This window comes from Somniosus microcephalus, chromosome 14, assembly GCF_052327205.1.
Source record: "Somniosus microcephalus isolate GS21.2 chromosome 14, FLI_Smic_1.0, whole genome shotgun sequence".
Taxonomy (NCBI): Eukaryota; Metazoa; Chordata; class Chondrichthyes; order Squaliformes; family Somniosidae; genus Somniosus; species Somniosus microcephalus.
In genome coordinates this window covers 91,707,174-91,779,262 of record NC_141000.1, presented here as the reverse complement: position 1 = coordinate 91,779,262, position 72,089 = coordinate 91,707,174, and the positions used below count along the sequence as shown (strand labels likewise).

Below are 72,089 nucleotides of genomic sequence, written 5' to 3'. Positions count from 1 at the left end.
TTGGTGTCAAAAACAAGAAGGCAGATTATTATCTGAATGGCAATAGATTGGGAGAAGGGGAAGTGCAATGAGACCTGGGTGTCCTTGTGCACCAGTCGCTGAAGGTAAGCATGCAGGTGCAGCAGGTGGTTAAGAAGGCAAATGGTATGTTGGCCTTCGTAGTGAGAGGATTTGAGTACAGGAACAAGGATGTCTTGCTGCAGTTGTACAGGGCCTTGGTGAGACCACATCTTGAGTATTGTGTGCAGTTTTGGTCGCCTTATCTGAGGAAGGATGTTCTTGCCATGGAAGGAGTGCAGCGAAGATTCACCAGGCTGATACCTGGGATGGCAGGAATGACGTATGAGGAGAGATTGGGTCGATTGGGCTTGTACTCGCTGGAGTTTAGAAGAATGAGAGGGGATCTCATTGAAACTTATAAAATTCTAACAGGCCTAGGCAGACTAGGTGCAGGAAGGATGTTCCCGATGGTCGGGGAGTCCAGAACCATGGGTCACAGTCTAAGGATAAGGGGTAAGCCATTTAGGACAGAGATGAGGAGGAATTTCTTCACCCAGAGAGTGGTGAACCTGTGGAATTCTCTACCACAGAAGGCAGTAGAGGCCAATTCATTAAATATATTCAAGAAGGAGTTGGATATATTTCTTAAGGCTAAAGGGATCAAGGGATATGGGGAGAAAGCAGGGGCAGGGTACTGAATTTGGATGATCAGCCATGATCTCATTGAATGGCGGAGCAGGCTCGAGGGGCCGAATGGCCTACTCCTGCTCCCATCTTCTATGTTCTATGTTTCTAAGCTTCCTTGATGGAAGCTCAAATTCATAAAATTACCCCTTAAATGTTACATGAATTGGAATTTTTGATCCATCATTTTATGGATCCCACCAGATGGCAGCACTGTAAAACAAATGAATAAACAAATCTATATAAATGTCTACTACCTATCTGTTCTTCCATTCCCTGTAATCTGTTTGATCCATGCTAATCCATTATTGGTTATATGATTAGCAGAAACCAATCATGTGCACCGTGAACCAATTCTGCAGTCCTGTCACAGTATGTGGGCACGAGATATGTGTGATCAACCGTTCTGAATTCTGCGTCCTTGGAATTTGCAGGGATTTCAGACCCTGCATTTTAAACAGGCGCAAATCTTGTTTAAATTGAATAATCATATTAAGTATGATTTTAGGTGAAGTTGACAGGTTTTGCAAAGCTCTTCCCCTAACCCATATAAACTGAACAGTCACAGGTTCTTGTAAATGAATGTGTAAGATGCCAATCATTGGGTTGTCACAACGTTAGTGAGCAAAATTGAGTCCGTGCTTGATCCCTGTCTTTTGTGACTTCCCTTCAGGTGGCTGTTAAGTGCCATTTGCTGCATGATGCTTAGTATTTGCCTAAATCCCTCAGGAAGTCATGAAGCCTTTCTACACCTTCATCAACCCCAATCTGAAGGTAGTTGCAGTGAAGTACACAGCATGAAAGAAAAAAGAAAGAATTGCATTTATATAGCACCTTTCAAGCCCTCAGGATATCCCAAGGCACTTTACAGCCAATGAAGTCCTTTTGAAGTGTACCCACTGTTATAATGTAGGAAACGCGGCAGCCAATTTGCGCACAGCAAGCTCCCAAAACAGCAATTTGATAATGAGCAGATAATATGTTTTTGTGATGTTGATTAAGCAGAGAAACACTTTGGGCTCTCAGCTTTCCCTACACTTTCCTGTTCCTCTCATTCCATCTCACTTGGAGGTGGTACACAAACTTACTACCTGGATTCTATAGGGTGCTAGGATCTGTGATGGTACTTGGCACAGGCAGAATGTTTGATGCAAGTTGTTGTTATGTGCCAATGTCTGTGATGGCAAGCTTGGGCCCTAGCTCTGCTGAAGAGGATAGAGATTTAGGAGCCCAGCCTTAAAAGAAAAATCCTTTCTGTGCACCAGAAATTGCTAAGTTTTGGACTCCCTGCCAGAGAGCTACTGCAACTTGTTGGAGATTGCGGAGAAGTCTGGTTCCAACTTTTTTTTTAATGGGATACGGGTGTCGCTGGCACAGCCAGCATTTATTGCCCATCCCTAATTGCCCTTGAGAAGGTGGTGGTGAGCCGCCTTCTCGAACCGCTGCAGTCCGTGTGGTGAAGGTACTCCCACAGTGCTGTTAAGGAGGGAGTTCCAGGATTTTGGCCCAGCGACGATGAAGGAATGGCGATATACTTCTAAGTCAGGATGATGTGTGACTTGGAGGGGAACTTGGAGGTGGTGGTGTTCCCATGCACCTGCTGCCCTTGTCCTTCTAGGTGGAAGAGGTCGTGGGTTTGGGAGGTGCTGCCAAAGAAGCCTTGGCGAGTTGCTGCAATGCATCTTGTAGATGGTACACACTGCAGCCACAGTACGCCGTTGGTGGCGGGAGTGGATGTTTAAGGTGGTAGAGGGGGGTGCCAATCAAGCAGGCTGCTTTGTCCTGGATGGTGTCAAGCTTCTTGAGTGTTGTTGGAGCTGCACTCATCCAGGTAAGTGGAGAGCATTCCATCACACTCCTTACTTGTGCCTTGTAGATGATAGAAAGGCTTTGGGGAGTCAGGAGGTGAGACACTCACCACAGAATACCTAGCCTCTGACCTGCTCTTGTTGCCACAGTATTTATGTGGCTGGTCCAGTTAAGTTTCTGGTCAATGGTGACTCCCAGGATGTTGATGGTGGGGGATTCAGTGATGGTAATGCCATTGAATGTCAAGGGGCGGGGGTTAGACTCTCACTTGTGTGGGGAGGTTCCGACACATGGCATCAACATTCTGCAATCAACCAATGGTCACTGTAACTGGACTCTCCTTGCAGGAGTCTGTGGCACCAGTAATAGCATTTCTCAGGCATGTTCATAGTAGGGCCATGCGGGCTCTGAGCCGAACCATTTCTCCACCTTGGATGGGCTGGAAAATTGAATGGATAGGGGCTTCAGCTGGGTCATGGATGTCCTATAATCTGTTCTCCCACAGGTCAGTGGGAGCGCTGAGCCACAGCAGATAACAGGACTATTTGAATAACGGATCTCTCTCTGTTTCTGTCTTCCGGTGTGTAGGGACTATTTTAACCAGCACCCAACCCACCCACACCACGCCCCCCCCCATACCAACGGGAATAGTTAGGGCGGGGTTAAGATGGCGGGGAGGGGAGGGTGGTTTGTGTTGCCTTCTGGACTAAGGCCCGAGCAGTCTTAGACCTGCCATCAAAAGTTGACAGCAGGCAGGATATGAACCACAGAAATTCCAGGTAAGTCCATTTTTTTTTTACTTTTTAAAGGTTCTTTATGGGCCAGTAGGAGCAGATGTGCCCCACCAGGATACCTTGGGCATGCCCCTCCCCTGATCGTGAACTTTCCCGAATCCCCCGTTCCTGACCAAGCAATCCGGCAGCACTACAGCATAATGGTGCAAGGTGAAAGGAGAAGGTAATGGGACAAGTGAAGTAACAAAAGATGGCTCTAGAGGAGGTGTAAATGGGAATATCAGAATCATCAGCAACAGCTGCCGCCCAAAAAAATGGGGGCAGAGGTTATCACAGACCTTCCCTGCTAAGTATTTTCAGGATTTTGGCCTAGAAATTGGAGGGTTTAGCGTTGGCCGTTAAGGCACGTTGCTGAAAAAATTGGCGGCCGCCTGACTCCTGCCCGCTCCCAGTAGGTCCCGCAACACCCAGTATTTTCGGCAGGTCGGCAGCGCTGCCGATGCCCGTGCTCACTGGAGATATTTAGATTAGGCAGATCATGACATCAGTGCGTGTGCAATGCTCACTTGACACCCGATCTGCCATTTTCACGTTTGTTGCTCCACTTCCCAGCCTGTGTTAATCACGACCAGCTAACCAAGTGTTCACTAGCAAGAAGGAGCCTCCAGCAGCGCTATTTAAAGGGATCATCATCAACAACTTGCTGCTGACATGGTTTTTCAGTTTGACTGAAAGTAGAGAAGTTATGCTGAACCTTTATAAAGCGCTGGTGAGGCCACAACTGGAGTATTGCGTCCAGTACTGGTTACCAAACTTTAGGAAGGATGTGAAGGCCCCTGAGAGGGTGCAGAGGAGATTTACCAGAATGGTTCCGGGGATGGAGGATCTTGGCTACAAGGAGAAGCTGGATTTGTTTTCATTAGAGCAAAGGAGGTTGAGGGGTGATTTGATAGAGGTGTACAAGATTATGATGGGTTTGGATAGGCCAGACAGGGAAAGGCTGTTCCCACTAGTTGATGGTACAAGGACTGGGGGACACAGATTTAAGGTTTCGGGGAAGAGATACAGGGGGGATGTGAGGAAAAACTTTTTTACGCAGCAAAAGATGAGGGCCTGGAATTTACTGCCGAAGGAAGTGGTGGAAGCGGAGACACTCAGGGCTCGATTTTGCCAGGCTCGAGGAGGCGGGATTGGAGGCGTGTGAGGTGTTAAAATTGTAAAAACTGGCAGGTGGGTCCGATCCCGCCTCCATCCCGCCTCCATCCCGCCTCCGAGCAATTTTCCCACATGCGAGTTTTCTGACCCCGTCTCCATCCCGCCTCCAAGAGGCGGGATAAGCCCTTAAGGCCCTTAACAACCAGTTAAGTGCCTCTATAATCCCATTTTGAGAGGCCTTTCTGATTTTAAAAGTTTTCCCACGTGCTGCATGCCTCCGCTGAAACACGCCAGTGAAACCCGGCGGCAGAACAAGTGGATTGCTTACTAACAGCTGCAGCTCCACCATTAAAAAGGAGTTTTCAGCAATCTTCATTTGCAGGTGGCAGAACTTTGTTGTCTCAGGTTTGGGGGAACTTTTAACAGGCCTACTTATTGTTGTGGAAGTTTGGAGCCTGACACCCATCTCCAGTGTGACCTCCTGGGAAACCCCTCTCCCCACCTTGACTGAGCACTTCCTCAACTGAGGTATATACCAGAAGAATGGGAACCATTTATTTCCTTTCCTCCTGGACATCAGATTCGGATGAAGACCAGCCGGGGCAGCAGCAGAACCATGAACAACAGCAGCAGCAACAGCAGCAGCAACAACAGGCGTGCCAAGCTGCTGCTCACTCACCTGAAGCTGCACAGGCCAGAAGGCACCAGCGCGCGACCACATTGCTGCCCGGGATGCAAGGGACGCACTCATCTTGGCCAGATTTGCTTAGCCTGCACAATCAAACACTTTTGCCTCGCACATTCTTATCAGACCATCGACAATGGCCAAGAATCTGCGGATTCCTATCACTCTGACCACCATACTGACAACTGCAAGTTGCCCTAAGCCCTCAATGTGGAAGTCTCATTTGCGAAATGACACACGCCACAACTGCAACAGTTTGCCAGCAGAATTTTTAATGACAATAAGCAAGTGATGGCAGTTTAAGAATAAACACATTACACCCAAGTGACTACCCTTGTGACTACTTGTGCATTATCCTCCTCTTACGCGTGCTCCTACGTGGTGCTTCCCCTGTGGCTTCAGCAGATGTGGAGGCCCCTTGCTCACTTTCTTGCTGCTCCTGTTTCAATACCTTTGGCGGGCGTCTTCTGGGGTTACGAACCTGTGAGGGCTCGGCAACAGTCTGCTGCTCCTGTGGCTGTGCAGGGGCTGAGACGCCGATCTCAGTTGGGTGGGGACTCTGGTGGGGCTCTGACCGAGGGCTCTGCAGTGGCATGGTCGTGTGAGCACTTGGAGAGGAGCCACCACTTCCTTGTTGTATGTCACCAACATCCTTCTCATGGGTCAGCCCCACTTCAGAGCTATCAAGTGGCTTGACAGCACATTGCTGCAATTCAGGGGGGCCATGAGGACCCGTTTCTGTACTGGAAGTCCTACTCCTGAGGACTTGCCTGAAGGTCTGGTTTGTTTGATCAATAGCTGAACATCGCTCCTCAAAAGATGTCAGTCTATTCTGAACAATGAGCATGTTTTCACGACCCTGGTGACTAAGCTCCTCCATGGCCATAGCCATCCTCTCCTCTACGGTAGCCATCCTTTCCACGGAGATTGCCATCCTTTCCGTGGTGATGCATTCATGCGCCGACGCCTCCACAAAGGCTCTGCTCATGTTAGCGATGGACTCCTCCATTCGCTCCACAGTCGCAGCGACCCTGGAGACAAAACTTGCCAGAGACTCCTGCTCCTCTTCTTGGAGTTCCAGCACCGCTCTCCTTCTGGATGGACCCGGAGGCAGAGGGTCGACATGCAGCTGAGCCGAGCTGGGAGAGTCCTGCGCCCTCCGACGAGGACTCTCCACTGCTGACCCTGTTTCCATCATCTGCTGATGCTCACTTGTGAGCTGTGATACACCAGGTGACAACAGTACTCTATCTCGCGATGGTCCCACCGAGGTGTGAGTGTCTGCGCTGGTGCTGGGTGCACTGAATTCTGTTGACGCTGCACCCTCAGAGGTTGCAGCTTCCTCTGAGGAGTCTGGAGGCTCAGGCTGTTCCTCCTGGATAGTGGGGATGGGGGCTTTCGATGGTCCTGTGGGGGAGTAAAGGAAAGAGTCAGAGATGTGATGCCAAGGTTACATGCACATTGCATATTGCAGATGATCATAAGTCCATCTGTTAGAGCTTCAGAATCATTATCAGCGACTCATGCAATGTCAACGAGAGAGATGGAAAACTATTCTGTCACCAGCTTGCTGTGATGCACCCCTCTGTCCGTCCCCCACTTGCGCATCTTCCTCCACTCCTACGATCTCCAGGACTGCCTCCTCCCAGGGGGTGAGGTGGGCTACTGAGGGTGGCCCTCCTCCTGTCCTCGCTCTTTCTCACTTATTGTGAGCTCTCTTTTCCTGCAATGAGGGAGAATGAAGGAGTGAGTGTAGAGATTCCATAGCATAGATACTTAGAAGGAGACAAAGATGGAGTGAGGTAGCAAGACCAAGGGCCCTCCCTGTGTGTTGTCAGTTGTTTTCATAGCATCACAGTGATAGAGAGTGTGAGGGCTGCATAGTCGAATAGTTAGGTGAATGTGACCATAGAGAGAGAGGGAATGGGTAAGGATGCATGGATGTCAGTGTCAAGTGGGATGTGGATGAAGAGATTGCTAAAGCTTCTTCTTATCGTGTCCACAGACAGTCTATACATAGCCCAGCCAGAACTGGACACATTTTTGTGCCTTGTTGTTGAATTCGGCAAGATCTGCAACAGTGCAGGGTTCCTCTAACGATGGACATTGCAGGAGATGTTGCATAGTCTGTGCCTCAGTTCCACATTCACAAGTTGTCGGGCTGGTTGAATATCCCCATTTGCTTAGTGACAACTTTGAGCAACCTACACCGGTCCTAAGTCTGTTAAGGCACTTCCAGGTTGCCCAGTTGCAATTAGCTCCTGGGGGAAGGCTTTCATCAAGTAAAATTTCCATCACTGGGGGTTGTTCAAGACTGGCGAGCCGGTCTTTCCACAAGGCGATGCGGGCTTCAGATGAGGTTGATTGTAATGGAACAACACTGTTCATGAAGCTCTTTCTTGACTTTAGGCGGCTGGGTGTAGGTGTATGACAATGCAGAGGGTGTCTCTCATCTGATGTTTGACGGAGTCATTCTTTCTTGCTGGCTACTGTTCTTCTTATATCAGGGGGAGCGATACCCGCCAGGATATATAGGCTGTTGGTGTTTGTTGGTTTTAAGCAACCTGTGATAAATCGGCAGCTTGCATTCAGAACGGCATCCATCTTCTTGGCATGAGTAGACCTTTCCCATGCAGGGCAGGCGTATTCGGCAGTGGAATAGCAAAGAGCAAGTGCACTGGTTCGCAATGTTTTCGGGCTTGTTCCCCATCTTGTGTTAGTGAGCTTATTAGGATGTTGTTTCGTACGCTCACTTTTGCCTTTGTCTTCTCGATGTGGTTCTTGAAGGTGAGGCATCAGTCAAGGGTGACTCCTAAGTAGATAGGGTGCTCGCAATGCGTCATTGTTGCTCCACACCAGGTTACTTTCAGCTGGCGTTTGGCTTCACGGTTTCTGAGGTGGAATGCACAAACTTGCGTCTTTGATGGGTTTGCGCGAAGGTAGTTTTCTTCATAGTAGGATTTTAGTCCCTCCAAGGCCTCAGAAAGCGTTTTCTCCACGGTGTTAAAATCAGTGCTTTGGGCAGTGACACATAAGTCATCAGCATATATAAAACAGTGTGTAACACCGTCTATAGGTTGGTCATTCGTGTAGATGTTGTACAGCAGCGGGGCAAGCACGCTTCCCTGAGGAAGACCATTCTTCTGAATACGCCACCTGCTGCGCTGAGTGCTGGTGAGAAAAGGCAATGGGGATCAGATTGAGGGCGATGGGAAAGTCATACTCACTTTTCCAGTGCGCAGAAGGTCATGAAATCTCTTCCTGCACTGAATCCAGGTTCTGCGGGTTACTGATAATGAGTTGACCTCCTCTGCCACCTGGATCCACACAGCCTTGGTCTGCTGGGGAGGCTTCTTCCTCCCTGAAGAAGGGAAGAGCACCTCTTTATGAGCTCTTGCTCCCTCAACAAAAACCTGCAAGGCAACGTCATCAAACCTGGGAGCAAACCTAGGTTTCTCGCTAGTCATTCTGCCTCCAGGTCCCTGTAGCATGAACGGCCAAAAGGTTGGCAGTCTGCAGAAGAAGCAAGGATTGTTGCAGACCTTAAATGCAGCAGCAATCATCGGAGGTGACTTTCAGATTGGAAAAATCCATTTGCCATGGGTTCCCACACGTTGGAACTCAATTGGCCAATTAAGTTAAAATCGCATCAATCTCCCACATCGATTTAGATTCGGGTGGATAACACGAAATGCGGATTACACGACCCCAGCCCGCCCCAGAATTAAAATCCAGCCCTATGACTGGCTCTGTGTTACTTTCTGCATTTAAGTGAGGAGCAGTTTATTAGGAGGCTCCGCTTCACCAAGGAGGTGGTCACAGACCTCTGCTACCTCCTGCAACCAGACCTGTAGGCTCAGAGCAGGGCAACCATGGCTCTCCCAGTAGCCCTCAAAGTCACCATGGTCCTCAATTACTTCACCAGCGGATCCTTCCAGTCTGCAGCAGGAGACATAGCAAACATCTCGCAGTTCGCCATCCATCGCTGCATTCGGGAGGTTGCAGAGGCTCTCTACACCAGGAGAAGGGATTTCGTTGTCTTCTCTCTGAACAGAGAGAAGCAGGAGGAGCACACATGTGGCTTTGCCAGGGTAGCTGGCTTCCCCATGGTGCAGGGCACCATCGACTGCACACACGTGGCATTGCGAGTGCCATATACCAATGCTGAGATGTTCCGTAACCACAAAGGCTACCACTCACTTAGTGTGCAGTTGGTGTGCGACCACACCCAGCGCATCCTGATGGTCAATGTCCGCTATCCTGGCAGCAGTCATAATGCCTTCATCCTGCGTCAGTTCAGTGTGCCAGCAATCTTCCAGCTACCATGCTAAACCCAAGGGTGGCTGCTCGGAGACAACGGCTATCCGCTCTGAACCTGGCTGATGACTCCCCTCCGCAACCCCACCATTCGTGCCCAGCTCTCATGTAATGATAGCCATGCTGCGACCAGGAACATCATCGAGTAGACCATCGAGCTGCTGAAGCAACGGTTCCACTGCCTTGACCACTCGGGAGGAGCCCTCCAGTACTCGCCGGAACGGGTGTAGCACTTCATAGTGGTCGGCAGCATGCTTCACAACTTGGCATCATGAGGGCGCAGTCCTTGCCACCAGAGATTGTGGGACCACCTCAGGAGGAGGACGAGGAAGAGGATGAGGAGGAGGAGGAGAAAGAGGAAGAGGATGAGCAGGAAGGGAGGACGCAGGCAGCAAATCCCCGTTCTGGACGGGCTGTCATCAGACTCCAATTCGAGTGAATGGAACCCCAGATCATCATTGGTCACCACATCCCCATCATACCATCCCTTTGTAATGGAACATCATAGGGTCCTCCTGGGCACAAAGCTGAAATGAGAGCCACCAAATTACAAACATTACAAACAAAATTAATAAATTTATCAGTATTCAATTTACATTACATTATGAACTAATCACCCTTGTGCCTGTCGGTCGTGTTGCTTTTCCTACTCTAGTGCTCCTACACAGTGCTCCCCCAGCAGCTGCAGCATGACTGCTGAGTTTCCGTGAGGGAGACTACAGATGGCCTTGCAGGACGACCTCGACCAACTGTGGACCTAGAAGGCCCAGCTGTAGACTGCACCACCTCAGCAAGGGTAGCAGCAGTCAGGGCTGGCTGGTTGACAGGCAGCAGAAAGGGCAATGGCAGAGTGGCAGTGGTGGGAGTAGGAAGACTGTCATCCTGAGAGAGGACAGCAGCTTCCTGCTCCGCAGGCCCACTCTCATTCCCCTGGGGCAGCGCCTCAGCATTCCTAGCAATCTGTTGAAGCACAGATTGCTGGCCTGCTGTGACACCCTGCAAGCCCCTTTTGACAATGGTAAACCCAGCCACAATGGCAGCATTCTGAGCTTGCATGGCAGCAAGCTGAACCTGCAGGAGAGTAGACTGCGCTTCTAGTGCAGCACTGAGATGTTTGTTCGCTTCCGCCTGTGGTGCAATGGGAGCCGTGTCATTGCCCATCACACACATCATCATGGCTGGGTCCACTCTCCTGGAGTTGTCCCTCATTTCCAGACCGGAAATCATGGGCTCCAAGCTCTGCATAAAGCCCCATCCAATGTTGGAGCCGGACTCCTCCATGCTCCTTGACATTGCCAAGAGGCTCTCTGTCAGGCTTGCTATTGCAGCTAGCATTTGGCCATCACCCTTCTTCTGAAGGCCGCCCCATCGAGATCATCATCTGAGTCATGTGCAGCAGAACTCATGCGCAAACTCGCCCTCCGGGGAGCTGGCCCATGAGCTACCCTTTTCCCCGGCCTTGCTGCAGCCCACTCGTGCCCAGTGCCTCACCATGTGCAGATCCCGCATCTATACTTCCCTCTAAATTCCGCACAGTGCCAGTTTCTGAACTGGAGTAGGTGAGTGTCAGATGCAGTGAAGTTGTCTTCTTCTTCATCTCCACTCTCCTCCATTACTGCAGGGTCAGGCTGTGCTGGTGGCAGTTCTGGGTCATCTGAAAGCAGAAAGGCATATGAGCCGGGTTATGGCTGGGGGGGGCGGAGAGCAAGATATCCATGCATACAGCATCAGCAGCTTGTAAGTGAGAAGAGATTGTGGGATGTGAAAAGAAGGATTAGCAATGACAAGCTTCAACTTCGCCCATTGCCATGGCCTCGGTGATTTCCCCTCCAATGATGTCGAGTACGGACTCGTCCAGTTGGCTCAAGGTCTGAACAGCGGCTTGTCTGCCTCCTGTCTGCCGTTGTCCCCAGCGGTTGTGAGCCACCTTGGCCTGCAAGAGAAAGGGAAGTGTGTCAGTGAGTGAAGTGCAATGTTTTTGGGTGATGTGACTGTCATAGTTGAATAGCTATCAGTATGTGCAAGGTGTGAGATGTGGGTGTGAGTGTTGCAGCAGTGGTAAGGTTGTGTGGGTGAAGTGAAGTCATGATTGTGAGGTATGAGTGGTGATAAAGATTCTTGGTAGGTGAGTGATGGGGGTGTGGTGCATTGAGAAGTATGTGAGACTAGTGGTGCAGATGGTGGGATCTGGCATTTGCTGAAGCCTTAACTCACCTTGACCTACTGTGTGAGGTCGTTAAACTTCTTTCGGCACTGTATCCAGGTCCTTGGCACGACACTGATGTAGGTAGTTATCTCCTGTCAGAGCCTTCTACTGGTAGCCACCCTGCGGGAACAGGACACCCCACCTTCTCTCAACAGCCACTACCAAAGCCTCGAGTGCAACATCCAAAAACCTTCTGGCTCTCTCTCTCTGGGTTGTTGTTGCTGTGCCATGGCTTCAGTCTGCAATGACAATGAGGTGCTGCTGCATCAAAGTACCTCCCCTGTAAGTAGTGGAGAGAGCCTATGCCAAACACTATTGGCCATTAGGCTATACCCGCTCCCCTCCACCCTCCACCGTTGAGCGCCAAGCCAATCAGAAGCACATTTAGCACTGAGATCAGCACTGCAATCATTATAATGAGCTGGCAGCACGAATTTTGCGTGCTGCCTGGACCACTTTCAACGGGCACAGGCAATTGATGTGGGCCCATGAAACCGCCCGTTTTTCAGGCCTAATCCAATTTCGAGGCCTTACTGTTTTTATTGTCATGTGATCCTTGTGTCCTATATGCTGCACCAGTAGGTGGCAATATTGCACCATATATACTTTATTCTAACTGGAATGTGGGACATTTCAGCTGGAATGTTGATGACTTCAAAAAGATAAGATAACCTTCCACGATTGAGTCAGAAGGTTGTGGGTTCAAGCCCCACTCCAGAGACTTGAGCACGAAACCTAGGCTGACAATCCAGTGCAGTACTGAGGGAGTGTTGCACTGTCGGAGGTGCCATTTTTAGGATGAGATGTTAAACTGAGGTCCCGTCCCCCCTCTCCGGTGGATGTATAAGATCCCTTGGCATTATTTGAAGAAGAACAGAGGAGTTCTCCCCAATGTCCTGGGCAATATTTATCCCTCAACCAACGTCACTAAAAAAAAGATTATCTGGCCATTATCAAATTGCTGTTTGTGGAAACTTGCTGTGTGCTAATTGGCTGCTGCGTTTCCTACATTACAACAGTGACTACACTTCAAAAGTACTTCTTTGGTTGTAAAGCGCTTTGGACGTCCTGAGGTCATAAAAAGTGTGGTATAAATGGAAATCTTTCTTTTTAAACATTCACACTTTTCCAGGATATTAGCAACTTAAACCTAAACATGTTGGGGGCAATTTTGTCTTTGGACAGTAGTGTAAAAATGTGCATTTCATCACATACACCGAATGTTCCCTCCCCTCTCCTACCGACTTTCAGCACTGGTGTTTCAATATAACTGACCAGCTGCTCACCCTCTTCCTGTGGCTAGCTTTGGCCTGGAAGCATTCCCAATTTTACGTAGACACTATTTTAATTCCCGAGGCGGGTTGGAGTCGGGTTACGTGGTGGGTGAGTTCAGGAGCCGCTTCTGGCGGGAACAGCTGCAGAGTTCATTTCAAGGATGTGCGCTGGCCGGTCAAATGAGTGGGATCAGGTCGGCTGGCCGCCTCTGATGACATCATAATAGCAGCTGCTTTTAAAGCTGCCTTCCAGCCTGAGCATTTCCATTGTGGTTTCCTACACTTGTTTTCAAAGCTATGATTACTTCCAGAGGCAAGGCAGCTCCTCGTTTTAATGATGACTCCCTCCAAGTTCTTGTCGATGCTGTCAGAGGGCGCAGGGAGATTCTCTTCCCTCCTGATGGCCGGAGGAAGCCTCCTCAGCAGACCAAGGCAGCCTGGATGTGCATTGCTCAGGAGGTGAGTGCAAGGTTCATTTATGCACGGTTATGGAGCCAGTGCCGCAAAAGGTTTAATGATCTTGTGAGAACATCAAAAGTGAGTATCCCATCTCACTTGCTTTCACTCTGCTTCCCTTCTCTTCTCATCACCAGTACTCTGCGTTGTAAGCTTCTTCCTTCACATCCCACCTTACCCTTAACTCCCTTGCACCCTTTCCTATCCATCTCTGTCTCTGCACTGAATCACTTCAGCATCCTGCCTATGCACCCCTTAGACTCACTCTCACTGTCATGCAGTGACAACAACTAACAACGCACAGGGAGCTACCTTCCTCTTGGCACCTTACCCCATCTTCGTCTCCCTCAAAGCTTCTATGGTAGAGATTAATCACACTCACTCCATCACTGTGGCTGAAACACCGCTTGTGTCCCTCCTTGCAGGAAAAGATAGCCCACAATAAGAGGGAGAGAGCAATGACTGGAGGAGGAACACCTACCTTTGCAACATTGACCAGTGCTGAGGAGGCTGCAAATGAGATTGTTGGAGGTGGCGAGGACCTTGAAGTGGGCAATGGAGAGACGGGCACACTAGAGGAAGCTGGTGGCATAATAGAGTTTCATCCCTCTCAGAAAGCAATGGCATATGATGTTCATAGAGAATCGCATTGTATCATCGGCTCAAAAGGATGTGTCTGCTACATCAATATCAGATGTCTAAATCAAGCCTTTACTCTCACACAGGGCCATCGAGCGTGTAGTGTATGTACCTTTAAGAGAGAACTACTTTTACAGCTCCTGTATACCGTAGTACCGGCAGTGACCACACCTGTATATAAGCCTTGAGCATGCCTCTGTACTGTCAGTCTTTAAACTACCCTCCTCCAGTAAACACCTGTTGATTGTTAAGTTACAGCCTCCATCTAGTTATTGGAAAACATCATACTTTAAGAAGCACGGATTCAACAGTGGCGACGAGGTCGATTCGAATCTACCTGCAACTCTGCATTTCCCTTCAAGGATTCGCTCCGGGAGGGCGGTGGAAGAAAGTCGAGGCCAGAAGCACGGGCGTCGACCACGAGCAACCGCCCAGTCATCCGGCAGAGAGTGAACATCGCAGGGGAGGCTGTTGAGAGCCGGGCTTGGTTCCCCAGCCACGATGATCCAGCAACAGACTGGCAACAGGTACAGCGCAGACCCTTCCCGGACAGCGGCAGCTGGAGCCGACCGACAGCACAGAAAAAGCCGAGCAGCGTCGATGGGGTAAGAGAGAGGGTGAAGCGCACAGGGCGCAGCCGGGGGTTGAAAACCGAGCAGCGTCGAGGAAAAAACAAAAAAGAGAGAGAGAGGGTAAAGCAGCAACCGGGTTCAGGACCGAGCGGCGGAAACGGGAGAGGCGCACAGGAGAACGCGCAGAGCACAGCCAGGGCTCAAGGGCTGAACAGCGTCCGCGGGGGAAAGAAAGGAAGCGCAGGAGACGCCATTGAGCCGCGGAGAAGAAGGGAGAGCGCGGGAGACGCCATTTTAGAAGCCGCAGCGGAGAAGAAGGGAGAGCGCGGGAGACGCCATTTTAGAAGCCGCAGCGGAGAAGAAGGGCGAGCGTGGGAAGAAAGGAAAGCGCGGGAGACGCCATTTTGTGCCAGCGGAGAAGAAGGGAGAGCGCGGGAGACGCCATTTTAGACAGTTTAATCACACCCAGGGATGCCGAAGAGTGGCAGTATCACTGCGTTCGACAATGAAGTCGAAGATTGGGCGACATATGTGGAACACATTGAGGTGTACTGCAGGGCGAATGAAGTGCCAGATGCTAGGAAAGCATTGGTTTTGTTAAATTCCATGGGTGCAAAAACTTATGGCTTACTGCGAAACCTAATAACCCCAGAGAAGCCAGTGGATAAGAATTTCGAAAGCATAGTGGAAATCCTACAGGACCACTTAAACCCCACACCGCTGCTGATAGCAGAAAGGTTTAAGTTCCACAAAAGGAACTGTAGTGATCAATAGCATGCCATTCTATAGTGGACACTAGGTGGAGCTGTGTAGAGCTGTATATAGCTGTATGTTTAAGACTACATTACCCATGAGGCACTAGGCTACCCAGAGGCAACAGTCATGATGGCAGCCTGCACACAGGAGCACACATGGAAGCCTCTACAGATACTGTACCTAGAGAACATGTACTGAATAAATAACTAGCTAGAAGCTAGCTGTGTTCATAATAAGAATGTCTAGTTATTAATGAACATAACATGGTACCAGGGTGGTGAAGATCTGCTGAAAATTGCGAAAAGCGACATGGAGGTTTGAATCTCGAGGGAAATGTCGACTACAATTGGCGGATTTTTAAACAACAATTCGAACTCTACATTGCAGCCATCGGATTCGGTACGAAGCCAGACGCAAGGAAGATAGCGTTGCTGCTTACGGTTGCAGGCCCACAGGCGATAGAGGTATTTAATACATTTGTATTTAATCCAGCGGAGAACAGAGACAAATTAGACGATGTGCTACAGAAATTTGATGCACATTGTTCTCCCAAAAAGAATGAGACGTATGAAAGATACATCTTCCATTCTCGGACACAGCAACAAAATGAGACTTTTGATAGCTTTATAACTGATCTGAAACTGAAAGCACAGACATGTAATTTCTCTGAGCTCAAAGCATCCATGATTCGTGACCAGATTGTGTTTGGTATTCATGATAAAAAAGACAGGGAACGTCTGTTGAGAGAAACCGAACTAACATTGGAAAATGCTGTGACAATATGCAAAGCCAGCGAGCTAGCTCAAAAGCATGCGAAGACTTTCAGTGAAATCAATAATGATGCGATTGTAGTAAGTGCTGCTGTCGGTGCTGTGTCCTACAAGGGGAAGAAACGTGGGCAGAACAGAAATGAAAAGCAATCGGAGGATGAAATTTTTAATTGTAAACACTGTGGTTACAAACACCAGTTAAGACAATGCCCAGCGTTTGAAAAAATGTGCACAAAGTGTAATGGAAAGAATCACTTTGCCAAACAATGCTTTTCAAAAGTAAAAACAACGAAAGGGCAACGAGTTAATGTGATTGAGGACACTGATTTAAGTGAGGCATTTTTTGTAGGAATGGTGTCATGTGACGATATCAAAAAAGATACAGAAAATGTGCAGCCCTCAGAAATAGACAATGCTGAACATAAAGTTAATGCAGTAAAAGAGGACAAATGGATGATCCCACTGCAGATAAATGGAGCATTAGTTACCTTGAAACTAGACACTGGGGCAAAAGCAAACTTAATCAGTATGAGTGACATTAACAATATGAAAGAAAAGCCCAAAATACAGAAAAAGTCAGTACTACTGAAGAACTATAATGGACAGAAAATAGATAGCTTAGGTGTATGCAGACTTAAAGTGACAGTCAAAGACAAAGTGCATCATCTCATGTTTTCTGTTGTGGCTGAAAGACTTGATTTGATACTAGGTGACAAAGCTTGTGAAGACTTAGAACTGGTCAAGAGAGTCTACTGTATAAACTGTGCCATAAGCAGACCAGATGACTCAGGTGATGAAGCAGAGAGCCCATCAAGGATGAAAAGGCCAAAGGGTATCCATGTCTTCAAAAAGCCTAGTTTCTCCAAGAAGAAAGAAAAAGACTTTAAGCACAAAGAGAAAAAACACAAGGAGAAAAAGTCCAAAGATATAACCGCAGCAGATGTTGTTAAGCAGTGGAAAGAGAAAAAGAAAAAGAAGAAGCCTGCACCAGAGCAGGAAGCAGTTCCGGTGGATACTCCTTCTTCCCTCAGGCCAATCTTTGGTGTTCCATTAGCCGAGGCTGCTGAGAGGACTATGCTGTATGATGGGATCCAGCCGCCAGCAGTTTTTCGAGAGTGCATTGATTACATTGAGAGTTATGGCATGAAGAGTGAAGGAAACACTGAAACCCTCTCCAAGCAAAGATCGCAAGGAGACCTCAATTTATACAAGAGCAGATTGATGACAATGCCGCAACTGCATCTTGTCATTCACCGCCAGAACAATCTCATGAAGACACATCAGACTTACCCGTGTTGAGAAGATCCACACGTGAAGTAAAAGAGCCTGATAGACTTAATCTTTGAGTACAATGTAAAGCTTTGAAAATGTGTTGACTGTTTTGAAAATGTTTATGTTTATAGAGCACGAACAAAAGTGTTACTGATATTATCTTTATTGTTTTCTTGAAAGTTGATTGATATTGATTTTGTTAAACCTCAAAGAAAGGGTGATGTAGTGATCAATAGCATGTCATTCTATAGTGGACACTAGGTGGAGCTGTGTAGAGCTGTATAAAGCTGTATGTTTAAGACTACATTACCCATGAGGCACTAGGCTACCCAGAAGGCAACAGTCATGATGGCAGCCTGCACACAGGAGCACACATGGAAGCCTCTACAGATACTGTACCTAGAGAACGTGTACTGAATAAATAACTAGCTAGAAGCTAGCTGTGTTCATAATAAGAATGTCTAGTTATTAATGAACATAACAGGAACCAGCATTAAGATGAAAGTAATGCTGAGTACTTAACGGAACTGCGCAAGCTATCGAAACACTGCCAGTTTGGAGTGGGACTAGCAGATACATTAAGGGACAAGTTTGTGTGTGGGCTTCAAAGTGAAGGAACCCAGAAACGGCTTCTATCAGAAAAGGATCTTACGCTGGACAAGGCTTTCAGCATGGCAGTATCACACGAAGCAGCCGCACGGGGCGCTGCAGAGATACAACGGAGACCGCAAGAATATGGCACCAATGAAATGTCATATGGAGCAGGGAAGTGTTATCGCTGCGGCAGAACAACACATGACCAGAAGGATTGTTGGTTCAAGGACCAAGTGTGCAGACAGTGTGGAAAAGCAGGACACATAGCAAGAGTCTGCAGGTCAGGGAAGAAAACCAGCAGCAAGAAATCTCCACAGGAGAAGTACAAAAAGGTACATAAGGTGATGGACAGTAGTTCAGACGAACAGAAAACTGATACAGACTCCGGAAGCAAGGAGCTGGGTTGTCTGAAACTACATAAGGCAATCAAAATGGAGGATCACCAGACTATTTGGGTCACACTCAAGATAGACGCAGTCCAAGTGAAAATGGAATTGGACACAGGATCAGCCCTAACAGTCATAAACCAAAGGGACTACAAGCGGCTATTTTCACATATACCCTTGAAAGCTACAGAGATTGTCTTGAAGATGTACACGGGGAAAAAAGTCTACCCCAAAGGAAAAATAAGGGTGAAAGTGATATACAAAGGCCAGGAAATACCTAAAATGGACCTATATGTATTGCCAGATGGAGGACCACCACTACTAGGACGTGAATGGATCCGGAAGATACAATTAGATTGGCATTCCTTACAGGCACTGAAGGTTGAGGCCATAAAGGATGACGACATCACACCTGGACGACTGTCAAAAATGCTAACTGACGCACAAGAAGTGTTCCATGAGGGACTCGGAACACTAAAAGGCATAACAGCAATGATTAAAATAGAGGAAAATGCAAGCCCAAAGTTTTGTAAGGCCAGACCGGTGCCTTATGCGATCCGACCAGCCGTCGAAGCAGAGCTGGAAGGGTTGGAACGTTCAGGAGTACTGTCCAAAGTAGACTGGAGCGAGTGGGCTACACCCATCGTTCCTGTAATGAAGAGGTCGTTGAGTAATACGCCTGGGGAACCAAAGAAGGTCCGCATCTGTGGGGATTTTAAGGTGATAGTGAACCCAGTCCTTCACACGGTACAATATCCGCTTCCACGGATTGAGGATATTTTTGCCTCGCTATCTGGAGGTAAACACTTCACCAAAATTGATCTGGCCCAGGCGTACTTGCAAATGGAGGTAGAAGAAGCTCGAAACAATACCTCACGATCAACACTCATAAAGGTCTCTACCAATACAACCGGCTGGTGTTCGGGGTAGCATCGGCTCCGGCTATTTGGCAAAGGGCAATGGATCAAGTCCTGCAAGGGATTCCAGGGACCCAGTGTTATTTGGACGACATCCTGGTCACGGGCAAAAATGACAGTGATCACCTCGCCAACCTGGAGAAGGTGCTCACTAGATTAAAGGAATATGGGCTACGAGCTAATCGCCACAAGTGCGAGTTTTTCCAGAAGCAGATCTCGTATTGTGGCCACGTTATTGATGAAGAGGGGTTACATAAGTCCCCTGAGAAGATTGAGGCAGTAGTCAAGGCTCCAGCACCGGAAAATGTGTCACAACTGAGGTCGTTCCTCGGGCTGGTGAACTACTACCATAAGTTCTTACCAAATTTGTCTACAGTATTACACCCACTGAACACCCTACTGCAAACGGGGGTACCATGGAAGTGGAATGACGAATGTAAATGAGCTTTCCAGAAGTGCAAAGAATTGATCACATCAAAAGAGGTGTTGGCCCATTTCAACCCAGCACTACCAATTCGGTTGGCATGTGATGCATCACCCTATGGTATAGGAGCGGTGCTGTCGCACAAATTCCCAGATGGGTTGGAGAGGCCAGTAGCCTTTGCGTCTCGGTCACTAACCTTAGCCGAGCGCAACTACGCCCAGATCGACAGGGAGGCCCTCAGCCTAGTATGGGGAGTAAAAAAATTCAACCACTATCTGCATGGGCAGAAGTTCACCTTGCTGACTGACCACCAACCACTTGTCTCCATCTTTAATCCAAAGAAGGGCGTTCCGGTGATGACTGCACAACGGCTACAAAGATGGTCCCTTTTTCTAGGGGCGACCCAATATGAAATAGAGAATAAAGGCACGAAACAGCATGGAAACGCTCATGGGCTATCACGCCTGCCACTGCCTACTGTGGAGGAAGCACCAGCAGTGGACCCTATCGAAATATTTTATTCGTCGATAATTGAACGATTGCCAGTAACTAACGCGGATATAGAGGAGACCCGCAATGATCCGACACTGTCTCGGGTATATGATTTGACGGTGAGGGGATGGCCAACACATGGCGACTCACTGTTGCCAGCATTCTCATCCAGAAGAGAACAGCTGTCAGTATGCCAGGGGACAGTGATGCGTGGATCCCGAGTGGTAATTCCACCCAAGTTAAGGGAGAGAGTGCTCAATGAGCTTCACGAAGGTCATCTGGGAGGGGTGAAAATGAAAAGCCTTGCTAGGGCTTATGTGTGGTGGCCGGGGATCGATCAACAAATCGAGGACCTAACAAAGAGCTGCTCAGGATGCCAGAAGGTCCAAAATGCACCACCACATGCCCCTCTACACCCATGGGAGTGGCCCTCCTCTCCATGGCAATGGGTGCATATTGATTTTGCTGGTCCATTCATGGACTCAATGTTCCTAATAGCAGTGGATGCGCACTCGAAATGGCCTGATAAAAATGTCCTCAACCACTACAGAGAAAACGATTGCAGTCCTACGGACCATATTTGCCAGGAATGGCTTGCCAGAGCAGATTTGCTCTGATAATGGACCACAGTTTGTGTCCGAAGAGTTTCGGAAATTTATGAGAAGGAATGGGGTAAGGCATTACACATCCGCCCCGTATCATCCAGCCACAAATGGATTGGCTGAGAGGTTCGTACAAACCTTTAAAAAGGCGATAAAGGCCATGTGCGATGATGAAATTCCACTACAGCATAAGGTGGACAATTTCCTGTTAGTCTACAGAAATGCGACACATGCAGTTACCAACCAGACACCGGCCATGATGTTCTTTAACCGAAGGTTGAGATCTCGTCTGGATTTGCTCAGACCAAATGTGCGAAGAAATGTTGAGGATAAGCAATTCCAGCACATCAATGAGAAGCCGACAAGGAGCTTCAATGTAGGACAACCAGTCTTGGCCCGTGACTACCGAACAGAGAAATGGCAACCCGGAACGATATGCACATGGCAGGGGCCATTAATGTACACAGTGGATGTCGGGGAGAACATTGTGAGATGCCACGTTGACCAGATCCTAGCGTCACAGGAACGAGTCAACCCCATGTCTCGCGTACCTGGGGATGAACCCGACATACCGGTAGCATCTACCTCAGAAACAGTAGCAGCGGAAACTGATGAACTAACCGATGAAAGGGGGCCAGAATTGCCTCCGCACCAAGAACAAGAACCTCAGGAAAGGCGCTATCCAGAGAGGATCAGGAAGCCGCCCCAAAGACTGAATCTATAAATGGACTATTTCAGTTTAACGTGCATGTTAAAGTGTTAACTGTTATTTGAATGTTATGGGTACTGCTAATCTAAAAGGGGAGGAATTGTAGTGTATTTACCTTTAAGAGAGAACTACTTTTACAGCTCCTGTATACTGTAGTACCGGCAGTGACCACACCTGTATATAAGCCTTGAGCATGCCTCTGTACTGTCAGTCTTTCGACTACCCTCCTCCAGTAAACACCTGTTGATTGTTAAGTTACAGCCTCCGTCTAGTTATTGGAAAACATCATACTTTAAGAATCATGGATTCAACAGAGCGCACCTCTCAACACTATCCAGGCCAAAGAGCCGGACATCTCCTCAGAGGAACCTGAAGCCTCTGAGGGACCAGCACCACCAGGACTCAGCGCACCCAGCACCAGCGCAGCAATGCACACCTCGGTGGGGCCATCGCGAGTTAGAGTAGTGTTGCCACCTGGTCTATCACAGTGCACAAGTGAGCATCAGCAGATGGTGGAGACAGCGACAGCAGTGGAGAGTCCTCTGCAAAGGTTACAGCAATCTCCAAGCTCTGCTGAGCTGCATGCAGACGCTGTGCCTCTGGGGCCATCCAGAAAAAAAGCGGTGCATGAAATACAAGAACAAGTGCAGGTGTCTCTGGAAGGGTTTGCCTCCAGGGTTAGTGCGAGTGTGGAGAGAATGGAGGAGTCCATCTCTAACATCAGCACTGCCGTGGTGGAGGCAATGGCGCATGAACGCACCACCATGGATAGGATGGTAACCTCCGTGGAAAGGATGGCTACCTCAGTGGATAGGATGGCTACGGCCATGGAGGGAATAAGTCGCCAGAGTCAGGAATACATGGTGACTGTTCAGAATAGAATGACATCTCTGGAGGAGCGATGGGCAGCTATTGAGCAGAGAGACCAGAGCTTCATGGACGTCCTTTTGATGAGGACTGCCAGTGCAGATACGGGTCCTCATGGTCCCCCTGCAGTGCAGCAAGGTGCTCTCCTGCCACTTGCCAGCACTGAGGTGTGGCTGACCCATGAGAGGGATCTTGTTGGCAGGACAGAAGGAAGTGTGAGCTCCTCTCAAGGCGCTTGCACAACCATGCCACTGCGGAGCCCTCGGTCAGAGACCCACTATGCAGAGACAACTAAGATGGCCATTTCAGCCCCTGCACGGCTGCAGGAAGAGCAGACTGTTGAAGAGCCCTCCCATGCTCCCAAACCCAGAGGACACCCACCAAAGGTGTCTAAGCAGGCGCAGCATCCTAGTCAGCAAAGTGCCTCTACATCTGCTGAAGCCACAGGGGAAACACCACCTAGAAGCATGCGTAAGAGAAAGATTAAGCACCTATAGTCACAAGGGGACTCACTTGGGTGATGTTTCTTTTTTTTCTGACTCTTGCTGGTATATTTGGTCATGTGTTAAAGATAAATTATGTCAAACAGTTGATTGTGTGGCCTATGTGTTCTGGGAAATGGCAAAAACGCATTGAGGGCTCAGAGCAACTTGCATTTGTAATGCTGATGATAAAAGTGATAGGAAAAAAGAGGATATAGCAGAGATGAAGTATGACATTGGACAAGTGTCACCTGCAATTACAGAGTCATATGGTGGCCACCTATGGTTGAAGAGTAAGCTTATGGTGGTGGCTTGGCAGTGTGCATACCCTGGTTGATGGGCAGCAGTGAACTGGAGGGATGCCGCATTGGTCACAACAGGGCATGCAAGGCTCCCCTCGTCCTCCTCCTACTCCTCTTCCCAGGATGATCTGTGGTGGGCCACGTGGCTGCTGCTCCTCCGATTATGAGGACCAGGATGAGAGGACATAAATGTTTCCCATCCCCTTGCTATAGATTTCATTTGAGGTAACAACCTTGCAAGCGCACAGTCGAAGTGGCCTGAAATTATTCCATTCATGTCACACTGCAGATGGATGTCAGCTTGAACAGTCAGAAGGTCAGTAGATGTACAAAATGTTATCCCATACCTACAACAGCAAAGTTGTTGCATTTGAATGTCAGCCATGTTTCAGGGGCGCTTTTAAAGTGCTCCACCACTGCATACAAATCATGTCCTCCAGCAACTCGTCTCCTTGAAGCTGGCCTGTTTCTGACTTGTTGGGAAACAGGAGCCAGAAGCAGGAAAATGGGAAACCACTATCAAAATAGGATTAGCAAGGCAGTTCACAGACTGTGAACTGCCTTAACTACCTGTCCCACTGGTTGGAGATGGGTCAGTTTGGGAGCGGCTAAACAGACACTAAGGAAAATCGGGTGGGGGCGGGATGGAGGCGGGTTCAGTGTCTGAAGCCATTTTTCCCGATTTTCCCAACAGACCCGCCTCCAAACCTGCCTCCTCAGGGCTATTAAAATCGAGCCCTATAAATTTCCTGTCTGTGTTGGCAGTACTGCATAAAACATTTTGAGGGAAAAATTCAGTTGGTTTGTGCCTCCCGTTAGCGCCTTAAGAGGGCACTAATGGGGCGCAAAGCAACTAGCGCCTGTGCACTGCGATGTTTGCACCGCTCGCGAAATTAACTAGACATTTTGCGGCAGCGCTAAACACTACCGCCACGATCTCCTGCACCCGCAGATCGTGATGTCAGTCGAGTGTGCAACGCCCCGGTAATGCCCCGGACCAGATATTGAGTGGCGCCCCCTGCCTTACAGCCTGCCCCTAGCAACGACAGGTTAAGGGGAGCGTTTTGCAGTCAGGAAGGGACTGGGGGAGCGCTATTTGATGGCGACCGCTTCCTGCCTTTTTTTGTTGGTGACATTTTTGTACCACGCATTCTGAGAGAGAGAGAGAGACTTCTGGAGAGATTCAACACTGTGTGAAGGAGTTTTGGGTACTGAGCAGCACTTTGCAGGTTCATTTTGAATTGCCCTTCCTTGTATCGATTTAGAAGAGACTGTGGGGGCTGCACTCTGAACTCTTTCCCTGGGCCTCTCCATTTTTCTTTCCGGCAGATTTGGTGTACTGGTCTTTCCAGGCTGAGATTCAAGGCTGCAATGAGCAGGGTGTGGATGGAGAGCAAAATCAACCCTCCCCTTTAAGAACTGGCCAGTGCCAGTGTGTCTGTGTTCCATTGTTGACTGACATCACATGAGCTTCGCCCACGCTCAGAGGTAGCACCTCGCTCCTCGGCCTTTGCACCTTAAGAGAGGTGTGAAGCGCCTGATTTAGCGCTCCAATCACCTCCAGGGGCGATAAAAGCCAAGTTTGCAGTTGGAGGTGATAATTAGCGCCAGGCGCTAAACTTTGTGCACGGCCGATAATCGTGCCCCAAACAGGGCGATACTGAAATTTTCCCCCTTTGAGTGCAAAGTTTCTGTGTTCACACCGCAAGGAAAGTGTGGTTTGTGACTGTATGTGCAGGATTGCTCAGTTAACAGTTTAGTTTTCTCGGTGTTGTTATTCTTTTGATTTTGTAGGTAATTCAGATGCTTATACTTTTACCATTAACTCCACAAGTTACGTTAACCAGTTCCTTTACTTGTTTTGCTCACGTATCAGTACACAACTGAACAGCCAAAGAGGCCACCGTAATTGGAACTGTGGGGAAACTGATAGCAGTACATTGCGTGGGCTGTCTTCCTGTCTAGTTGGTGCATATGTGGCAGTGTGACAGTTAACTGAATGTAAAAACCAAGAATCTAGGTATTTGTCCCATAAGACCTAGATATAGGAAACTGTTGTGTCGGTACCTTTCTACCGAGACACAATTTAGGACTCAGAACTTAGAGATTCAAACATGAAGTGCTTTATTCAGGAAGGAAAAGAAGTTCTGGAAAGTTCCGAACACTTAACCCAACCATTTATCTGCTGTGACAGCGCCACCACAGGTGGGAGGAGAACACACAATACATAACAGAAACAAATACTTTAAATCAACCATTTGGGGACACATGTTAGCTGAGGTTTAAAGGCCTGCAAGAAGAGAAAGAAACAAGACTTCTTAAGAAATAGCAGAAAATTTCAGCTAAAAGAAAGGAAGAGTTACAATTACTTCCAAAAGTAAAATTAAATGTAAACGCAGCATGGTGTTTGCGAGCAGACATTTTTGGGACATTTCTGGTGCTGGTGGAAAAGGAGCAGCTGAATATTAACCATGGGATTATTAAGAATATAACTGTAAGTTGGTGAACATTGCAAAATATATTGACATGAATGTTTGTACAAAGTTAATAATTAGAGATGTGAGTAACTTTATAAAACAAATCCGACTGAAGTTTTCAGCTTTGAATGAAAGAGCAAGGCTAAATAACTTGGAGTGAAATCTTGTCCTTTTATGGGTGTGTATTTTTTTAATCTGTTGTTATATTTTTTACCTTTTTAAACAGTAACTACCTTTACAAAAGATTAAAAAAACAGTAAAGGTAGTTACTGTTTAAAAAGGTAAAAAATATAACAACAGATAGTCGCAGCTTGACGTTAACAGGCTGGTTCCTGTTTTTAATTTGCTTCCTCGTTGCTGTACAAGTAGGATGTAAAACTCTATGCGAACTCTGATGGCATGAAGGTTCCCGGGTTTACTTAGTGCTTAGAATTCTTTATTGTGCTTTTTTCATGCAGATTTAAGAAGCTGAAAGTATCGGCCAGACAGATTTATGATCCTAATGCACCCTTTGTGTAAAACAGTGACATCTAAACTACCCAATCTTTTAAGTTTGACCCTATGCCCCCATAATCTAGTTTGTGGAAAACTTGAACATATTGGCCCAGTAATTCCGGGCACAACGCATGAGTACGGACGGGGTACTCACGCGTGTGCCCGGAGGAATTACCGGTTTTCAGCATGCACAGCGCATGCGCTGAAAACCGGCATTTCCTGTCCTCTGACCCAAGGGGTTAAGAGGCAAAACGCGCACGACTGCACAGGCAGCGCGTGCGCAGTGAAATTCCTTTTTTTTTTCAGAGTTGTGCGTGTGTAAAGGCCTCCGGTCTTTACGCATTGAAAAACCACACATAAGTACTTCATTTTTCAGGTAAGTGGGCTTTCAGTACAATTGAGAATTTTTTTTTCCACAGGTTTGTTATTTTTAAAGAATTTACAGTAAGGTAAGTTTAGTTTTAGCCCCGATTTTTTATATAAATGTTTTTTTCAAATTTTAAAATTATTGTTTAAAATAGTTTTTCAGAGTTCTTTATTGTTCATTTAAGTAGTGCAATGTTTTTTTTAATTTTCTTTCAGGTTTAAGTAGTGTTTTGGGGCTAGGAGTTTTCATGAGTTTGACAGCTCTTACTGTCAAACTCATGAATGAACTTTTGCAACCTCCCATTGGTTGCCCTGTGCTCACGTGATCCCAGCCGGCTCATCGCACTAAGTACGCCGCTGGGTCACGCAAGCACAGTGCGGCAGGACCTCAAGCGGGCCAGTCAGAGGAAATGCAATGCGGGCCAGAATTAAAATGTCAGCGCGCTGGGTAAGTGAACATCGGGGGCTTGCACGCGCGGCAAGCTCCCGATCCTAACTTCAGGGCCATTATTGGAGCTCAATTTAGTTATTCCCTCAACCATCTCAACTATTGAATAGTATGCCCCCTGAGCTTTCACTTCTCCAGAAAGCCGTGGCTAATGAGGAACTCAGAGGTGACTAGCAAGCACCAGCAGCCCAGGTGCAAAAGCAGGCATGAAGATGGGCATAGGTCCAGTTACTAGAGACTTTCTTTTCATAAGCCTGCAAAATAATTATTGCAAATGTAAGTAGCAAGTAGGAAATGAGCTATTGGGCAGAAACCAGGCAGGCAGGCAGGCAGTTAAAATGGAGCAAAGGACTTACCCATTCCTTTCCCACTCCAATCTGGTCGACAGCAATCCTAAATTTCAGGCAGCAAAGACACCCGTCCCAAGCCGGCGGGGTCCTCTTTAAATAGGCATATTGGGCTCCGATTGCATCATCGGGGCCTGATCTGCCATTTTAATCTGAGGCCTAAGCGGGGGAGCATTGATGGGCCTCCCCTACCCCGGGCTTCCTCCCTATTCCCTTGACTGAGATTCTCCTCACTTACCTAGTACAAGAGACCGCATCCCCGGCTTTCCAGCGGTGGCTTCCAGCTGCCCGATTTTAATGGCCGAGCAGCTACTTCCCGACTGTTTTTGAAGGGAAGTTGGCAAATGGCATGCCAATGAGCTCCGGCCGTTACAATTGACCAAGCCTCCTGCTGCCGCTCCCTGATGGGCATGTCGCTTGCAATGCCACTTTCCCACCCGGGTGTTAAAATCGAGCCCATCTGCTCATAATAAATAGTAAAACCAGCCCTTTTTTCTTCAAAGACAACACTGACCACATTATTAGCCACCTGCTGTCATACACCCAGGGGCAGATTTTGACTTTGGGCAGTAGTATAAAACTGGTGACAGCGAATCAGCAGCCCGTTTTACATCTCTCCTGATTTTTATTTCTATTGACTTCAAGGGCTGTCGATTTGCTAGCACCCATTTTACACTAGAATCATAAAGTTACAGCACAGAAGCAGGCCATTTCGGCCCATCATGTCCGCGCTGGCCAACAAAGAGCTATCCAGCCTAATCCCACTTCCCAGCTCTTGGTCCATAGCCCTGCAGGTTACAGCATCCCAAGTGCACATCCAAGTACTTTTTAAATGTGGTTAGGGTTTCTGCCTCTACCACCCTTTCAGGCAGTGAGTTCCAGACACCCACAACCCTCTGGGTGAAGAAATTTCCCCTCAAATCCCTTCTAAACCTTCCACCAATTACTTTAAATCTGTGCCCCTCTGCTAAGGGAAATCGGTCCTTTCTATCCACTTTATCTAGGCCCCTCATAATTTTATACACCTCAATAAGGTCTCCCCTCAGCCTCCTCTGTTCCAAGGAAAACAAACCCAGCCTATCCAGTCTTTCCTCATAGCTAAGATTCTCTACACCCGGCAACATCCTTGTAAATCTCCTCTGTACCCTCTATAGTGCAATCACATCTTTCCTGTAATGTGGTGACCAGAACTGCACGCAGTACTCTAGCTGAGGCCTAACTAGTGTTTTATACAGTTGAAGCATAACCCCCCTGCTCTTGTATTCTATGCCACGGCTAATAAAGGCAAGCATTCCGTATGCCTTCTTAACCACCTTATCTACCTGGCCTGCTACCTTCAGGGATCTGCGGACATGCACTCCAAGGTCCCTTTGTTCCTATGCACTACTCAATGTAGAGGAACAAAGCCAAGATCTACTTCCCAGTGTCCTTACTGGGTGGCCGAAGTATAAAACAATCGCATTACAGTAATATGAAATGAGTCTTGTGACTTGGATGTAGGGCTATAATGCTTCTATTCACACACTCCAGTTAGAATGGCTTTTTCCTTTTCTTTTAACTAATTTAATTTGTTTTTAATCTTCCTGAACAGTTTGAAGTGGTCATTGTTGCATTTTCTTGCTGATTTGCCACTTCTCGGTCACGCATGAGAACAAATAGAGATTACCCCATCTTCACTGTAGTCACTAGTTTACCACAAAAAATGGTCAGACTCTCTGCTTTCAATGGTCTCAGGAATTTTTGTTCCTCTACTATCTCTTCTAGTTCTTGCTACGGCAGCTTGACATTAATAGACACATTCTACAGCATGAATGCTTGCGTGCCGACATGTTGCTGTGTAAGTACAATCTAAAGCAATATGGGGGATCTGATGGCAAGAATGTCCTCATGTTTCTTCAGTGCTTAGCTTTCCTGGTTGTGCTTTTTTTTTTCAGATTTCAGAAGCAGGAAGTGTTGACCAAGTGTTGATTGATAATACGGGTGCACTGTGAGCTCCAAGTATGTTTGAAAAACCCATAAAATCATTCCTTCCCTGCTCCACGTTGTTGTTCCTTTTCATACTGTCGATGCTGGTGACAGGGCTGGTGCTGCTGTTCATAAGCATAAAGGTGTGTAGAGTAATAAAACAGTGTGTTCAGAGGAAACCAATATGCCAAACAAGGCTTGAAGTGGCAGTGATTAAAAATGTGATATGTGTGCTAAAATGGAAAACGTCAGTAAGGTCTTCATTTTTGTTTTTGCTTTATTTCCCGTGAGATATGTCCTCTACCTTTCATTTTCTCTTCAATATTTCCCTCTAATTTGCTACCCTCCTCTCCTCTGCTGGGATCCTGTTCCATGGGCAGCAGTCTCCCTCCAGTACCTTACCGATCCTAGAGCAGCAGTGGGAGGCCCAGCGGATTTTAACGGCAGCAACTCATTGACGTGCTGCTGGCCAACTTACTGACCTAAAGTGGCCAGGAATTTGGCGTGAAGCGGCAGAAAGTTGGGCAGCGTCGGGCCCAAGTTAAGGATGGGATGAGTGCGACAAGGGTTCTGGGGCGGTCAGCAGTTGGCAATGGGGTGCAGGGGGAGTCCAGGCAGGGAGGTCTACGCTTTCCTTGTGGGGGTCCGGAGAAGCATTCCATCTCCTCCTAACCCCAGAAAGGAAAGTTTTAAACTTACCCGGATGGTATCTTCACTCCTTTGACCAGGCGTCAGCTGTTGGAGCAGGTGCAGTGAGCACCCCACTTACTTCTGTGTTGAAATGGGATCGGGGTCCTATTGACGTGATAGGATCATGATTTTCATAAATGTATTAGGCTCCTGCATGACTCAGGCGGGTGCCTCATACACTTGAAAAATCTGGTATATTGAAGTTCCAGAAGAGCAGGAAAAGAGAGAGTATTTCACCCGCTCCATTTTAACTGCCCGCCTGCCCAGTTTCAGCTGGGCGAGAGGAGGTAACATTCCCATCCATGCGCTTAATGCTAAGCCATCAGTAGAACCATGTTTTTGTCTCTTTAAGTGAGGGCCATATTTTCTTCCTGTTAATTGTATACGTGCTCAAAGATTTCTGCCAGTGCCCACTTTGGTCAATTGTTAAGAGATTCAACAGTAGTGATTCAACAAGGGCACCTTGGGGATGAAATTGGTCTTTGCCAGTAGCACAAAACGGGCTCATAGCCAATCGGCAGCCCATTTTATACCTCGCCCAATTTCCTTGTCCATTGGCTTGTCTCTTTTCTTTTCGCTTTCCGCTCTGCAAGTGTGCACCGTGGCCTCTGCGGACACCATTCTGTCGGGTTTAGATTGGGATTTGAGCAGAGTGTTGAATCTGTATCCTCTCACTTCATGGCACCACTTGCTTGTGTTCTCACCTGCAGTTTCATCTCACTACCCTTGATTTATATTTACTTCAGCACTTTAAACAGCAACTGAACTGCTTGTTAAAAATGATGAAACTATCTAAATTGAAACCTTTTGAATTGTGAATGTTCTTGCTGCTTTTTTTAGAAGCTACTTATTTTCTAGTATGCATTTAAATAGTAATATATACATGTGCATGGTATGAGGTTGGCTAGCCAGAGGTCTAATCCTTCAGTCTGCTTGTCAGCTTCTGTTTTTGGCTACTATGTGTGAACTACATATTGCCCAAAATTTATTGGAGACCTGTGCCATTGGAATGGCATACCTGTGGCGCTGGGTTTGTTTTACACCGTAAAAGTCCCAAGTAAGTGAGTCACACCATTATTGACTCTGCAACATAATTTCCTGGGACGTTGTGCCATTTCGTCAATACCCTCATTGAAGCCATGCAAAATTGATTATCATAGCTCCGCCCCCCCCCAGGTTGAATCAATGGTGATTGTAAATTTCCTGGATTTACACCGGTTTTCTTGCCGCAGCCATTTAGACTGAAAAATAATGGCGCAGGTGAATGTGTTTAAATTCATGCATTCAAAATGATGTAGAATAAAATACCTTTCTTGATATTTTAAATTCTTAGCTAAACCCATCAAAACACCTCTTGTTCGTCAATGCGAGTTAGGTTCAGTGTATATTGCGTGCACAGTGTGTATCTGCACATGCCATTGATGAATGTGATAGTGGGGGAGAAATTTGTTTAGGCTCATTTTTGGATGCTCAGTGCATACCAGAAGCTGGAGGCCTTATCTGAATAATTCCGTTGAGCTGTGGGCACCTGTCGGGTATCCTGAGGCAGCTCACTGGTTTCCTCTAGACCAATTTTGGCCATCTTTGATGCAGTGGCCCTCGGGTAGGTCCTGGGAGGCGGAGGAGGTGAATGGAAGGAGCATTCGGCGGGGGGGGGGGAGAAATTCTGTTGGTTAGCGCTTCCCGTTAGCGCCTCTGGTGGGCGATAACCGGGCGCTAATGACTTACCGCCTGAAAGAAATGACTCCCGCTAAATTCACCTGGAGGTTTGTGGCGGCGGTAACCCCTAGCGCCATGATCTCCTGCGCCCGGAGATCGTGACGTCATCGTCCTGCACATCGCACCGGTAGCGCCCCGACCCTAAATTCGGTTCCGCCCCCTGCAGCATCGCCGGGCGACAAAACCGACAGCTGCAGGAGGCGCTGTTCGGGAGGCCATGCGCTTCAGGAGCGCTGTTTAATGGGATGGTGGTTGCGGGGTGGGGGAGGGGAAACATTTTTTGTGAAGCCTAACGTTCATTTTTCACTATTTTCTTGGGCCATGATTGATCAGCCCTGCACTCTGCTAGAGTGCTTGGGGCTGATCGTGGCAGTTCACAGAAGCCATAGCGACGAGGTACCTCATTTCATTGATGAGCCTGCAGTGATGGCTGGATTTAGCACTCCAAGGGAAGTGGTAGCACTTAATTTAGCGCTCCACTTCCTACCTGGAACACTAACAGACAATTTCGTGGAAGCTGAGAATCAATAGCGCCTGCCGCTAATTTTTCAGGATTTCAAAATTTACAGCCCCAAATGGGGCGATACCGAATTTCTCCCCCTATGGTCTTCCTGGCACCACATTAAAGTAAGTTAAAAAGAAAAAGCTTACCTTTAATGACCGCATAAGGAACTGGAAAAACCGAGAGGAGCCTGCTGGCGCTTGGTCCACTCAGTTTCGGACCAATTTCAGAGAAGGATTCTTAAAAAGGCACTAGGCCCCTCACCAACATAGACAAGGGCCTAACGCCTGTTAAAGGTGACCACCAAGGATGCGTGAAAATAGCCCGAGCCAATATGGCATTGGACGAATTTCAGCCATGTTTGGGGCACGGAACATAGCACACAAATTGGACCTTTCTTGCCCCCATTTTCCACTTGAGAAACGGACAAGACAAGGTCCAATTTCACCTCCTCCACCACCCCCCCCCCACCGCTACCCCCCCCCCCCCCCCCACCCACCACCATGGTTATTCAATCAGAGACATTTTAGGGAACTTAAATTACTAATGACATATTCTAAATAAATGGTAAAAATAAATATGTAACATGGAGTGTTCCTGAACACAGAAAACAACAGTTGAGTGCATCCAAAACGCAAATGATTTTCTGCAAGTGATCAAGTTCAGTATAGTGAAAGGATTTGAAATTCATAATTCTATGAGTCAGGTTATGCCAGTATTGATCTGATTAAATGATGCAGATGGGGTAGCTATTGGCTGCACCACTTCTGAGGTCCCTGATTCACCATTATGCTCACTGCATGCATTCAAACGACTTTTTCGGGAAATTTTGGAGTAAGTTCACAACAGGAAGGTCGGGGCATGAAACAGAGTAATTGACGGCTTAAATCCAAGGAAACTCTGGGCCAATAACATTGTTGTTATTCGGTCGCACCTTTTCTTACAGCTTAATACAGGAAACTTTGTGATATCCGGCACCGACGGGACCGAGCTGTTGCCATCCCATCAAAACTGCCGGACAAACCAGCGCTAATGTTGAAACATACGGAGATTTTGAGCTCCGTATCTGGCAACAAACCCTGTTGCTTAGCAACAGCTTCTAAACAGTCGGCCATACCTTGCAAGCGTCTCTGTAGCTTAGCAACAGCTTCAGCGAGACCTTGCAGAGCCTGACTGGTGGAAAAAAAGCAACAAAAAGAAAAAAAACCTAACGAAATGGCTCCTGATTTTTGCCGGTTAACCTCCGGATAAACCAAAGTTTCCTGGTAATTGTACCGGTGATGCAGGCTGAGTTAACACACAGTTCTGGCAGCAAAGTCCATGGTCCTTCCTGTGTTCTACTAATTAAAGGCTTAGAAATTCCCCATTTTAGCGCCAGCCGTTAAGGCCAGTTTTGTTGAAAAATTGGTGGCCGCCTCGCTTCCGTCACATGACACGGCGGCCGCCATTTTGGCGAGGGCCATAGTGCTGCTGTTGTCAGCGCAAAGCTCTCAAATTTAAATGAGCAGATCGTGACATCAATCGGCATGCAATGCCTAATTTGATGCCACGACTGCTATTTTGGATGCGTCGCATGCCATAATGCCCTGTCCTGACTACACACAGAAAAACGTGCGTGTGTAGCAGCCCTGCAGAGACACTGTCAGTGCTTTGTAAAGAGACACACACATCTTACAGGTAAGTTTGGGTTTCAGCTCTTGGGCTCGTTTTTTAATATTTTGTTGAAGTAGTGGCTTGGTACAATACATTTAAAAAGTTGTTAAAGTGTGCAAGGATTGCAGGGTGTGCTTTTGGACGCTTGCAAAGCTTTGGATGGTAAAGGAAGGCCTCTGAGAAGACAGAAAATGCTAGAAATACTCAGCAGGTAAGGCAGCACCTGTGGAGATCGAAACAGAGCTAATGTTTTGGGTCGAGATGCTGACCAGCTAAGTATTTCCAGCATTTTCTGCTTTTATTTCAGATTTCCAGCATCCACAGTATTTTGCCTCTGAGAACACCACTTGCTCACAGTCCTGGGAGGCACATGGAAATGAAGCAGAGGCAGCAAACATAAGAACATAAGAAGTAGGAACAGGAGTAGGTCGTACGGCCCCTCGGGCCTACTCCGCCATTCAATAGGATCATGGCTGATCCGAATCTAGACTCACGTCCACTTCCCTGCCCTCTCCCCATAACCCCTAATTCCCTTGTCTGCTAGGAAACTGTCTATCTCTGTTTTAAATTTATTTAATGTTGCAGCTTCCACAGCTTTCTGGGGTAGCAAATTCCATAGATTTACTACCCTCTGAGTGAAGAAGTTTCTCCTCATCTCAGTTTTGAAAGGGCAGCCCCTTATTCTAAGATTATGCCCCCTAGTTCTAGTCTCACCCATCAGTGGAAACATCCTCACCGCATCCACCCGATCAAGCCCCCTCACAATCTTATATGTTTCGATAAGATCGCCTCTCATTCTTCTGAACTCCAATGAGTAGAGGCCCAACCTACTCAACCTTTCCTCATACGTCAACCCCCTCATCTCTGGAATCAACCGAGTGAACCTTCTCTGAACCGCCTCGAGAGCAAGTATATCTTTTCTTAAATATGGAAACCAAAACTGCACGCAGTATTCCAGGTGTGGCCTCACCAATACCCTGTGTAACTGCAGCAAGACCTCCCTGTTTTTATACTCCATCCCCCTTACAATAAAAGCCAAGATTCCATTGGCCTTCCTGATCACCTGCTGCACCTGCATACTAACTTTTTGTGTTTCATGCACCAGGACCCCCAGATCCCTTTGTAATGTAGCACTTTGCAGTTTCTCTCCATTTAGATAATAACTTGCTCTTTGATTTTTTCTGCCAAAGTGCATAACCTCACACTTTCCAATATTATATTCCATCTGCCAAATCTCTGCCCACTCACTTAGCCTGTCTATGTCCTTTTGCAGGTTTTTTATGTCCTCCTCACTCACTGCTTTCCCTCCCATCTTTGTATCATCGGCAAACTTGGATACGTTGCACTCGGTCCCTTCCTCCAAATCGTTAATATAGATTGTAAAGAGTTGGGGTCCCAGCACTGACCCCTGCGGAACACCACTAGTTACTGATTGCCATCCTGAGAATGAACCATTTATCCCAACTCTTTGTTTTCTGTTAGATAGCCAATCTTCCACCCATGCCAGTATATGACCCCCAATCCTGTGATTTTTTATCTTGATCAGTAATCTTTTGTGCGGAACCTTGTCAAATGCCTTTTGGAAGTCCAGATACACTACATCCACTGGTTCCCCTTTATCCACCCTGTATGTTACGTCCTCAAAGAATTCAAGCAAATTTGTCAAACATGACTTCCCCTTCATAAAACCATGCTGACTCTGTCCTATTAAATTATGTTTATCCAAATGCTCTGTTACTGTTTCCTTAATAATGGTCTCCAACATTTTGCCAACCACAGATGTTAGGCTAACTGGTCTATAGTTTCCAGCTTTTTGTCTACTTCCCTTCTTAAATAAGGGTGTTACATTAGCAGTTTTCCAATCTGCCGGGACCTTTCCTGAGTCCAGGGAGTTTTGGAAAATAATCACCAATGCATCCACAATCCCTACCGCTACTTCTCTCAAGACCCTAGGATGTAGGCCATCAGGTCCGGGGGATTTATCTGCCTTAAGTCCCATTATTTTACCGAGTACCATATCCTTAGTGATTTTAATCGTGTTTAGCTCCTCCTCCCCCATTGCCCCCTGTTTGTCCAGTGTTGGGATATTTTTAGTGTCCTCTACTGTAAAGACTGATACAAAATATTTGTTCAGCGTCTTTGCCATCTCCATGTTCCCCACCACTAGTTTCCCGGTCTCACCCTCTAAGGGACCAACGTTCACTTTAGCCACCCTTTTTCTTTTTATATAGCTGTAGAAACCCTTGCTATCTGTTTTTATATTTTTTGCTAGTTTACTTTCATAATCTATCTTCCCTTTCTTAATTAATCTTTTAGTTATTGTTTGCTGGTTTTTAAATGCTTCCCAATCTTCTATCCTCCCACTAGATTTGGCTACTTCATATGCCCTTGTTTTCAGTCGGATACTATCCTTTATTACTTTACTAAGCCACGGATGGCTGTCTTTTCTTTTACTCCCCTTTTTCCTCAGTGGAATATATTTATCTTGAAAGATGTGAAATATCTCCTTGAATGTAGACCACTGCTCTTGTACCGTCTTACACTTTAATCTGTTTTCCCAGTCCACTTTAGTCAATTCTACTCTCATACCTTCATAGTCTCCTTTATTTAAGCTCAGTACGCTGGTTTGAGATCCAACTCTCTCACCCTCAAACTGACAAGCTGCTCACAGAGAGAAGAGGAAGAAGCAGAAGAGGAGAAAGCAGAAGAGGAGGAAGCAGAAGAGGAAGACGCAGAAGCGATGTTCGGGATGGAATCATCCGCCTGTGGTACCAGTGACCACTACCCCAATTCTCCTTTCAACATTTGTCCCACACCTTACCTTCCCTTTGCTACTGACCATCACAGCATCCTCATGGCCACAATGCTGAAATAAAAGCCACCACAAAGCAAACTTTACACTCCAACTTTATCCATTTATGCATCCAATATGATGTCAAGAAATCAACTCATCACCCTTATTCATTCTCTTAGTGACTGTCTTGCATCTGCCTTTGCCTATCCTACTGATGTCACGCAGTGCTACCCCAGTGGCTGCAGCATGGCTGCTGACTTTCAGTGGGGGATTCTGCAGATGGTCTTGTAGGACAACCTTGAGGAGCTGGTGACTCGGAGTGTCAAATCGAGTAATGGTGTTTCTTGTTCTTCTTCACTCTCCTCTCTCTCTTCTTGGTCAACCGCTGGCTGGGTAGGCTGAATTTCTTGGATGTCTGAAATGAGGAAGGCACAAGGGTAGGGTTGTGGTGAGGGGAGGGCAAGAAAGCAAGAGCTGCATGCTTACACCATGCGCAGCTTGTACATCAGAACAGATTGTGGGATGAGGGGGAAGTGGGATGTGAGAAGGAGGATAATGTATGAGGATTCCAGCACCTTGTATCCTTTCAGTCCCGCCTCTAGCCAAGGGCTCAGCCATGCTGCTGCCAAGAATGGCTGGCACCGTCTCCTCCAAGGAGATGAGGTTAAGCTAGGAATGTGAGGTGTTTGATACAGATTGTTGGTAGGTGAGTGATGGGGTGGAGGGGTTGCATGCATTGAGCAGTGTGTGAGTCGAGTGGTGTAGTTGGTAGGAGCCGGCTTTTGAAGATGCATTCACTGATCTTGACCACTGGTCTGAGGTCATGAAACCTCTTTGGGCACTGGAGCCAGGTCATGGGGGCGACACTGCTCCAATGACGGCCTTGGTGATCTGCTCCCACATCCTTCTTTCTGGAGGGGCTCCTGGCACCTGTGGGTAGAGGACCTCTCTTCCAGTGTTGACCCCCTGCACAAAGCTGGAGTGCTGCATCCGAGACCCTGGGTGCCCCTTCTCTGGCTTGTTGAGCCATTTGTATTAGTGCTGAAGCACTTTTGCCATTTTTTTTACATGCAGCAAGCAGTTCAGCTTTAAGAGCTGAAGACTGCCATTTTGGAATTATTTTTAATTTTTTTTCAGAAGGCAGTTGAGCTCTAAGGGCTAAAGACTGCCTATTTTTAAATGATTATTTTTTATTTTAGAAGGCAGTTCAGCTTTAAGGGCTCGAGACTGCTTTCTACATGACAGCCTGGCTTTAAGAAAATGCTGCCTCCCTCCAGGGCTGCTATAACCACTCTACCTTGGGCCTCCTGCTGAGCGCACCGCCTGAAACAGCGAGTTGCACGGTAGGTTCTGCGCTGCAATCATTTAAGCCAGTAGGTAGCACCAAAATAACACCGCCGCCTGAGCTATTTCTATGTGTGCGAGTTAACCTCACCCCGCGGTGGCTCCGCCCGTTTTCGCGTGTTATTGGATTTCTAGTTCAAAGTTTCCAGCCTTGAAGTTACACCATGGGATATAGAATGTGAACACCTAATGAATTTATCTGAAATTGTTTGAATAGAAAATAAAATCAGGTGGTTTCGATAACGGGTCCTGACTTGCAACGCTGGTTTTATACTCCAGCGCAGCGGTAAGTTAAAAAAAACATCAAGGCCCAGAAATTTGTTCAGGTGGTTGGACAAACCGGGCAGTATTGGATCAGCCACACGTTATACACAGCGCCTGATGTTCAGTTCCATTGCAGGCCTAAGCGCTCAGATGTTTCAATCTCACAACATAATTTCAGGGCCTCTATGATTATGAAGAAAATTAAAAGGTTTATCTGAACAAGTTGTTCACAATGGCTAAGGGTTCAAATCTAAAGAGGCACACATTTTAAAAATAAAAACTAAGAAGGAAGGTCAAGTGAAATGGGTGATGAACTTATGAAGTAAGTTATCAGGGAAGGCCATTGAGATGGAGGTGTGGAGCTGATCTTCCAAGTCCAAGATGACAGGGAACCTGCACAACAGTACCATATACCAGCAAATCAGAGGTCACTACCAATGATTTCTTTGTCCATTGCGAATATAACACATTAAATACAGACTGCTGTATTTAACTGTAAACCCTTTAATCATGGAATGGAATAGTCTTTAACCCTGAGGAAATCTTTATTCCAAAGCACCATTCCTTGTTTCTTTCTTGAATGAAGAGGGTGTTTCTTGACTGAAGAAGGTGGTATATTGAAAAGTAGCCAATAAGAACAGTAAATAGAAAATATATTTACTGTATTAAAAAAGTTGTTCCTTTTCACAGGGCCATAATTTAAAATATGGAGCAGAACTAAATTGGAGAAGTTACCCAATTCCGAAGTTTAAATCCACAAAGAAGCAGCAAATGGAACCAGAGAGGGTTCCATGGACACACAAATTGGTGCAGTGTGGCTACCAGAATCAGAGCTTCACCACTGAAGAAAGGTCAGAGGGGACAATCCTTATGAAAATGATTGAATGGCCAAAACCACCCAAGCCTGTTGTGCCCTTTGTGAAAAGCAGCCACCCATCACATACTCGCTTTATTATTTTAAATTCTGGAAAGACTTTCTATGTTGGAGATCAGTTACAAGTGATGCTGCATATGAATGATTTTGAAGGAAACCCAAAGCAATATGGGGGTGACTATCTCCAAGGCCGGATCCACACTCCAGCTTTAAAAGCCGGTTCAGCAGGAACAGTTACAGATAACCAAAATGGATTTTACTATCTAACTTTTAAATTATCTTGGCCAGGGAAAGTTGAAGTGTCCATTTCCTTAGTTCATCCCAGTGAAGGGATCCAAGTACTTGAAAGGCTACGTGAGGAACGGCCAGATAGAGTGTATTTTCAAAGTACCTTCAAATCTGGGGGCACTTCAGAAACCACTGTGTGTAATCTTTGTTTGCCTCAAACTAAACCGCTCTGTAACTTTACTGACGTCAGGACTGGGGAGCCCTGGTTCTGTTACAAACCAGAGAAGCTCCCCTGCACTGCTCTTATTAACCATGCGATGGGAGGTTATGAGCAGAAGCTCTTAAGCGGAGAAGAAGGTCTTTATTTTCAAAGGTACATCATTTAACACTTTCTTATTTACAGCTTCCTTTCTGCCCGAAGATTGTGACCTATGTATGTGACATAGAACCAAACACTAGGGGCTGGATTTTGTCAATGGGGGCGCCTTGGGGGTGGGACTGCTGGTTGTCGGGTTTCGACGTCCGGCCAACCCACGTTATTTTCCCTTGATTGACCTTGTTAAGCCCGCCCTGCGGGCTTAGCCGGCCAATTAAGGGAAAGCCGGTGACAGAGGACGTCAGCGTATGACATCGGGAAGCCCGCACTCGCACTGTTAACAGGCAGTTAATTGGCTGTAATCCCCTTCCCGCCTCGAGGAGATGGGTCCCTGTGCGAGTCGGGGACCCGCCTCCCAGGAAGATGGCACGGAGGCAGGTTGGGAGCGGCTTCGGTACTCGCTCCCAGTTTCTGCCATTTTCCCGGCAGTCCCGCCTCCATACCCCCCTCCCCAGGGCTGGCAAAATTCCTCCCTAGAATGTCAATTCAAAAATCTCAACATGTGAAATCCTAGAATATTAGTACATTTAAACCATTTTTGTGGCATTTGATTGGAGCTTTCATTAATTTAAGAGACAGAAAATTGTTTCCTCAATGTGGGGAAGAGATGTAAAAGCGCAAGTCACAATTGACCATTCTCATACATCCATAGGAGTAGAATGGGTGAGGGGAATCAGAAAATTGCACCTGCAAGTCTTAGACATGTTTTGCAACCAATTCCTTTTGCTAACAAAACTATTGGCAGCAAATTTAAAATTCTTCACTCCTCTTCAAAATAGTGTCCCCTGCTCCCCAGACACGGTCACTATGCACACATTTCTAGGAAGATCCAAATTCATGTGTCACAGAGAGGATAAAGCACTTTGACTGTCCAGTAGAAATCTGGTCAATTCTAATGTATATTCTGTATTCTGTCTAAGCATTCATTACCCATCTTCCTTTATGGTCCCTCTCTTTCTAACTTGGTTAAGCACTCATAAATCAACAGACTTGCAGTGACAGAATTTGAACTCAAAGCTTGCTAGCCCAGTATCATGATCGCTAGAAAGAAAATAACTTGCATCTATACAGCACCTTTCACATGCTCAGGACATCCCAAAGAGCTTTGCAGCCAAGGAAGTACTTTTGAAATGTAGTCACTGTTGTAATATGTGGTAGCCAAATTTGGGCGTGTCAAGGTTCCACAAACAACAATGAAGTAAATGACCAGATAATCTGTTTTAGTCATGTTGACTGAGGGATAAATGTTGACCAGGACACAGGGAGACCGCTTCATCTTTGAACCATGCTATGGGATCTTTTAGTTCACGAGAGAGTAGGCGGGGCTTTGGTTTAACGTCTCATCTGAAAAGCAGCTGTCTCAATCCAAATTATGTGTTCAAGTCGTGGAGTGGGGCTTGAACACAGAGGTAAGAGTGCTACCACCAAGCCAAAGCTGACACCTACTGCACTACAATCACTAAATTAGCACGACCTGGTACAGGCCAAAGAAGGAAAAGCACAATTTTTAAGAAAAAAAATCCCATTTTACAGACGCCACCGAGGCTACCTGTGTCCCCCCACAATGTGACAGGCGCCCGAGGCCTGCTGTGCCAGAACTCCATCTTCTTTTTAACAGGATTCCCTGGCAGAGACTGGGGATACCACCTCCAGTATATTAATGACCCTGAGGTTGGAAAGTTAGCTGAGGTCAAGGGTACCTCTCCTTCGTAGACCGAAGGCATGCCACCCCCACCCCCGGGAGACAGGCCCAACTAATGGAGGGATGGGAATTGTAGGCTTGATCATTTTCTTGTTTCAGCTGACCAGCCAAGAATTTGAATGATATCTAAAGTCATTCTACTAAAATAATTTTTAAGCCGAAGCTTTAGGTATTAGAATCTTGAGGAATAGGACAAATGAAATTGTATTTTTAAACTTCCAATTGTGAGCTATTCACTCCACCCATGGAAACAATACGGTGACTTAACATGCAACAATAATAATATATTTTCAGTGAAATCAACATCAAGGAGCCCATATTACCCAATGGCCTGGGTTATATAACTGTACAGCCTTCACCTCGTACAGGTAAGAAAAACATAAAATATTGCACTGACTAGCAGATTGGCGGTTTCATATATGAGAGGGAGTATGGAGTAATTCTTTGATGCTGCCAACTCTCAGAAATTTCTGGCTCTGTTTTTGAATAGAGTGTAATTAATTGCCTCAGTAGTTATTTACTGAGCTTAATAACATTTTGAGTGTTTAGAGTGAATAGGATTTCTCTACCACAAAACTTTATTTTCACGAATTCACATTCATGTGATTAATACTACTCCAATTACAATGTGTATATTGTTACTGTGAAAGCCTTCCAACATCACATGTAATTCTTGACTTTTGGGCAATAATATGTATTTTTATAACCCATTTGTCTTTTGTGCTTTGAAAAGTGTGATTTAGGAAATTCCCTCTTTCCACAATACTTCAGGTCTGAGATTTAACAGTTTGCGTGTTTGAAATTGACTATAAAAGGTAATCTGAACAAATGAGTGTCCGATGTACACTCAAGTGTTGATAATGTCAAGCTGCCGAATCAGCCTGCAGTTTCCGCCTTGGGCGCAATCGGGAATCCAGGCTCAAATTGCGCTCAAAATTGCATTCGTTTTGCAAAGTGTATTTTTTGCTCAGGTTTCCGCTCAAACTAATTTGCATATCACCGAACGTAAAAACTTGCAGGAACCAGCGGAATCGGCCAGCGTTTTAGAATGTAATTTTAAAAAAAGCATTAAAAAATATTCCTTGATATATTTAAGGGTGGTAACCTGGTGCAAATTTATTAATAAAGCTGAAATTGGGTTTATCACAAAAAATAAGCATTTTTAATCAGAGTGTCTAGTCCACCACCTCTGAGTAACCTGATTTTAAATAACTGAAAATGACTTTATAAAACTCTATATTGATGTACAGTAGTCAGCTTCTTAGTCAATTAAAAAAATAATAATTAAAAGCTTTCAAAAGGTGCCTATTGGTTCACTTGTGCCTATAAAAACAGATTAATTTTATGTGTCTCCTCGAAGGCCCGCAAATGGGCACAATTAGCGGAAACACGCCTTGATGATTAATTCGATGAGGGCGTGGCCAGTTTTGTGAGCAGGGCCAGCTTCCAGCGCAATGTTTTTTAAACCAGCATAAAAGATCGCACAAACTTGGTTTGCGCTGGACGTAATTTGCGCTTGAAATTCCTCGATCTTTTTGCACTGGTTTGACCAAATTTGGGTGAATTACAGCACAACCTAGCGGAAACTCCAGGCCATAACGTGGGTAGTTTACAACCCCAGGGCCCTGGGGACCCTGGCCAATTGTAAGGTCCCAAGGACCTAGGATTTACATCTTCGAAATCCTGTGAGTTTGGAATTGAGTCAAAACCAACAAAATTAATTCCATCAAAGCAATTGGACAAAGAATTGGGACATAGTTGAACTTCCTCTTGTGTCTTTTCACTCCTGCTCCGTGGTGATGGTTGATGCAGATTGCAGGCACCATATGAAAAATTGGAGAGGTAGAGAAGAAGGAAAAAGTGTAAACTGTGAGGGCATTTCCCAGATTATTGATGGCTGCAATGGCAGAAGACTGCTGCATGTATAAAGCTGAAGTGGCAGTATAGGAGGTAGTAAAGGTACAGATCTATTATATTCTTAGTGGCTGTGCCTGCTTCATTTGAAGAATGCAAAGCCGAAGAAGAGATACGGCAGTTTTTTAAAGAGCGAATAGACACTTCCAACCCGTGCAAAGGGAAAATATGCCAACAAACATGATGTCCAGTTGTCCTACCTGTTGTGTATGTAATATGTGTGCTACTTTGAACCTATGGACAGGACTGCACTACTTGTTGGGCGTAGTGATACGCAGTACCACTCCTGGCCATAGGGGTATAAATAGTACTGTGGGTACTGATCCCCCTCAGTTCCCGCCTGTGGGCATGAAGTAAAGACCTATGTGCAGTCCCTACCTCCAACCAGTAAAGGCCTGTTTGAGTTATACGTTTAAGTCTTTGTGTTAATTGTTCAATACAATACACATACTTAACACTGGCGACGAGTCAGGCTCTTACCCTGCGGCAGTTATTCCAGGCGGCTTCGTCCAAAGACAGGACGTTGAAGAGAGGTTTCAATCCTCAACACCCCACTCAAAACTGAAGGGCAGCAGAAATCCTGACAGCTTCCAGCGACTGGAAGAGACAGGCATTAGGACCCTGAAGCCTCCATCAGCTTGTGAACCGGAGTAAAGACAGGACTGGGGAAGAGAGAGAGGTAGGGCGATAGCGATCGGCAGATAAGGGCCGGGCCGCTTTGAAGTGAGGGGCGCAGCCGGGCCAGCGATCGGGACCAAAGATAAGAGCCGCACTCGGACTGAAAGGCGCGGCGGCTGCAGAAGCTCAAGGTGCGAGAGTCGCGGTGCACAGCGCGGGCTATCGATCGCGGCGAAGATAAGGGCCGCACTCGAGGGCTGAAGGGAGACGGCGTCGGGGGACGGGTGAAGACCGCCAAGCGCGGGAAAACCGCCATTTTGTGGGCGGAGGACGACGGCAAGAGCGGGAAGCCGCCATCTTTGATAACAAGTAAAGAAAATAAAATCTGAGAAATTGCAAATCTACAATGCCTAAACACGGGAATATTAGCACCTTTGATAGTGACCTCGAAGATTGGGCCATATATGTTGAAAGAGTAAAAAATTATTGTAAGGCCAATAAAATTCGTGACCAAGATAAAGCTCTAACATTATTAAATTTAATGGGTGCGAAGACGTACGGGCAATTGAAACACCTGTTATCACCAGATGAACCGGCGGATAAGACGTTCGATGAGATTGTTACTGTCCTGAAAGATCATCTAAACCCCACGCCGCTGATGCTAGCGGAACGATTTAAATTTTACGACAGAAGGCAGCTACAGCATGAAAGCAATGCTGAATATTTGCTGGAATTGCGTAAATTAGCGAAATATTGCCAGTTTGGAACGGGATTGACAGATGCACTACGAGACAAATTTGTGTGTGGTTTATTTAAACAGGATACACAAAAGCGACTGCTCGAGGAGAATGAGCTGACGCTTGAGAAGGCGGTCACTATGGCAGCAGCACACGAAGCCGCAGCGAGAGGCACGGCAGTAATGCAGCTACGGTCACCGGAGCTCAGTGCACACAAATTGGGTGTGAGTTCTGGCAAATGTTATCGTTGTGGAAAGACAACGCATGATCAGAACCAGTGTTGGTTTAAAAACCAAGAATGTAGAACTTGTGGTAGGCTTGGACATATAGCTAGAGTATGCAGGTCAGGGAAGAAGACCAGCAACAAGAAGTCACCGCAAGGAAAATACGCAAAGGTACACAAGGTGACCGAACAGGAGTCCGATTCAGACGCTAGCAGTAATGAACTGGCTAGCTTAAGCTGTAATGAACTGGCTAGCTTAAGAGTACTCAAAGCTGGTAAGGGTGCAGACCTCCAGACAATTTGGGTCACTCTTCAGATAGAAGGAGTCCAAGTAAAACTGGAATTGGACACTGGATCGGCATTGACGGTCATAAATAAGAAAGATTACGGAAAGTTATTCCAACATATTCCCCTACAGGATACGGGGATTATATTGAAAACATACACGGGGCAAAGAGTGTACCCCATCGGGAAAATAGAGGTTGCAGTGGTCCACAAGGGCGAAGACAGTCAAATAATGGACTTATATGTGATATCTGAAGGAGGTCCTCCACTACTAGGACGGGAGTGGATTAGGAAAATGAATATGGACTGGCATTTCCTACAAACAATAACGAGTGAGAACTCGGTGAAGATAGTCGGCCCAGACTCTGGAACGGATGATGGTAAGCCCAACTCAGGTGCAAAAGACAAAGTTTCAGCACAGAATTCCACTGAGCAACAACAACATAGTTTAACTGTGGATTCTGAGTCTGGCAAGTCTACTGATGTGCCCATTTCTGAGGGACACCGGGCTCGAACTCAACTCCATTTCAAACTACAACAGCAATTAGAACAAATGCTTCGCCGTTTTGAGCAAGAGTTGAATGCAACGAAAGAGTTCTTTGATATAGAGTTGGAGAATCTGGAAAGACAACAGAAGCAGCTGATGGAGAAAATGGAGCAGGAGCACACAAAACGTCTGATGTCAGAGGAGTTAACGGTCAGCCAACTCCTGCATATGCTGAAGGACAGGACTCTGAAATGGGAAAAACTTGAACATGAACTTCAATATTCAAACGAAAGGGGTTCGGAGCTCTCAAAGGTTATTGGAAGAGCTGAGGTGGCAACACAGACTGAGATGACTGCAACAGAGCAGCCCTTGGATGCCAAAAGTACGCTGACTCACGTCAACGTAGAACAACAGACCGCTGAAACAGCTGCTCCGGTAGAGGGATTGCATAGTCCGATCAATCAATCTCCAAAGGAAGTTGAAGTATTAAAATCACAAATGAGGTCACTAGTAAACGACTTGCTGAAAGCCCAGAAAAAGCTGGATGCAGAGGTACACATGAAGAAGTCTCTTCAGGAAAGATGTCTGGATTTGGAACAAGAGCTGGCTAACGTCCAGCTGGGTATGGAGGAAATAGACGACCCTCTCACTGGTCTAGCTCAGGACGACACCGAATATTACGATGTCCTGTCCTGCCCAGCTTGTAACTTCGACTCCCAAAGTGCAGAAATCATGGAGGAGCACCAAAAGTCTACGGAACATCGGGAGAAGCTGGCTCTACGACGGAAACAGGAGGAAGAGAAGGAGGAACTGCGCATGCAGCTGGCAGCTGTGGCAGCTGACAATGGAGCCCAGAGAGTCTCCAAGAAGCAGAAAAGGAAAAGTAAAAACAGAAGATGACCCATCTGAACCATTATCACCTCTACCAGATCACACACGTGGTCCCTCCGAACGGAGCCAATTCAGTTCGGAAGTTCAAACTGTTAAATCCATGGAAGGACTATTGAATGAGTCACTCTAGCAACGTGAACCGACTACACCACAGAGATTGAATCTGTGAACTGTTTTCCGCAGAGACTGAATCTGTGATCTGTTTTTGACATGAAGTTATCTATGTATCTATGTTATTCTGTTATGTAAACCTGAAGTTATATATGTATATATGTTATTACGTTATGTTAAATGGGGAGATGACTGTAAAGCTAGGAAGGGAGGAATGTTGTGTATGTAATATGTGTGCTACTTTGAACCTATGGACAGGACTGCACTACTTGTTGGGCGTAGTGATACGCAGTACCACTCCTGGCCATAGGGGTATAAATAGTACTGTGGGTACTGATCCCCCTCAGTTCCCGCCTGTGGGCATGAAGTAAAGACCTATGTGCAGTCCCTACCTCCAACCAGTAAAGGCCTGTTTGAGTTATACGTTTAAGTCTTTGTGTTAATTGTTCAATACAATACACATACTTAACACTACCAATGGTTCACACATATCTTATGCCAAAGTATAACAACATTGGCCTAAGAAAAAAATCAATCTGCCACCACCTGCTACACTGAACCTGAATATGACTACTTCAAAAGTTCCATCTCCTCCTGCGATCATAAAGATGAACTACATAACTGATTGTTTTGGCACTGATGAAAATAATCTGCAAATGGTAGACTTACATGCATCATTGCAAAGATGGTTTTCCATCTGCAATGACACAAACCAGTAGAATATTTGAACCTGTGCCCTGTGCCAGTGGGCTGTGAGGAGTGGTAATAGATGTGCTGTGTCTCATGATAGCAACAGTGTGCCTACTTCTTTAATACCCCCGCCAATACCTGGACCTGGCTCCAGAACTCTGTGACAACGCAAGAGAATGGCAACTGAAAGCTGGACCCTCAGGGATAGTGGCTCCACTTAGTCGACAATCACCTCAATCTTTGGAGGCGCCAAAGGGATCTTCTCAGCCATCCATCTCTCAACCTCGTATCACTCTGGGTGCATGTTATGGAAGTAGTAAATTCGAAACTAAAGCAAGTTAGGTAGCTGGCACAAAGTGGAGACATGGTAGTAAAAACTAATTGCAGTTAGAGTGTGAGCAATTATTGGAACCTTTTCTTGAATTTTGTTATAGGAAGTAAAATTGGTTAACCACATCAACTTCAGAGTTCACTTCTGTGGATATTTGCAACTTAAGTGAACTGGCATAAAGACAGATGAGAGTGTGACTTCTATATTATCAAACCAAAGTACAGAAGCCTTGGGCAGTCAGGTTTTTGTGAGGCAGTTGTGAATGTGGAGTGGTACATGCAGGGATGGGGGGACAGGTATAGGGGAATTTTAATTTTATTTCGCAAGTTTTATTTACTGAAAGCACTCAGCGATATGTTTCTCATAAGAACATAAGAAATAGGAGCAGGAGTAGGCCATTCGGCCCCTCGAGCCTGCTTCGCCATTCAATAAGGTCATGGCTGATCTTCTACCTCAACTCCACTTTCCTGCACTATCCCCATATCCCTTGATTCCCTTAATATTCAAAAATCTATCGATCTCTGTCTTGAATATACTCAATGACTGAGCCTCCACAGCCCTCTGGGGTAGAGAATTCCAAAGATTCACCACCCGCTGAGTGAAGAAATTTCTCCTCATCTCAGTCCTAAATGGTCGACCCCTTATTCTGAGACTGTGATCCCCTGGTTCTAGACTCCCCAGCCAGGGGAAACATTCTCCCTGCATCTACCCTGTCAAGCCTTGTAAGAATGTTGTATGTTTCAATGAGATCACCTCTCATTCTTCTAAACTCCAGAGAATATAGGCCTGGTCTACTCAATCTCTCCTCATAGGACAATCCCCCCATCCCAGGAAATTGGAAGCAAAGTGAATGAAATTATCTAGTTCAGGGCGAGAGCAGGAAACGGCACCAATACAGTCATCAATGTACCAGAAAAAGAGGTGAGGGAGGGGACCTGAGTAGGACTGGAACAAAGAATGTTCCACATATCCCACGAGAAAGCAGGCATAGCTAGGACCCATTCGGGTTCCCATAGCAACACCTTTGATTTGGAGGAAGTGAGTGGAGTCAAAGGAGAAGTTGTTCAATGTGAGAATAAGTTCAGCCAGGCGGAGGAGGGTGGTGGTGAATGGGGATTGGTTGGGCCTCTGTTCAAGGAAGAAGCGGAGTGCCCTCAAGCCATCCTGGTGGGGGATGGAGGTGTAGAGGGATTGTACGTCCATAGTGAAAAGGAGGCGGTTGGGGCCAGGAAACTGGAAACTGTTAAAGTGGCAGAGGGCGTTGGAAGAGTTGCGGATGTAGGTGGGAAGAGACTGGACAAGGGGAGAAAAAATAGAGTCGAGATAGGAAGAGATAAGTTCCGTGGGGCAAGAACAGGCTGAAACGATGGGTCTACCAGGGCAGTCCTGTTTGTGGATCTTGGGAAGGAGGTAGAAGCGGGCTGTGCGGGGTTGGGGAACTATGAGGTTGGCGGCCATGGGGGGAAGATCTCCAGAGGAGATGAGGTTGGTGACAGTCTTGGAAACGGTGGCTTGATGTTCGGTGGTGGGGTCATGGTCCAGGCGGAGGTAGGAGAAGGTGTCGGAGAGTTGGCATTCAGCTTCCGCTAGGTAGAGGTCAGTTCGCCAAACAACAACAGCACCACCCTTGTCAGCACCACCCAGCTCTACCTCCCTGCCACCTCTCCGGACGCTTCTACTGCCTCTGTGTTGTCAGCCAGTCCAACATCCAGTCCTGGATGAGCCACAATTTTCTCCAGTTAAACAGTTGGAAGACTGAAGCCATTGTCTTTGCTTCCTCAACCCCAAAATTTTGCTCCCTCACCACCGATTCCATTCCTTACCTCGGCCATTGTCTCAGGTTGAATCAGACTATTCACAATCTAAGTATCCTATTTGACCCAGAGCTGAGCATCTGACCCTACACCCTCTCTATCACAAAGGCTGCCTATGTCCGCCTCTGTAACAGCTTGATCTCCGCCTCTGCCTCAGCTGATCCACTGCTGAAACCCTCATTCATACTTTTATGACCTCCAGATTTGAATATTACAGTGCTCTCCAGGCTGGCCTGCCATCCTCCACAGGCACAACCCAATTAAGGACAGTGTGGCTAGACAATAATAGCATATCCTGAATTAATGGGATTAGCCTACACAAGCATGACCTAATTAAAAATGCTGGTGTCTGCAGTCGTAAATACCACTTTTAGTTCAAAGGTTTAGTGGCCCCCCGTCTTGGGCAGGCATGCATAAAAGTACAGCAGTGTACTTGTACAGTGACGAAAACCTCACCTGCTTACACATGCTGACACTGAAGGCAAGCTTGTGCTAAGCTAACCAAAGAGGAATTATGATATCAGTACAAGTGCAAGTTCTTGTTGTTTTAGTAAAATACAATGGGGCCGAAAATCCACATTCCCACTCAGCCAATGTAACAATGGTGGAGCAGAAATTCTTCACTCAATTATGTACCTGATCCTGTCAGAATGCCTGTGGTCAGGCAATTTACCTGCAGTGGGCCCACACCAGTATCAGTGCAGTTAGGGTGCCTGCTGTCAGTGGTGGCAAGCTGCTGAAGACAGAACAAGCAGGTCAAGACGAAGAGTGAAGAAATCACAAAAACAATGGGCCCCTTTGAGTGAAGTGTACCACTGTTTTATTCAAACTGCCTCTACAAAGTAAGCAAAAATTACTCCGACCTATTCCAATGGTCTGATTTTCCCTTTGGAAACTCCTCTTGACAGTGTTAGAAATCAGTGGTGTCCAAAATGTATATGGTTATGCGGATAAAATTGTGATGTGAATAATGCTGTGTTTACATGATGGTATTAGAACTGGAGACAAAAAGTCTCTTCAGACTAGTGTATTAGAATAATAACTAGATAGATTCCAGGCCACGATTTTACCAGTGCTCAGAGGACGGGTTTGGAGGCGGGTCCGGAGTTAAATTCGAAATGATTGACGGCGGGTTGCGAACCCACCGCCATTCCGCCTCCACGCAACTTTGCAAAGTGTCGGATCTGCGAGTCCTGATCAGACCCGACACCAAGAGCTGGGCGAGCCACTTAAGGCAGTTTGTTAACTGCCTAGATAATCTGATTTTAAGAGGCTCTTCCCATTTTATTACATTTTCAGCGTGTTCCACGTCATGCGACAAACACGCCAGCTGATTGTGCCAGGTTCAGCAACTCGCTGAATTCTTGACAGCTGCACCTGCAGCATAAAAGCGGACCTGTAACATGAGTTCACTTTCAGATGCCAGAACTTTGTGTTTTGAGGCTTTGGAACACATTTTGCAGGGGTATTGAGGTTGTAAGTGTTTAAGCTGAGATCCATATGCACTGTGGCCTCCTTGGAAAACCCTCTCCCCACATTGACTGAGCACTTATAACATCTGTTCCCCAACTGAGATATATAGCAGCAGAATGGGAACAATTCATACCCTCTCATCCTAGTCCTCAGAATCAGAGGAAGAGCAGCCGCGGCAGCAGCAGAACCAGGCACAGCAGCACCAACAACAGGAGTGCCAACCTTCTCCTCAACCACTTGATGCTGCACAGGGCAGAGGGCATCAGCGCAGGGCTGCACGCACCGCAGGAGATACCCCCAACACAGGGTTTACAGGCCGAGGATGAGCTTCCTCAAGATCAGTGGGCAACAGTGCTAAAGGAGGCTGAGATTTCCGCAAGAGGTAGTCGCTGACATCTGCACAATGCTGCACCAAGACCTGGAGCCCAGAGGAGTGGGTGGACACTCCTTACCAGTGGCTGTCAGCAGTAGACATCAGCGGCATCTCCCAGTCGGTCGCACACACTTGCATCACGCAGGTTACCGATGCCCTCTTTGCAAAGTTGCACAATTACATCCACTTCTCCACGGATGAAGCAAGTGTAGCCATGCGTGCGGTTGGCTTTGCAAATATGGCAGCCTTCCCAAGGGTGCAGGGCGTCGTAGACTGCACACATGTGGCCATTAGGGCACCCCATCACAACCCAGCTGTATTTGTCAGCTGCAAGGGCTTCCATTCCATTAACGTCCATCTGGTGTGTAACCACAGGAAGGACATTATGCATGTTTATGCCAAGTTCCCTGGCAGTTGCCATGACTCATTCGTCCTGCGGCAGTCTACTGTGTCTCAGCTGTTCAATCCGCCAACCCAACTTTCCGGATGGCTCCTTGGAGACAAGGGCTATCTCCTGAAGACGTGGCTAATGACACCGATGAGGAGGCCATCAAACGAAGCTGAGGAGCGCTACAATGTGAGCCACATTTCCACCAGAAGCATCATAGAGCAAACCATTGGCTTGCGATTCAGATGCCTCGACAGATCTGGTGGACACCTACAGTACGCACCAGCCAGGGTGCCCAGAATCATCGTGGTCTGCTGTGCCCTGCACAACATCGCACAGCAGCATGGCTTATTGCTGCCTGAGGAACAAGTGGCACAGCGCATAGCCTCCTCAGAAGAGGAAGAGGAGGAGGTGGCAGATGAGGAAGACCTTGCGGAGGCGGTTGTGCCAGTTCCAGCAGCACACGAGCACATTGCTGGCCGTGAGGCAAGGGATGCACTAATAGAAACATAGAAAAATAGGAGCAGGAGCCTGCTCCACCATTCAATATGATCATGGCTGATCCTCTATCTCAATACCATATTCCCGCTCTCTACCCCTTGATGCCTTTAGTGTCTAGAAATCTATCTATCTCCTTCTTAAATATGTTCAGTGACTTGGCCTCCACAGTTGTCTGTGGTAGAAAATTCCACAGGTTCCCCACCCTCTGAGTGAAGAAATTTCTCCTCATCTCAGTCCTAAATGTCCTACCCTGTATCCTGAGACTGTGACCCCTCGTTCTAGACCCCCCAACCAGGGGAAACATCCTCCCTGCATCCAGTCTGTCTAGCCCTGTCAGAATTTTATACGTTTCAATGAGATCCCCTCTCATTTTTCTAAACTCTAGTGAATACAGGCCTAGTCGACCCAATCTCTCCTCATACGACAGTCCTGCCATCCCAGGAATCAGTCTGGTGAACCTTCGCTGCACTCCCTCTATGGCAAGTATATCCTTTCTTAGGTAAGGAGACCAAAACTGCACATAGTACCCCAGGTGTGGTCTCACCAAGGCCCTGTATAACTGTAGTAAGTTCAAATCCTCTTGCAATGAAGGCCAACGTGCCATTTGCCTTCTTAACTGCTTGCTGCACCTGCATGTTTGCTTTCATTGACTGGTCACCCAGGTCCCTTTGTACATTAACATTTCCCAATCTATCACCATTTAAATAATACTCTGCCTTTCTGTCTTTCCTACTGAAGTGGATAACTTCACATTTATCCATGTTATACTGCATCTGCCATGTATTTGCCCACTCACTCAACTTGTCTAAATCACCTTGAAGCCTCTTTGCATCCTCCTCACAATTCACAATCCCACCTAGTTTTGTGTCCTCAGCAAACTTGGAAATATTACATTTGGTTCCATCATCCAAATCATTGGTATATATTATGAATAGCTGGGGCCCAAGTACTGATCCCTGCGATAACCCACTAGTCACTGCCTGCCACCCCAAAAAAGACCCATTTATTCCTACTCTCTGTTTCCTGTCTGTTAACCAATTTTCAATCCATGCCAGTATATTACCCCCAATCCTTTAATTTTGCACACTAATCTTTTATGTGGGATTTTATCAAAGGCCTTCTGAAAATCCAAATACACCACATCCACTGGTTCTCCCTTGTCTATTCTACCAGTTACATTCTCAAAAAACTCCAGTAGTTTTGTCAAACACGATTTCCCTTTCATAATCCATGTTGACTTTGTCTAATCCCGTTGATATTTCCTAAGTGTCATGTTATCACATCCTTTACAATAGACTCCAGCATTTTCCCTACTACTGATGTTAGGCTAACCAGTCTGCAGTTCCCTGTTTTCTCTCTTCCTCCTTTTTTAAATAGTGGGGTTACATTTGCCCCCCTCCAATCTGCAGGAACTGTTCCATAATCTAAAGAATTTTGGAAGATGACAACCAATGCATCCACTATTTCCATGGCTACCTCTTTTAGTACTCTGTGATGCAGATTATCAGGCCCTCTGGATTTATTGGCTTTCAGTCCCATTAATTTCTCCAGCACTATTTTTTTACTAATACTAATTTCCTTTAATTCCTCCCTCTCATTAGAGCCTTGATTCCCTAGCATTTCTGGGAAGTTATTTGTGTCTTCTTCCGTGAAGACAGAACCAAAGTATTTGTTTAATTGCCCTGCCATTTCCTTGTTCCCCATATAAATTCTCCTGTTTCTGACTGTAAGGGATTTACATTTGTCTTCACTAATCTTTTTCTTTTTACATACTTGTAGAAGCTTTTACAATCCGTTTTTATGTTCCTTGAAAATTTACTCTCATACTCTATTTTTCCCCTCTTAATCAATCTCTTGGTCCTTTTTTGCTGAACTCTAAACTGCTCCCAATCCTCAGGCTTGCTACTTTTTCTGGCAACTTTATATGACTCCTCTTTGGATCTAATACTATCCTTAATTCCTTAATTTCTTTTGTTAGCCATGATTGGGCCGCTTTTCCTTTTATGTTTTTGACCCAGAAAGGAATGTATAACTGTTGCAATTCATACATTCGTTCCTTAAATGTTAGCCATTGCCTATCTATCGTCATGCCTTTTCATGAAACTCCCCAATCTATCATATCCAACTTACTCCTCAAACTATCGTAGTTTCCTTTGGTTAGATTTAGGACCCTAGTTTCAGATTGGAGTTCTTCACTTTCCATTTTAATGAAAAATTCTATCATGTTATGGTCACTCTTCCCTATGCCAATCTATGCCAGATTCGCGTAAGTTTACACAGCAAACACGTATGGCTGCTACATGGAAATGAGTGTCTGGCCGAACTTCTTAACACACCATACAGCATCTGTACAATAAACTGTGGGTTCCTATCACTCTCAACACCATCATTACAGATGAAAGGCACCCTGACCCCTCACTGTGCAACTTCCATTTCTGAGCACACATAGGTCAACTCTTTGAATCTTTGCCATAGCATTTCTTTATTACAATTGAAATAACGATGAGAAACTTCACTTTGTATTAGATCAAAACCCCCAAGTGACTACCCTTGTGACTATTTGTGTGTTAACTTTCTCTTACATATGATTCTATGTGGTGTTTCCCCTGTGGCATCAGCAGGTGTTGAGGCACCTTGCTCACTTCCATGCTGCGCCTGCTTCGACAACTTTGGTGGGTGTCCTCTGGGTTTGGGAGCCTGAGAGGGCTCCTCCACAGTCTGCTCCTCCTGCAGCTGTGCAGGAGCTGAGACGGCCATCTCAGTTGGGTGAGAAATCTGGGGCTCTGACCGAGGGCTCCATGGTTTCATGGGAGTGTGAGCGCTTGGAGAGGAGCCCACACTTCCTTGATGTCGACCACCAACATCCCTCTCATGGGTCGCCCGTACTTCACTGCTAGCAAGTAGCTGGAGAGCACCTTGCTGCACATCAGTGGGACCATGAGGACTCATCTCTGAACTGACAGTCCTCATAACGGGGATGTCCATATACTTCTGGTTCCTCTCCTCAATAGATGCCCATCTATCCTCCATAGCAGACCATCTGTTTAGAAGAGTCACCATGTTCATTTGAGTCTGGCGATTTATGTCCTCCATGGAGGTTGCCATCCTTTCCATGGCAGCACCTACATTTGCCATTGAGTGCACCACGGCATTGCTCATGTTTGACATGGACTCCTCACTCGCAGTTACAGTGGTTGCAAACCCTGCCAGAGACTCCTGCACTTGTTCCAGAAGTTCCAGCACTGCTCTCTTTCTGGATGGCCCCAGAGGCACAGCATCCACATACAGCTGAGCAGAGCTAGGAGCGCCCTGCACCCTCCTATGAGGACTCTCCACTGCTGTCCCTGTCTCCACCATCCGGTGATGCTCACTTGTGAGCTGTGAAACACCAGGTGACAACACTACTCTATCTCGCGAATGACCCACTGAGGTGTGCGTCTCTGCGCTGGTGCTGGGTGCGCTCAATTCTGCTGACACTGTGCCCTCAGAGGATGCAGCTTCCTCTGAGGAGTCATCCGGCTCTTCCTCCTGGATAGTGGGGAGGGGGGCTCTCGATGGTCCTGTGGGTGAGTAAAGGCATGAGTTAGACATGTGATATTAACGTAGCAGACACATCCCATTGTGTAGATGATCAGAACTCAATCTGTATGAACATCAGATGCCATATCAGTCACTCATTATCTAAATGAGAGGGTTGCAAATCTATTCTGTCACCAGCTTGCTCTACTGCGCTCATCTCTCCATCCGCCACTTCCAGCTCCTCAGCACTTCCGACGATGTTGATAGCAGCCTCCTCAGTGGTGGTCAAGTGCGCCATCGAAGGTGGCCCTCCTCCTGTCCTCCCCCCTCCCTCTTATTCTGGGCTCTCTTTTCCTGCAATGAGGGAGACAAGTGACGTTTGAGCAAGAATGTTGGAGTGAGTGTAGAGAATCCATAGCATAGAGGGAGACAAAGATGGAGTGAGGTGCCAATACCAAGGGCCCTCCCTGTGCGTTGTTAGTTGTTGTCATTGCATAACAGTGATAACGAGTGTGAGGGCTGCATAGTGGAATGGTGGAGTGATTCTGTACATAGAGAGAGAGGGATGGTTAAGGGTGCAAGGGATGCAAGTGTAAGTTGGGATGTGCAGGAGTAGGTTGACAATGCAGAGTGTTGGCGATGAGAGGAGATGGGGAGCAGATTGAAGGTAAGTGTGATGTTATACTCACTTTTGCTGAGCGTAGCAGATCATTGAACCTTTTCCGGCACTGAACCCAGGTGCGACCACACAAAGACCTGGCACTCACCTCCTCAGCAATTTGCAGCCTGGCTGCCTTGGTTTGCTGAGGAGGCTTCCTCCCTCCATTTGAGGGGAACAGAACCTCCTTGCACCCTCTCACTCCCTCCACAAGAGCATGGAGGGAGTCATCATCGAATATTGGCGAAGCCTTGGCTCTTGAAGCAGTCATCTCGCTATCAGTAACACTGAGAAGCATCAGAATGTGAATGAAACACCACAAGGCTGCATGGGCCCCTCAAATGCAGCTGAATCGAAGACGTCAGCAGAGGCGAGCAGCAGTCCCGAACCCACTGATTGGGCCGGGTAATGCGCACGGCAGGCTTAATAAGCCCAGTTAAGGCAAAATAGTTATTTCAGAGCGACTGAAACCGGCAGCGGGACCGAAAACCGCCAACCAGCCAACCCGACTCCAGCCCACCACCTATAGTAAAATCGCGGCCATAGAATCTGCTTGTGTTTTGGTTCTCTGCGGATGTTATCATATTCTGTACTGTGATGATCATAAATAATCTTGCTTTCAAGCTAGCTATCTGCTAGGATTTCAATTTTGTTTATGTATCTTTAATTTGACCAACCAAGGCCCAACACCTATGTTTCTTCCATTACTGCTAATAACCATATTATAATGCTAAGTTAGGATTTTGACTTTGTTTAACAAAACTGCTTTAAAATGCATAAGTTAACCATAAGTATGAGAATAGAATAGAAGATATCTTTGGGAACTTAATGATTCATTCCATGGTACAATAGTTTAGCAATAAATACTGGCCTTGCCAGCGATGCCCACATCCCATGAGCAAATAAGAAAAAACGTCTGATAATGAAATAGTTTGTTTTGCATAGCTAAAGCTGCATGAACAGTATGAACATAAATAACTGATAACAAGCAGTTACAAATATCTGATGGCCGAGAATAGCATGTCTGACTCCAAACTAAGGAGGATAGGGACAAGGGCGATAAGAGAAATTCCGATGGGTAGGCCTTCAAAACATATAAACCATAAAGCATGTGTAATGATTGTGAAGACCCCTCCTGGCCCCTTAGCACCGGTGGTGGAAGGGAGAGCCATACAAGAGTGGGGCTGGTCTAACACTCTTCCGGGAGCAGACTCAACCCACTCTTGGAGGTTGTAGATGAGAGGGAGAAAGGCTGTAAGCTGGAGAACTGTTCGCGCACGCCAGCCGTCTGTCCAATTGGGACCGGTACCAGCTGCTTGTCATGGTCGTATGTTTTTGCTGTATAACTAATGTGCTATATTCCGTCTTAAACTCTGATTAAACACAATATTCTCACCATATTGGTTTGCAGTCGCTCCTGATAACATGTAAGAGATTGGTAATCTCTACAAGCTAACAACAGACAGCCAAGATGGTGTGGTGACTTATCATTCCCAAAGCCTTTTTTGAAACATGGAAGAATTTAGAAAGCTCATGCCTGTTGAGTCTGTGTTTCCAAGTGCAGTTATGATGAATAACAGGACACAGACAACAGAAGTAAGTAAACAGGTCTTTAGTGATTGAGGGTCAGGGCGGGAACTGAGGTACACTTTGCTCCTCAGGGTTTATATACCGGTGTGGTCACCACCGGTACTACAATGTACAGGAGCCATTAAAAAGTAGTCCATCACTTTAAGGTATCCTCATAAGGTAGTACAAGTTACATACACTACAATTCCAACACTTTTATAAAACATATTAATGCTAATTGGTAGTTGGTATCTATCATTTTAAATGCGCAGTACTGAAATATGAGAGAATTTCCAAGTTAATATCTTTTTCCGAAATGTTACATTTTTCTCTTTTTCTGTATATAAGTCTGCTTAATGTACTGTGCATCAATGCTTATATATCTAGTTTACTTTCTCTTTACTTTCTCTTTATTTTCTGGCACAGGTCTCAGAAAATGTATCCCTGGCAAGCCTCTGCTTTCACCATCTGGATTCTATTATCAGGACCAGTGGGTGTCAACAACCTGTAACATTTGGCGCTTCGACACTCCTGCAAGTGTTACAGACTGTCTTCGTGGGGAAAAAGTTTACATTTTTGGAGATTCCACAATACGTCAATGGTTTGAATATTTGACGGAATTTGTGCCAGGTTAGGTTCAGCCATTTCTTGTGTATTTTGGTATTGTGGTGTAATCTGCTTTACGGGTTAAATATATCTCAGTCTAGAACTAATATATACATTTATGGATCTTAACAGCTCGTCATTTAGGCACAACATATCTTAAGCCAGTAGCCAGAATCTATGTGCCACAATTACTGAATAGGCTGTGTACAAATAAAATGCTTTTGGGTCGAAGAGAATAATGATTAAACATGATCGGGGTAACTTTGACTTTGTGCGATAGTGTAAAGCGGCCGATAGTGAATGGCACATCTCTACCATTTTTATTTCCTCTGGGGGAGAAATTCATGTAGTTTGCGCCACATGCTAGCGCCACGAGATGGTGCTGAAATGCCGGTAGACGCTCTACCGCCAGCTGATGGTGGGTTCCAGCAGCATACGCCATATCTGAGTTGCTGGTAGCGCTGCCGCAAAATTCGCTCTCTGGGGACATTGCAATCACGGAGATCATGACGTCAGTGAGTGTGCAACGCTCACTTCACTTGACGCCCGATCGCCCAACTTTGTTTTGGCCATCGAACATACCGGCTGCAGAAAGCAATGACAGGTTGAGGTGGCGACAGCAGCAGGAAGCCGGCTCCAGCGACAATATTTAAAGGGATCATCTCCAATCACTCGCACCTGACAGGGCTTTGCAGTTTGAGTGGCTGTGTGCTACTTCCTGCAACTGCAAGAGTTTTCAAGGTTTGTTGGTATCAGTGAGTGTTCTGGCAAGTACAATACTCCATCATTATTTTTGAAATGCTTCAACCTACAAGACTTGCTCAAAGTCATGAGGGCTGTACTGGCAGTCGAACTCATTCCAGGATCTACGGCAGAGGGACCAGAGGCAGCGAACGTGTGCGCAGAGGGAGGAGGAGGGCAATCAGGGCTCTCAACAGGAGATCTTACCCTCCTAGGGTGTTCCGACAGCACTTTGCCTGCCTTCAATTAAGCGAGGTGAAGTGTCTTAGGATACTCCGCTTCCCCAAGGAGGTGGTCACAGAACTCTGGCATCTCCTGCAACCAGACCTCCAGCCTCAGACCAGGGCAACCACAGCTCTCCCAGTGACAGTCAAGGTCACCATGGCCCTCAGTATCTTCGCCAGCGGATCCTTCCAGTCTGCAGCAGGAGACATAGATAACATCTCACAGTTCGTCGTTCATCGCTGCATCCGGGAGATCACTGAGGCTCTCTACATCAGGAAACAAGACTACACTGACTTCCCAATCACCAGAGAGAAGCAGGATGAGTGTGCGTGTGGCTTTGCCAGAATAGCAGGCTTCCGCATGGGACAGGGCGCCATCGACTGTACCCACGTGGCTTTGCGGGCACCATATACCAATCCTGAGATCTTCCGTAAGCGCAAAGGCTACCACTCACTTAATTTGCAGTTAGTGTGCAACCACACAGTGAATCCTCAATGCCAATGGCCACTATCCTGGCAGCAGCCACGATGCCTTTATCCTGTGCCATACTGGTGTGCCAGCACTCTTCCAGCCACCACGTCAAGCTCGAGGGTGTCTGCTTGGAGACAAGGGCGATCCGCTCTCCACCTGGCTCATGACTCCTCTCTGCAAACTCAACACCCATGCCCAGTGCTCAATGACAGCCATGCTGCCACCAGGAACATCACCGAGCAGACCATCTACCTAGTGAAACAATGGTTCTGCTGCCTTGACCCTCCAGTACTCAGCTGAATGGGTATCGCATTTCGTGGTGGTTTGCTGCATGCTCCACAACTTGGCCATCATTTCGTGGTGGTTTGCTGCATGCTCCACAACTTGGCCATCATGAGGGTACAGCCCTTGCCACCAGGGATGGCAGGACCACCTCAAGAGGAGGAGGAGGGAGAGGAGGACGAGGAGGGGGAGGGCGCGAAGGAGGACGAACAGGAGGGAGGGAGGAGGCAGCGAGACAATCGGCCTTCCAGACGGGCTGTCAGTGACTGGCTCATCAGACTCCAATTCATATGAGTGAAACCCCAGATCCCTGTAGCTCACCAGATCCCCATCACACAATTCCTGTCTCATGCCATATCATAGCATCCTCCTGGATGCAAAGCTGAAATGAGAGACCCACAAAAGATTGCAAACACAATTAATAAATTTATCTATAATCATCTGACACAAATTTGCATGAACACTATTAACTAATCACCCTTGTGCAATCCCTTAGGCCGGAGTTATTACCTTTGAGACGGGTTGCGTGGGTGCGGGCCGTGTAGCGGGTTGGGAGTCCGAAGATGTGAACAGCGCGTTCGCCACTGCGACTTTATGTTAATGGGCCCTATTAAAGAGTCATGCGCATTTGCCAGCCCTATTAAATGGTGCGAGTATGATGATGTCATCGATGACACATTTCCAGTGGAGATATTTAAAGCAGCCTTGGCCACATCGCATTTGAAGGTTCATGTAGAAGTGTGGGGGGAGTATTGTAGAGGATTGGGTTATTGCTGCAAGTTATAAAAGACAGAGGGCTGCAGCCCGTTTTCAAGAACATAAGAAATAGGAGCAGGAGTAGGCCATTCGGCCCCTCGAGCCTGCTCCGCCATTCAATAAGATCATGGCTGATCTGGTCTTGGCCTCAACTCCACTTTCCTGCCCGCTCCCCATAACCCTTGACTCCCCTGTAGCTCAAATATCTGTCTATCTCCACCTTGAATATATAAAAGATGATCCAGCCTCCACAGCTCTCTGGGGTAAAGAATTCCAGAGATTCGCGACCTTTTGAGAGAAGAAATTTCTCCTCATCTCCTTCTTAAATGGGCGACCCCTTATCCTGAAACTATGCCCCCCTAGTTCAAGATCCCCCCACGATGGGAAACATCCTCTCAGCATCTACACTGTCAAGCCCCATCAGAATCTTATATGTTTCAATAAGATCACCTCTCATTCTTCTAAACTCCAATGAGTATAGGCCCAACCTGCTCAACCTTTCTTCATAAGACAACACTTTCATCTTTCATCTCAGGAATCAACCTGGTGAACCTTCTCTGAACCGCCTCCAATGCAAGTAAATCCCTCCTTAAATAAGGAGAACAAAACTGTACGCAGTACTCCAGGTGTGGTCTTACCAGCGCCCTGTAAAGTTGTAGCAAGACTTCCCTACTTTTATACTCCATCCCCCTTGCAATAAAGGCCAACATTCCATTTGCCTTCTTAATTACTTGCTGTACCTGCATGCTAACTTCATGTGTTTCATGTACGAGGACACCCAGATCCTTCTGTACCGCAGCATTCTGTAGTCTCTCTCCATTTAAATAATATTTTGTTTTTCTATTCTTCCTACCAAAGTGGATAACCTCATTATACTCCATCTGTCAAATTTTTGCCCACTCACTCAACCTATCTAAATCCATTTGCAGACTCTTTGGGCAGGATTTTCATTGGGTCGTGGAGGCGGGATTGGAGGCGTGTGGGGAGTTAAAATCTCAAAATCGGGGGGCACGAACCCATACCGCCCCCAACCTGCCTCCATGCCAGTTTCAAAGGAGGCGGATACCCGACCTGTGCTGGGACCCGCCTCCCCGAGGCAGGAAGGGGATTAGTGCCAATTAACTGCCTGTTAACAGGTAGTTAAAAGGCAGTTTTTAGCCTAATCCCTATTTTTATTGCTGAAGTGTGGGATTCCCAACGGCTCCAAACCACGGCAAGTTAGCGAGGTGGGCCGTCGGGCTGAAGGGCTTGGAGGGTTCGAGATGTCCAGTGTTCAGGTGAGTGATGGGTGCATGAGTTCAGAGGTAAGTGTGTTTGGTGTGTGTAAAGTGTTTAAAGAAGTTTTACCTTTACTTACCTTTACAGCCTTCCTTCCTTCAGGTCTCAGGAGTCCCTCATCTCACCGGCACAGAAAGCAAAATGGCCGTGAGCTGTCAAAAGTTGCAGCATTCAGCTTTCTGTGCTGGAGAGATCTCTAAGTCAGCCTGAGAGGAAGGAATTAACTTGGAGTTCAGATTGTCAGTGTTTGACAGCTTCAAACAGCTGTCAAACACTGATATTTCATCTGTCAAAAGCTTTTGACAGATGAAAAGTCAATCTGTGACGTCACCTGTTGCCGGGTGGCCCTTAATTGGCTGGGCGGGCTCAACAAGGTCAATCAAGTGAAAATCGCGTGGGTTGGCCACAACTCGATGGAGGTGGGACTACAAGCCCAAAAGTTGTAGTCCCGCCTCCTACACGCCTCCTCAATCAAAATCTAGCCCTTTGTGTCCTCCTCACAGCTTGCTTTCCCACCTATCTTTGCATTGTCAGCAAAGTTGGCTACAGTACACTCGGTCCCTTCATCCAAGTCATTAATATCGATTGTAAATAGTTGAGGCCCCAGCACTGAGCCTTGTGGCACCCCACTAGTTACAGTTTGCCAACCTGAAAATGACCCATTTATTCCGACTCTCTGTTTTCTGTTAGTTAGCCAATCCTCTATCCATGCTAATATATTACCCCCAACCCCATGAGCTGTTATCTTGTGCAGTAACCTTTTATGTGGCACCTTATTGAATGCCTTTTGGAAATCCAAATACACGACATCTACTGGCTCCGTTTGATCCACCCTGCTCGTTACATCCTCAAAGAACGCTAATAAATTTGTCAAACATGATTTCCCTTTCATAAAACCATGTTGACTCTGCTTGATTGTATTATGATTTTCTAAATGTCCTGCTATTACTCCCTTAATAATGGATTCCAGCATTTTCTCAATGACAGATGTTAGGCTAACTGGCTTATTGTTTCCTGCTTTCTGTCTCCCTCTTTTTTTGAAATGTGTTACATTTGCGGTTTTCCAATCCGCTGGGACCTTTCCAGAATCTAGGGAATTTTGGAAGATTACAACCAATGCATCCACTATCTCTGCAGCCATTTCTTTTATTACTCTAGGATGCAGGCCATCAGGTCCAGGGGACTTGTCAGCCTTTAGTCCCATTAGTTTGCCTAGTACTTTTTCTCTAGTGATAATAATTGTTTTAAGTTCCTCCCTCCCTTTTGCCCCTTGATTATTAGGATGCTTTTAGTGTCTTCTACCATGAAGACAGATACAAAATATTTGTTCAAAGTCTCTGCCATTTCCTTGTTTCCCATTAATAATTCCCCAGTCTCATCCTCTAAAGGACCAACGTTTACTTTAGCTACTCTCTTCCTTTTTATATACCTGTAGAAGCTCTTACTGTCTGTTTTTATATTTCTTGCTAGTTTACTCTCATAATCTATTTTCTCCCTCTTTATTAATTTTTTAGTCATCCTTTGCTGGTTTTTAAAAATTTCCCAATCTTCTGGCCTGCCACTAATCTTCACAACATTGTATGTCTTTTCTTTCAATTTGATAACATCCTTAACTTCCTTAGTTAGCTACGGATGGTTCATCCTTCTTGTAACGTCTTTCTTTCTCACTGTTTGTTGAGAGTTATGAAATATCTCCTTAAATGTCTGCCATTGCTTATCTACCGTCTTACCTTTTAATTTATTTTCCCAGTCCACTTTAGCCAACTCTGTCTTCATACCCTTGTAATTGCCTTTATTTAAGTTTAAAACACTAGCTTCAGACCCAAGTTTCTCATTCTTAAACTGAATGTGAAATTCTATCATGTTATGATCACTCTTCCCTAGAGGATCCTTTACTATGAGATCATTAATTAATCCTGTCTCATTACACATTACCAGATCTAAAATAGCCTGTTCCCTGGCTGGTTCCACAAAGTATTGTTCCAAGAAACCATCCTGAATACACTCATAGAATCATAGAAAGTTACAGCATGGAAGGAGGCCATTTCAGCCCATTGTGTCCGTGTCGGCCAACAAAGAGCTAGCCAGCCTAATCCCACTGGCCCCCAAGCTACCCTTTCCCCTTGGCCTTGCTGCAGCCCACTCGTCCCTGGTGCCTCACCCTGTGCAGATCCTGCTACTACACTAATCTCTAAAGAACACATAGTGCCAGTATCTGAGCTAGTGTCTGTGAGTGACAGATGCAGTGATGCGATGTCTTCTTCCTCCTCGCTCTCTGCAGTGCCCTCAGAGACATGCTGCTCAGGTGCTTGCTGATCATCTGAAAGCAGAAATGCACAAGAGGCGGGTTATGGTGAGGGGAGGTGGGGGCGGGAAGGCAGAAATGCATGCATACCACATGAGTAGATTGAAAGTGAGAAAATATTGTGGGCTGAGGGGGAAGTGGGATGTGAGAAGAAGGATTAGGAATGAACTACTGTTGTCCCCAAGGGGGTCAACGTCGCCGGTGGCCACGGTGCCCACAAACTGGCGCCCAATGATCTCCAGCATCGTGTCTCCAGCTGGCTCAGTTCTTCAATATTGGCTTGTCCCCAGCCTATCCGCTGCTGCTCCCGGCGATTGTGAGGGACCTTAGCCTGCAAGAGCAAGGGAAGTGTGTTAGTGAGTGTGGTGCAATGTGTTTAGAGGATGTGCCTGCCATAGTTTAGTAGCTGTCATTGTGTGCAAGATGTGAGTGTGTGTGTTGCTAGGTAGAGATTGTTGGTGGATGAGTGCTGGGGGTGTGGTGCATTGAGCAGTGTGTGAAGATTGTATTACAGATGGTGGTATGTAGCATTTGTTGAAGCCTTCACTCACCCTGACCACTGTGTGAGGTTTGTTAAACTTCTTCCTGCACTGGGTATGGGTCCTGGGGACCACTGTGCTGCCTGTGATGTGGTCTGCTATCTCCTTCCACATAGTGCAGCAGACTTGTGGTGAGGACCTCCTGCCAGTTGGCGGGTACAGGATCACCCACCTTCTCTCGACCGTGAAAACCATTGCCTCCAGAGCATCATCCAAGAACCTATGGGCGCTCTCCCTCCTTCTCCGGTCTGCCATGTTTCCATAGGATGTCTTCTAACTAGTGTTTGGTTTGCTGTTGGGGTAGCTGTACAGCCAACAATCCTGAGAATGAGGTGCTGCAGCATTCAATGAACCTCTCCTTAAAGTAGTGGCAAGAGCCTGTGGCAATCATTACTTGCAATTAGATTGCCCCCGATATTGGTCCAGCTTTTCAGTGTAACACCAATAAGCTTGAGTTTTTAGACCAGAATCATGACTGCAATCATATTAATGAGGAGTCAGCACAAATTTTGCGTGCATCCTAGGTGATTTTCAGGTGGCGCAGCTTAACCATTTTTAGTCTAAACACTGCCCATTTCTTGGCTATAACGAGTTATGGACCAGTCGGCTTAACATCGGTGATAGGAAAAATAATGGAATCCCTGCTAAAGGAGAAAATAGAAGAACATCTAGAAACCAAAAATATAATAATGAATAGTCAATATGGATTTCAAAAGGGAAAGTCTTGCTTGATCAACCTGATTGAATTTTTTGAAGAGGTAACAGAAAGAGTAGACAATGGTAATGCAATAGATGTAATTTATCTGGATTTTCAAAAAGTCTTCGATAAGGTACCCCATAATAGACTGATGAACAAGGTCAGAGAATGCAGAGTCAGGGGACAAGTAACAGAATGGATTGCTGGCTGGCTTTAGGACAGAAAGTAGAGAGTCAGAGTAAAGAGTAGCTATTCATAGTGGCAGAAGGTGGGTAGTGGTGTTCCACAAGGATCAGTGCTGGGACCACTGCTGTTCACAATTTACATTAACGAGTTAGACTTTGGAATCAAAAACAGAATTTCTAAATTTCCGGATGACACCTCCTTGAGAGCCCTGTTGGCCCTCCTACCTCTGGCCACATTTTCCACTCTTTCTCTATGCCTCAGTTGCCTCCGACGTTGGCTCCGACTGGCGAGGTCCAGTGCCAGTACAGCCCCCATGAAAGGATCCAAATATTGCACTTTCAAATCTCCCCTCAATGAAACTGAAGAATCTTTATGTGCCAGAACAATCGTTAAAATGCAAATCGTTCAAATCGCTCAAAAGGCCTCTTTGCCTATGTGAAACTAACAACGCAGCATTGTTGGCCAACGAAAACTAAACCGGATGTGGACGCCTTTAAATAGCGCTCGTCCGGGGGACATCCAACTGAAAGACGCCTCGTCTACCTGTCATTGTTAATGGCAGGCGCACAAGCAGGGGGCGAGAGGGAATTTTTCATCTGGGGTGCTGTGCACGGCAATGATGTCACGATCTCCAGGCGCAGGGGATCGCGGCGCAACATCTTACCACCGCAGCAAAACTCCTGCCGAATTTAGTGGAAGGCATTGATATTACCGTGCCCAGTTGCAAACCCATCTCTAACGGGAGACAAAAAGGAGCCCAATTTCTAGCCCAATATATCTGTGCGCACTTCCTGTCTATAAAACCTTACTTCCTGCTATCATATTTATGTAACACTTCTGTGTCAACTTTTTTCCATTATAAGTTCCTGTGTTCACAGATATAATAGAAACTGCCTATGCAAACGTGTTACGCTGTAATTACACCCTCCAACAAATGATGCTGCTGTAGAGCCTTAGTTTTGCATCTCCCAGCAACTCATCCTCTACTGTAGAGAAAGTCTTATGCTCCAACACCTATATTTCTACGCTTCCCAAAATGCTGTAGGTTTTGCAATTTGCTTATAACTAATATCAAATGAAAGTATTCTATAAAAATAGAAGGTATGACTTTAAAATGGGGGCTAAGTTAGCTCTTCACACATTGGTCAAACTATCGCCCACTTTCTAACTCCGCTTCACCTGAAGGCAACACATGGGGGATAATTTTAACCTAATCCACACGGCTAGGAAATTGACTTCAATGGAAAGTGAAATCGTGCATTGTGTAAAATAGCTGGCCGATCTGATCGTGTTAGTTTCCCTCTGGCAATGTCAACCAATATCTTATCAAAATCTTGCATATGCACTCCCTGTCCGACTAAACCAGTTCCTGTTGCCATGATGTTTTGTCATAGTTTTACCAGAGAATCATAGAATCTTACAAAACACGAGGAGACCAGTAGGCCTATCTGTGTTGACTTATTGGAAGAGCTATCCAATTAGTCCCACATCCCCCACTCTTTCCCTATAGCCCTGCAAATTGTTCCTTTTCAAGTATATATCCAATTCCCTTTTGAAAGTTACTACTGAATCTGCTTCCACCTCCTTTTCAGGCAATGCATTCCAAATCATAGCAACTCACTGCATAAGGAAATTCTCCTTATCTCCCCATTGGATCTTTTGCTAATTATTTTAAATCTGTGTCCACTGGTTACCGACCTATCCACCATTGGAAACAGTTTCCCTTTACTTACCCTATCAAAACCTGTCATAATGTTGAACACCTCTAATAAATTACCCCTTAACCGTCTCTGCTCTAAGGAGAACAATCCCAGCTTCTCTGGTATTTCCACATAACTGAAGTCCCCTGTCCCTGGTACCATTCTTGTAAATCTCCTCTATACCCATTCAAAGGTCTTGACATCCTATAGTGTGCTGCCGAGAATTTTTTTTTATATTCGTTTATGGGGATGTAGGCGTCGCTGGCGAGGCCAGCATTTATTGCCCATCCCTAATTGCCCTTGAGAAGGTGGTGGTGAGCCACCTTCTTGAACCTCTGCAGTCCGTGTGGTGAAGGTACTCCCACAGTGCTGTTAGGTAGGGAGTTCCAGGATTTTGAACCAGCGACGATGAAGGATCGGCGATACACTTCTAAGTTCCCATGCACTTGCTGCCCTTGTCCTCTTTGGCCACAATACACTAGCTGAGGCCTAACCTGTGTTTTATAAAGGTTTAGCATAACTTCCTTGCTTTTGTACTCTCTGCCTCTGTTTATAAAACCAAGGATCCTGTATGCTTTTTTAACAGCTTTATCAACCTGTTCTGCCACTTTGAAAGATTTGTGTATGTGAACCACCAGGTCTCTGTTTCTGCACCCTCTCTAAATTTGTGCCATTTAGTTTATATTGCTTCTCCTCATTCTACGTAAAAACTGACTTACAGGAATGATATAATTCTGAGCCTGTAATCGACAGATTGAGAAATAAGTTTAATTACAAGGGGGGCGTGTTTGATAAATTAATATTAAGAAGAATCCTAGAATCTTTCCTTGTATCTCCGTATAATAGATTATGAAGAGAACTCTCAAAAGCCACATTAAAAGGTTTGGATTAAAGTTAAAACAGGGACAGTGTCTCTTGTTCACACTGTGTATCACAAATAAATGTGGAGATGAGTTCTTGACAGGCAATGTTAAATGAGGAAATCGGGAGTGACAGGAACCAATATCTCTCCTTTAGCCTCTGTAATAAATACAGAAAATTGGTATCTTTAAGGAGGATGTTATTTGCATGCCTTTACGGAACAGACGGAGGTCGTACAGCATCACTGTAAAGTCCCTTAGTAGAGAGGAGATGCGGGAGATGAAGCCATTATTACTCACTGGAGTTGATAGATAAGAGCACAGAATTTTGCTTTGTCATATGAATGTATGATGAATGGTCATTTGCTTGAGCAGGGTGAGTAGGAAGTTACATTCTACCTGCTGGAAAGTCTTTTCTGTGTCTAGCGAGAGCATCAGGGTGAGTGTGCTTGTGGTGATACAATGATGCAGCATGGTGTGAGGGCATTACCATCGTTGTATGAAGCAGATTTGGTCTGGGCAGAGTAGGATGGGAGATGTAGCTCCATTTTGATGTCCTGAGGTTCAATTGATATGCCTTCCTACTTTATTCCTGTTAATTATTATCTGCAATAAATATGACACAGCATCATGAATAATGTGGTATCTGTTTTAGGTCTCAGGAAGTTTGATCTTGGTAATTCTCAAAAGACCGGCCCTCATCTCGCTTTGGATATGGACAACAAGATCAAGGTGGTATATTATCCCCATGGCAAACCAATCCGAATCCATCCCATTTCGAGTCAGGACCTGCCATTCATTGCAAATAAACTGGATGAAATTAAAGGAGGAAAGAGCACAGTTATAGCCTTCACCATATGGTGCCATTTCAACACTTTTCCAGTAGAACCATACATCCGAAGGCTACAGAACATCCGGAGGTCAATTCTACGATTGCTGGATAGGAGTCCAGATACACTGATTGTAATAAAGACTGCCAATGTCCAGGCACTTCCACGGGAAGTCAGTTTCTACAACAGCGACTGGTACTCCAATCAGCTTGATTTAGTGCTGAGAAAGATGTTCACAGGCATCAACGTGGCATTTGTGGATGCGTGGGAAATGACGATAGCACATTACCTGCCACATGAGCTGCACCCACAGAGAGTCATTATAAAGAATGAAGTAGATGTGTTTCTTTCATATGTATGTCCTTAGAAAAAGGGGTAAATGCTGTTTTAGATCTGTTTCAACCAGTTTCCGGCAATCACAAAATATTAAAATGATTTTAAGTACTAAAAAAACTAACAATGTATTCAGAAATCTAAGGTTTATGGAACTGCCTTAAATTAATATGCACAGCAGTTATTTCCACAAGGGTTCTCTCATGGTGGCAGAAATGCCAATGAGGGCCCACCATGCATATGGGATAGAATCATAGTCCCAGTACCGACCCCTGGGGAACACCACTGTATACCTTCATCCAGTTCGAAAAACAACCATTCACCACTACTCTCTGTTTCCTGTCACTTAACCAATTTCGTATCCAGGCTGCCACTGTCCCTTTTATTCCATGGGCTTCAACTTTGCTGACAAGCCTATTATCTGACACTTTATCAAATGCCTTTTGGAAGTCTATGTATACCACATCAACTGCATTGCCCTCATCAACCCTCTCTGTTACCTCATCAAAAAATTCAATCAAGTTAGTTAAACACGATTTGCCTTTAACAAATCCATGCTGGCATTCCTCAATTAATCCACACTTGTCCAAGTGACTGTTAATTTTGTCCCGGATTATCGTTTCTAAAAGCTTCCCCACTACCGAGGTTAAACTGACTGGCCTGTAGTTGCTGGGTTTATCCTTACACCCTTTTTTTAACAAGGGTGTAACATTTGCAATTCTCTAGTCCTCTGTCACCACCCCTGTACCTAAGGAGGATTGGAAGATTATGGCCAATACCGCCGCAATTTCCACCTTAACTTCCCTCAGCATCCTAGGATGTAGCCCATCTGGTCCTGGTGACTTATCTATTTTAAGTACAGCCAGCCTTTCTAGTACCTTCTCTTTATCAATTTTTATTCCATCCAGTATCTCAACTACCTCCTCTTTCACTATGACATAGTCATAGAGTCATAATGGCACAGAAGGAGGCCATTCAGCCCATCGAGTCCATGCCGGCTCTCTGTAGAGCAATCCAGTCAGTCCCATTCCCCAGCTCTATCCCCATAGCCCTGCAAGTTTATTTCCCTCAAGTGCCTTTCCAGTCTCCCCTTGAAAATATTGAGTGTGTCCACTTCCACCACTTCCGTCGGCAGCGAATTCTAGGTCCTCACCACTCACTGCGTAAAAAACTTTTTCCTCACGTCCCCCCTGTATCTCTTGCCCAAAACCTTAAATCCGTTGATAAGTTAGATTAATCATATACTGCCTTACAAATGCCTTGCAAGGCATGATGGACTAGTTGACATGGGTTAAAAGTTTAAATGTAAAAAAAACTGATGCAGGACTATTGGAATGCAGTAGAAGTAGATAAGAAGGAACAGAAGGAGCAGAATGTTCTACTCCCTAACCACACTCAAGGTGACATAAGATAACTGGTGTAGCAGTCTCATGGTCACTATCTGTTGAAAGTTCGCCCACTTATGTCTATACAAAATGTGAAACTTAAGCAAAACTCTGTAAAAAAACAAGTAACTCACGGAACACGTGATCGCCTAGTTTCCTGTTTTCCCATGACTTGCAGTGTATGAAAATGTATAAATGTTGTAGCTCCGTGGGTCTCGGGGCTCACTCTTGGGAAGGCATACTTGTGTGCAGACACAAAGGGTTTCTCAGAGTGAGTCCAGGTACCGGATTACCTTAATAAAACTACTTATTTTACAGTTTCTGACTTTGTGTATTACTGAGAAAGTGATAGACTGACCGGCGTGTTTAGTCTCCTAAAGCAGCGAACCCTGATCCCCCAAGGTAGGGGTAGATCCTCCTCATTGACGGCGAGGAGTTAACAATTCTGGCGACGAGGATGGGATTCCAAACCACTTCGGTCTAAATCACTGCGGTCTAGGCTGACGAGTCGCTTTCAGACGACTGAGCAACTAAGTGGCCACAGGTAAGATTTTTACCTTTTTGCTTTGTCTGTTACGAAGTGACTTGGCGCATTCGCTTGTGATCTTGGCCTTGTGCCGACGGAATCCTTTAGGTAGGAATTCGGGAGATAACACTTTCTCAAAGTCAGACTAAATGTTAGGTTAAAGTCCTTTGGGTTCGAGTCCCATAAATAAAGAAGGTTCGAGTCCTTCGAGGAAAGGGTTAGGCACATTAAACCGGTTCGAGTCCGGAGAACTAAATCAAGTACGTACTAAGAGTGGGGAAAATGGGGGCAGGAAATAGTAAATTGACGGAGATCGGGGGTCCGAAAACTCCGTTGGATATAATAATTGAACAAAATAAGAACGAAGGAAAGATGGTGATTAACTATTGTAAGAAATGGGCTAAAGGGAAGACAGGCTGGCCACAAACAGGGACCTTTG

General features: G+C 46.2%; 1 protein-coding gene across 1 annotated transcript; it reads left to right on the top strand.

Annotated features, from left to right (window-relative positions):
• Nucleotides 1–13,001: 13,001 nt before the first annotated feature.
• On the top strand, nucleotides 13,002–71,441 carry LOC147107695 (NXPE family member 3-like). Its single transcript, XM_086006920.1, has 5 exons — nucleotides 13,002–13,323; nucleotides 38,859–39,643; nucleotides 41,643–41,716; nucleotides 58,357–58,560; nucleotides 69,232–71,441. Exons 1-5 carry the CDS (start codon nucleotides 13,162–13,164, stop codon nucleotides 69,771–69,773), a joined length of 1,767 nt encoding a protein of 588 aa, XP_085863046.1. The 5' UTR covers nucleotides 13,002–13,161; the 3' UTR covers nucleotides 69,774–71,441.
• Nucleotides 71,442–72,089: the final 648 nt, after the last annotated feature.

Coding starts and splice junctions, on each gene's coding strand:
- LOC147107695 (XM_086006920.1), top strand. CDS start 13,162: ATGATTACTTCCAGAGGCAAGGCAGCTCCTCGTTTTAATGATGACTCC. Junction 39,644..41,642: donor GAAGGTCTTTATTTTCAAAG/GTACATCATTTA, acceptor ATATATTTTCAG/TGAAATCAACATCAAGGAGC. Junction 41,717..58,356: donor ACAGCCTTCACCTCGTACAG/GTAAGAAAAACA, acceptor TTTCTGGCACAG/GTCTCAGAAAATGTATCCCT.